At 42.6% G+C, this 60,320-nt stretch overlaps 1 protein-coding gene across 1 annotated transcript; it reads left to right on the top strand.

The window, feature by feature from the left end:
• Positions 1-8,339: 8,339 nt before the first annotated feature.
• On the top strand, positions 8,340-49,185 carry BLMH (bleomycin hydrolase). Its single transcript, XM_045837542.1, has 12 exons — positions 8,340-8,743; positions 8,999-9,196; positions 13,261-13,370; positions 14,169-14,310; positions 14,905-14,993; positions 16,340-16,432; positions 26,993-27,148; positions 28,042-28,200; positions 28,316-28,383; positions 29,649-29,766; positions 32,378-32,447; positions 47,263-49,185. The coding sequence occupies exons 1-12, from the start codon at positions 8,731-8,733 to the stop codon at positions 47,412-47,414; spliced, it is 1,368 nt and encodes a 455-aa protein (XP_045693498.1). The 5' UTR covers positions 8,340-8,730; the 3' UTR covers positions 47,415-49,185.
• Positions 49,186-60,320: the final 11,135 nt, after the last annotated feature.

The following is a 60,320-nucleotide window of genomic DNA, read 5'->3' on the forward strand; positions in this document are numbered from 1 at the left end:
GGAAAAAAAAACAACCAATCAGAACAACACGAAAAAAAAAATCCAAAAACATGAGAATGCTATAAGAAGCCTCTGGGAAATTTTCAAGCATCTCAACATTTGCATCATAGGAGTGCTGGAAGGAGAAGAGAAAGAGCAAGAAATTGAAAACCTATATGAAAAAATAATGACTGAAAACTTCCCTAACTTGGTAAAGGAAATAGACATACAAGTCCATGAAGCACAGAGAGTCCCAAACAAGATGGACCCAAAGAGGACCACACCAAGACACATCATAATTAAAATGCCAAAGGTTGAAGACAAAGAGAGACTCTTAAAAGCAGCAAGAGAAAAGCAGTCAGTTACCTACAGGGAGCCCCCATAAGACTGTCAGCTGATTTTGCCTAAGAAACTTTGTAGGCTAGAAGTGACTGACCAGAAATATTCAAAGTGATGAAAAGAAAGGACCTACAACCAAGATGACCCTACCCAGCAAAGCTATCCTTTAGAACTGAAGGACAGGTAGAGCTTCCCAGATAAGAAAAAGCTAAAATGAGTACATCATTACCAAACCAGTATTATATGAAAGGTTAAAGGATCTTCTTTTTTTAAAAGATTTATTTATTTATTTTTAGAGAGGGTAGCAAGGGAGAAAGAGAGAGAGAGAGAGAGAAAGAGAGAAAGAGAGAGAAACATCAATGTGCGGTTGCTGGGGGCCATGGCCTGCAACCCAAGCATGTGCCTTGGGTGGGAATCGAACCTGCAATGCTTTGGTTCGCAGCCCATGCTCAATCCTCTAAGCTACACCAGCCAGGGCTTAAAGGATCTTTTTGAATAAGGAGAAGAAGAGTAGTAGGAGGAGGAGGAGGAAAGAGGAGGAGGAAGAGGAAAAAGAAGAAGAAGAAGAAGAAGAAGGAGGAGGAGGGAGAGGAGGGAAGGAGAAAGGGAAGTAGGAAGAGAAGGAGGGAGAGAAGGAAGAGGGAGAAGAAGAAGATCAAAACTATGAACAATAAAATGGCAATAAATACATATCTATCAATAATTCAATTAAAAAAACAAAATAAACAAGCAGAACAGAAACAGAATTATAGATACAGAGAACTTTTTGATGGTTGCCATATGGGGGAATGTTTTGATGGTCAGGGAGATGGGTGGAAAAGGTGAAGGGATTAAGTATGAGTTGGTTGTTATAAATAGTCATGGAGATATAAAGTACAGCATAGGGAATATAGTAGCCAAAGAATATATATGCATGACCCATGGACATGGAAAATGGTGTGGGGATTATCAGAGGGAGTGGGGGGCATCTGGGTAGAGGGGGACAAAAGAGAAAAATTGGGACAACTGTAATAGCATAAATGATAAAGTATAATTTAAGTTAAAAAGTGCATATTGTTCAAAGAGCTCAATAATCAAACTATAAACCATCTTTTCAACCTTATTTCTCATTTCCTATATGTCCTCTTCCCCCTACCATTTACTCTATACTCTTGTCACACCAAGTTCTAGTGCAGTGGAATTTTATGCAAAGATACATTCATGAAAACTTCATACAAAATTAAAAACATCCATAAGTCAACACTATTTAGCAATTGTATTTAGCAATACTATTTAGTGATAAACATAAGTTTATTGAAGAAAAGATAGAATTTTACCAGCTAAAATGGTTCTGCCACGTAGCAACAACATAAACAGTTTCGAATTCACTGAGCTAACAGCAGCTTTGAAAGTATGCAATTCCTGACAAGTGTTAAGCATGCCGAAGGCTTCAATTCACATGCTTTGAATTTCATGCATATTGTAAGGTATTATTAATAGTTGGTCATGAACGGTTTCAAATTTGCATAATTGAAATACTCATAAAACTTGACCAGACTTTCTCATTGTTTCTGAGTCATACTCAAGGCCATTCATGCCTCGTTGACTATGCATGTGCTGTTTCCTCTTCTTGGCATGCTCTGTGAGTTACTAGCACCTAGAATAGTGAATGGAAAAAAGTCCTATCTAAAGATAGAAATTATAATTGCTGGTATAACAATGTCATTCTAGAACATTGGGAAATGCTCTTTTTTTGTAATTTAATTTTTTAATATATTTTGTTGATTATGCTATTATAGTTGTCCCATTTCCCCCCCTTCACTCCCCTCCACCCTGCATACCCCCTCCCACTCACATTCCCCCACTTTAGGTCATGTCCATGGGTCATACATATAAATTCTTTGGCTTCTACATTTCCTATACTATTCTTAACCTCCCCCTGTCTATTTTCTACCTATCATTTACGCTACTTATTCTCTGTACCTTTTACCTCTCTCTCTGCCTCTCACTCCCATGTTGATAACCCTCCATGTGATCTCCATTTCTGTGGTTCTGTTCCTGTTCTAGTTGTTTGCTCATTTTGCTTTTGTTTTTGTTTTAGGTGTGGTTGTTAATGATTGTGAGTTTGCTGTCATTTTACTATTCATGTTTTATCTTCTTTTTCTTAGATAAATCCTTGTAACATTTTATATAATAAGGGCTTGGTGATGACGAACTCCTTTAACTTGACCTTATCTGAGAAGCACTTGATCTGCCCTTCCATTCTAAATGAAAGCTTTGCTGGATAGAGCAATCTTGGATGTAGGTCCTTGCCTTCATGACTTGCAATACTTCTTTCCAGCCCCTTCTTGCCTGTAAGGTCTTTTTTGAGAAATCAGCTGACAGTCTGACGGGAACACCTTTGCAGGTCACTGTCTTCTCTCTTGTTGCTTCTAAGAGGCTCTCATTTTTAATCTTGGGTAATGTAATAATGATGTGCCTCGGTGTGTTCCTCCTTGGGTCCAACTTCTTTGAGACTCTGAGTTTCCTAGACTTCCTGGAAGTCTATTTCCTTTGACAGAATGGGGAAGTTCTCCTTCATTATTTGTTCAAATAAGTTTTCACTTTCTTGCTCTTCCTCTTCTCCTTCTGACACCCCTATGATTCTGATGTTGGAATGTTTAAAGTTGTCCCAGAGGTTCCTAAGCCTCTCCTCTTTTTTTTTTTTTTAATTCTTGTTTCTTCATTCTGATGTGGTTGAATGTTTCTTTCTTCCTTCTGGTCCACACCATTGATTTGAAACCCAGTTTCTTTCACTTCACTGTTGGTTCCCTGTACATTTTCCTTTATTTCACTTAGCAGTGCCTTCATTTTTTTCATCTAATTTGCAACCAAATTCAACCAACCCTATGAGCATCCTGATTACCAGTGTTTTTAACTGTGCATCTGATAGATTGGCTAGCTCTTCGTCGCTTAGTTGTATTTTTTCTGGAGCTTTGATATGTTCTTTCTTTGGGTCATTTTTTTTTTTTTTTGTATCAGAGCACCTGCTATGTATAAGGGGCGGAACCTTAGGTATTCACCAGGGTGGGGCAACCCAGTTCTCTGTGTTGTCGTGTTGTATGGGTGGGTGGGGTCTGAGAGGAAACAATGTCGCTTGCTCCACTCTCTGCCAGATTTCAGTCACTTCCCCCACTACCTATAAGCAAATTGGGCCCTTCTGGTGCTGATTCCTGGGTGGGTGGGCTTGTGTATGTTCTAGGACCCTGTGGGTCTCTCCGACAGACTCTCCTGTGAGGCAGGGAGTTTCTCCCGCTGCCACGTCAACACCCACAGGTGTTTTCAATCAGTGGTTTGAGGCTTTATTTCTCCGCGCTGGGACCCTGGGTTGTGAGGTCGGTCTCGCTCCCCAGGTGTTCCTCCCCATTTATCCGCACATGAATGTGGGACCAACCGCCCATTCCTCCAGCCACTACCCTGCCCACCCCAGTGCTCCACTGCTGCTTCGATGTGAGCCCTCTCTGCCAAGCTGCCCGTCTCCACTCCTACCAGTCTAGATGGATGTGTCTTCTTTAACTCCTTTGTTGTTGGACTTCCATACAGTTCGATTTTCTATCAGTTCTGGTTATTTTTTTGTTTTTAAATTGTTGTCCTTCTTTTGGTTGTGTAAGGAGGCACAGTGTGTCTACCTACAGCTCCATCTTGGCCGGAAGTCCTGGGAAATGCTTTTTTAAAAAGTCCAGTTATAATTTACAATGAATGTCGAATATGTTGAAACTCTTAAAATCTGAATTTGCAATTCTCTGAGCAAAGGGAGACACGGGATAGGTTAAGCCCACATGGAGTATAGGAATGTCAGGGAAGGTGCGAGAAATCCTGAAGCTGCCAGTGGCCAACATTCAGATGGATGTATGCCACATTCTGGAAGAAAATTATGGTTAAGAGATGGAAGCTTCTTTGGGCCCAGCAAGTCCCAGGATTCAGTATCTGAAAGCCTTACAGAGTCAGCTCCTGCTGGCTTTGTTCATCCCAGGGAGACAGGAATGACAGGGATAAGGGTAGGGTAAGGGTGGAGAAAGAGAAGTAGTCCTCCCAAACCCCACCTAAGTTACCCTACATCAGGGGTTGAGAAACTCAAGTATCCACAGACAAAAAAAATGTGTTCAACAAGCTAGACATAAAGAACAGAACAAGCACCCCAATGACCTCTTCCCCCACCCAGGGCCCCTTGCATCCCTCCAGCCAGGAGTGGCCACTGTGAGGACAAACTGATATCCTCAGGCGGTCCTAACCTGTTTTGTTGTGGGTTTTTTTTTTTCACTTTGATGGAGAAAGGATTATCATGAAGAAACAACAATGTTTTCTTTTAATTTAATGTTGGTTGATTTTAGAGAAAGAAGAAAGGAGAAAGAGAGAAAGAGACAGATTTGTTGTTCTACTTATTTATGCATTCATTCATTGATTCTTGTATGTGCCCTGACCAGAGATTGAACCTGCAACCCTGGCATTTCAGGTTGACACTCTAACCAAGCGGCTACTTGACCAGGGCAGAAACAGTGTTTTCAAGAGAAGCCAGCAACCCAGATTTGTATACAGAACTTCCCAGTACTAAATATTGGCTGAAAATTTTTAAAACACCTCACAGGCCAAACAGTACAGCTAGGTGAATTTGGCCCAGCAGATGCCAATGCGTGGCCTGACATTTCCTATCAGGTCTGGTGAAATATCAGGATGCTTTTTGACCAAAGCAAATTTCGGAGTTAATTGGGGCACAACTTAAACACAAATAAGTTTCATAGAATTGCAGAATTTTTGTGTTAGAGTCCAGTCTGGATTTCCACCCAACATAAAAATCTGGTCTTTTCCATCAAAGTAGAAGCAGTTGGCCAACACAAGTCAGAGACTGTGGACAGCAAAGGAGGGCATCCCAGGAGGAAGCCTCTGTGTTGGGACCAGCCCTGTTTGCTGTAACTGGGGGCAGCCCATGGGAGCAGCAGTATATCTGCAATGGCAGGTGATGATGCTTCACAGGACTTACAAAGATTTTCTTCTCTATTGTTGTGGACCTCGTACTGGAATTAAGCTTCTGGCTGCTCTGTTCCATGAGGTGTCACAGGGCCCAACAACATCCTTCTGGATAGAGTCAGATCCTAAGAATTCTATTCTTGGAGAAATGTCTTCCTGGGTGGGTCATTTGGGGTGGACCTACTAAGACACCAGTTTCGTTCTCCACCTCTTCTCTGTGTCCACATGGGGGCTGAGTTGCCAGGTGGAAAGCTAGTACTAAGGGTACCACCCCGACAATGAGGGCAGAGTGAGAGAACTGGCAAGGCGATGATAAGCATCTCTATTAATGGGGTGAGGAAATGTACTCTATGGCATGTACAGAGTAGGAGTAGGTGTAAAACTAGTCCCCTCCACCTTCCCCGGTGATTCCATCCCTCCTACTCTCCTGGGCTCTTATTTTAGCAATATAGTTAATGGCATATATTTAATCTCTCATCTGTCCTGGTTTCTGCATTTCATCCTCTAGGTAGACATTTGTTTTCCTTTTCTTCCCAAAGAGTTTATCTGATATTTCCTTTCTTTTCAACTTACTAGTGTGGCTTCTGCTCACCCTGCCCTTCCACTGAAGTTGCCCCCTTTAGGGTCACCTCTCACCCAGTTTGTCAAACTCGATCTTATTTTACTGAAGCTTTCAGGCCCATTCACCATCTTCTCCTTGCCTTCCTGAGATTCCAGGACATAACTCTCCAGGCCTTCTCCTACCTCCCTGACTGCTGTGTCTTTTTCTGCTGGCTCCTTTGCCTTCACCCCATCTTTAAAGGTTACTGTTTCCAGAGCTAATGCTACCCCCATATGGAATCTTTGTAAGAAGTAGGTAATAGTGCACTGTACTGACTGGGCACATACCTGGGCCAGGGTACGTGGCTTGGCAAGCAAAGCTTGAACCGAACTTCAGGCCCCACTCACCCCACTCAGCCTGGCACCCCTGTGCCATGAACTAGCTGTACAATTGCATGCTGCTGCCCAGGCTGCTATTCTCCATCCATGTCTCTTCTTTCTTTTACTCCCTTTCCCTCTGCAAGCTTGTTGTTTTTATTGTTCCAAGACCTCTGTGTCCTATTTGATCTCTAGACATCTTTTAATTGGCCTCCTGGACTTTTCCTGGGTGTTCTGTGAGAACTCCAAATTTGCCAAGGCCCAAACTGAGTTCATTATCTGCTCACTCATGTACTACCAAACATCTATTTTTCTGTATTCCTCTTCTTGGTGGATGATCTCACTATCTATCCTCTCATTCAATTGAAAACTTCCGAATTATCCAGCCTCTCCCCCTTCCACAGTTCAAGGCTTTTGTCATCTCCCAAATGGACTCCTGGAATAGCCTTCTAACTAGTTTCTCTATCTCCAGAATCTCTCCCCTCCAAATCATCCCACTGCTGCTGAGTTCCTTTCTTTACATAGAACTAAGCATATTCTCCTTTGTTTAAAAACTCATTTGGTTTCTAATTAACCATATGATAAAATCCAAATGCTTAGGCATGACATATAAAATCCTTCACACCCTGACCCAAACCTACCTTTCCAGTCCTACACCTTGCCCCTGATCTCAAAACCTTTGTTGCTCTCAACCACATCAGACTATGATGCAGTTTCTTGAACATGATTTCACCGTGTACTTTAATTCCTCTGTGCCTTTGCTGGTGTCTCGCATGCTTTTCTTCTGCCTCTCCTCCTTCAAAAGCCTATTCACTGTTTAAGATTATGCTAATTTTTCACCTCTTTTCTCAGACACATTTGGCCTTAATTAACAGCTCTTTCCTTACTGTTTCTACAGCACTACTGATAAGCTAGTACAGGTTGTCCAAAGTGATTTTTACATCTTTCTCATTACATTGTGAATTTCTTAAGGGCAAGATTAAGCTTTGTTAGTTTCCATACCACCAGCAGCTTGCCTGGTATCTGGTATATGGTAGATATTGAATAAAATGTTGAGTTGAATTGGGCAGGATGCTTGAACATCATTTTGTAAAAGGACCAACGATTTCTTTCAGCATAGTTTTCAGCCTGTTCCTTTTCTTCAGACATCAGAACACTTTCCAATAGGACAGTTAACAGGCCCTGTTGGAGATATTTGCTAAGTCACATCCCCAAACTTTAGCTAGGTCTCTCTGGGGACATAGAGACTGTGATTTCTCAAATGAATGATTGGGGTCTGAGTGTGGATTTTTCCAGATTTTGGAGTTCCTTAGAACCAGTGATGATTTTCAAACTGGGATCTAGATTCTAGGTTCCAGAGAAGACTCTCACTGTTTCAATGATAAGGAAGAAATATCTGTATCTGTTTTATTACCTGGGGGTCCCATCCTAACATCTCACTAAGGGTTGAGATGCTAGAGCAGGCAAAACAATATAAAGGGACTAAACAATCTCAAAACCTTGTAAAAACAGCTGAGTTATCCTGACAGCCTGTGGGCGGGGGGGGCGGGCGGGGCTCCTGTAGGTTTTGTACAGTGTCTGGCAAAACAGCTTCGTCTGCAAAACAGCATTGATGCTTAACACTGATCTCTGTTGAACCTCACAGTGCCTGCTGGGCTAGGTAGGTGACAGTCACCAACTCTACGAAGGCCTGAATGAGTCGTTTTCTTGAAATTAGCAGATGCTCATTTGTAAAACCCACCCTCTTAGAAGATAAATTATCTTCTAAGGGAAGAGCGGGAAGGAGCTTGGTACCCATTTCCCCTCAAATACAGGCACTTGGTTCTTACTAGAATCCAAGCAACAAGTTGTCAATGAAATTGCAGAGACGGGTCAGCAAAGGACGCCTCTACATAGGGAGAGACTTGGGTACATTTTTGAGGGGGCAAGTCACCCCGTCCTAAGCCATGCCTGTGCTTAATATGCAGCCCCTGAGCTCTGCCCTGTCGTCCCCTCTTGGCTTCTGAAAAGGCGTAATGGAGTCAATTCCCCAAAGCTAGAGTGTTCGGGCTCTGCGCGTCCGTGGCACCCGTCAGGCTCCGCACTCGGAGCCGGCCCGGTCCGGGTGGCCCGGAAGCGGGGTCCCGGTTGGCAGAGAGCAGAGCGCCGACGCCGCCTGGGGATGGTGGGCGGCCGAGAGAGGCTGTGGGGGCGGAGGGGCCTCCGGAGCCGCCTGGGGCACGGGGAAGACGAAACCGGGCAGCGAGTCCGCCCCCGACTGCCCTCCCGCGAGCCGGGCCACCGGCCCCCGCCGGCGCTGACTCAGCAACGCGAGGGAGGGAGTTTTGTCCCTCCACGGACCCCGTTTCTCTCGGACTCAGCCCTCGGCAGCTTCCCCGCCCGTTTTCTCTTTCCGGCGCTCGGCGCGCGAGAGGCAGGTCGGGACTCTTAGGCAGCGATCCACGGAGCCACCCGGGCAGTCACCGAAGGACCCCGGGCACTACCGTTCCCCAGCCGGGCAGCGCGGACGCCATGAACAGCGTGGGTGAGATGCCGCTCTTCCCCGCCGGGGCCGGCAGCGGGGCGGGGCCGGGGCCGGGGCCGGGGCTGGGGGTATGGAGGAGATGGAGCTCCCTGGGCGGGCTGGAGCGGCCTCGTGGAAGACAGCATCTTGGGGATGGACCACTGCCATGGTCATCTCAGGATGCCCTAATGAAGTAGACAGCCAGGGTGTGGGAGTCCCTGACCAGCCCTCTGCAGCCTCTTGTTGGTGTTATCATCCCATTTGGTTTTCCAACAGGACTGAATACGGAGAAGGTATCGAGTCTGCTTCAGAAACTGAATTCCGACCCTCAGTTCGTACTCGCCCAGAATGTCGGGACCACCCACGACCTGCTGGACATCTGTCTGAAGAGGGCCACAGTACAGGGCAGTCAGCATGTGTTCCAGCATGTTGTACCTCAGGAAGGCAAGCCGGTCACCAACCAGAAGTTCTCAGGTGAACTCTTAACACTTCAGGCAGACTTTACTGGACCTTCCTGACTGTCCCATTTTAAGAATGACTTTAGGGGAGCAGAGGTTTGAATCGAAAGAACTGGTAGAAAATTCCTGGAGAACAGGAATAGGTAAAGGCAAGTTCAAGAACATTACTTTGTGACTTGTTTTGGTGCTCTGTTGTATTTTATTTGAGCACTAAAGTGACAAGTGCATGGTCATCTGTTTGAATGTAATTCACCAGACTCTGCTGAAGTTAAGTGATTGCATGCCCATGTCTTGGAGATATATATGTTCTTGGTACAAAACAGACCATCCAAAAAATGTTCATTTCCAAGAGGACGCCCCCAAATTGCCTTGAAGGCCATATACAGTGTATAAAATGGAAAAGACACAATGTAGTCACATCAACATGTCATAGAACATTATTTTTAAATGTGTTTCTTGGTTGCAACTTGAGAAAATGTTGGCTCAGTTACCACCAATAGAACAGTTTGTAATACAGAACATACTTCAGGTCTGTCTTACTGGTCAAGAGCTCTTGTTTTCTTAACTATTATCTAGCCCTACTATCAGAAAAACAGCCACAGTGAAAGGAATCTAAATGAGGAGGACATTTTGAGAACAAAATTGTACTAATAAGACATTTTAAAAATATCCTCACCAGAAGATATGTTTGTATTGATTTTAGAGAGAGAGGAAAGGAGAGAGAAACATTGATCAGTTGCCTCCTGCATGTGCCCTGACCAGGAATCAAACCCGCAGCCTTTGGGTGCACAGGATGATGCTCCAACAGAGCTAGCCAGCCAGGGCCCAAAAGGACCTTTATTTAAAAATATTTATTTCTTAGAGAGAGGGGAATGGAGGGGGAGAAACATTGATTGGCTACCTCTTGTACTTTCTATGACCAGGAACCAAACCCACAATGCAGGTGTGTGCCCTGACCTGGAATCAAACTGGCGACCCTTCATCCTATGGGATGGCACCCAGTGAACTAAGCCACACTGGCCAGGGCTCGAAGGATTTTTTAAAGTCTATCCATTTTAAACCTATTCCCAGTCTATTTTGACAGATAGCAGATCAGTGCTTGCTTAGAGTTAGTCAGAACTCAAACTGTGCATTTAACATGGTTATATTTTATTATATGTAAATTATACCTCAGTAAAGTTGATCTTTAAATGTTAAGGAAAAATAATGACCTTGCAATAATATTTTGCTGCAGTAGAAAGTGGGTAGGGTGGTATGTACCATCAAGCTGCAAATTATATAGTTAGTAATGTCACAGTGGCCCTACGTAGTTTAGATTGCAGTAGCCTCTTAGGGAAAAGTGGGGAAATGGTCATTTGGAAGAGATTAGGTCTTATATATTCTGTAGTGTCACTTTTATTTACAAATGATACAAATAGTACATCAACTATGTAGTTATTTTCATGCAGTTTTTTTAAGATTGTATTTATTTTTAGAGAGGGAAAGGGAGGGAGAAAGAGAGGGAGAGAAACATCAATGTGTGGTTGCTTCTCGTGTGCCCCCCACTGGAGACCTGACCTGTAACCCAGGCATGTGCCCTAACTGGGAATTGAACCAGCGACCCTTTGGTTTGCAGGCCAGCACTCAATCCACTGAGCCACACCAGCCAGGGCTTCATACAGTTTTTACATTAATAGTTCATGCAGATTCCTGCTAGTGGGAAATAATATAGTAGATATGAGAGAGGTAGCATAGAGATAAACCCAAGGTAAAGGTGGGGTCTGCCGAGTCATTAATGACTTTCAAAAAACACTGTAGTTACTTATTTTTTTTCTTGTTATACAGTTACTGTTGTTCAGTGGAGAATATTTGCAAAATACTGACATGTAAATATTTTTTCTGTCAGGTCTTTAGTGTGTGTGTGTGTGAGAGAGAGAAATATGGGTGGATACCTTAAATATTGTTAGGTGACCTACCTACCTTTTCTACTTATGAATATATTGTGAACATATTTTCATGTCAGTAAAAGTTACGCCCAAATGTAAGTCATTTTATCTCTCTGAATTTTTATTCCAAAGAGAAGTGATCTATATTTGAGGCCTTATAAAGACTCTCATAATGAGCCCTCTCAGTTAATTTATTTTGAAGTAAAATATCATTTGGCAAAGACATTCTGAAATAACCTCAATTCGTGCTAGTTTTGGATGCTTATAAAGATCAATTGATTGAATCAATTTTTTAAAAAGCAAAAAAATTTGAACACGGTGTATTCCTGGGTATTGCAAATAGGCCTTCTAAAATAGAATCGCTCATGTCAGTGCAGGAAACAGTGACGTCGCAGAGTTTGTGATTGTCCACTTGCAAGGCAGATGAAGAGTGAATGTATAGTCGAGGCGTGGCATAAAATGTTCAGGGACAGCATCGTGTGTGGATTCAGAACATTGCTAGACATCCTTGATGGGAGAAAAATGATGTATTCTGATTGAAAGAGTGGATCTAACCATGGCGAAGGCTCTGATGCCACAGTGCACGTGAAACATATTTTAATTGTCATTGGGAGAAGGGGGATTGACTTATGTTAGTGTTACCTTATACTGAAGCATATACTGTATGTTCCAGATACAGGGCAGAGTACTTTTAAAGCTTTACCGCGTATTGCCCTCAGATGTTCAGTACCTGTTCAGATTGCTGTCCAGAGTGTATGATAATGCCATTTCCCCAACCCCTTGCCAATATTGGACATTATAAATTAAAAAATAATGTTTCCCCACATAACAGGTATCTTATAATGAACTTAAAAAATTTTTTTTTGTCCTGACTGGTGTGGCTTAGCTGGTTGGGTGATGTCCCACAAAGTGAAAGGTCGCCAGTTTGATTCCCAGTCAGGGCACATGGCTGGGTTGCAGGTTTGGTCCCTGGTTGGGGTTCTTACAAGAGATAACCAATCGCTATTTCTCTTTTATATTGATGTTTCTGTCCCTTTCTTTCACACTTCCTTCCCCTCTATCTAAAAAAAAATACATAAAAATCTTTAAAAAAAACATTTTTGTTTGGTTACCACTTGTATCTTTATGGTCATTAAATTATGTATGACCTCTGCTCATGTTTCTCTATCAGTATTTCTTTTTACTTTCTTTTCAGATTTTAAACCAAGCTCTGGCCAGTTTTATTAAAGAAAAATGTTGCATAATTTACTTTCCATGCTTCTAATGGTATCAGAATCACCTAGATCAGTGATAGCCAGTGTGTATATCCTGTAGTATTTCCCACACATTACGCCCAGTTCAATATTATTGCCACTTTAGTGATGGACACCAGTCTTGGCCGATATGGCACAGTACTCTATCTCAGATTTTTTCAAGGCTGGACAGTTGTTGGCAAGGATGACCAGTTTCGCTTTGCCCTATCTGATCAATTTCAGTCTGCTTGAACCCCAAAAGCATGTACTTTCCACTGTGTATAACAAGTTGGAGCCTCGAGTTGATCGACCCCAGCTACGTTTTTGTCTTTTTTTGTAGCTACTGTCTTCCTGCCTTAGCTGTAGGACAGCCTGCAACCAAGAGCCGCTGTTAAGATGGCCAGGGAGCAAGAAGGCTCTCTTATCAGTAGTATTTCCAATGTGGTTTTCTTTTTTTTTTTAATTTTTATTTTTAATTTATTGATTTTTAGAGAGAGAGAAACATCGATTTGTTGTTCTGCTTACTCATTGTATTACTCACTGCTTACTGTTCTTGCATTCATTGGTTACTTACTGTACGTGCCCCGACCAGATTTCGAACCTGCAACCTGGGCATATCAGCACGATGATCTAACCAACTGAGCTACCTGGCCAGGGCCTAGTGTGATTTTCTTAGGTGGTTTGTCGTGGATTCTTTATGTGATATGTAAAGAGATTCTTTTTTATATGTTAAGAATGTTACACCTTTGCAGGTATATAGTGCAAATAGTAATTACTACTTTTCTTGTTTTTAAAAAATATTTCTGCTTTTTCTGATTTAGTCTTAAATTGTTCAAGATCTTGTCAGGGGCTCATTGTTGGGAAATATAGTGTAATCTGTGTGAACACTCATCATAATTTCTTGGTTTGCTATCTTGTTTCAGGGCGATGCTGGATCTTTTCTTCTCTAAATGTTATGAGACTTCCATTCATGAAAAAATTAAATATTGAAGAATTTGAGTTTAGTCAATCATACCTCTTTTTCTGGGACAAGGTATGGGACTGATTTTCTTTGTTTCACTATCAACCTTAAGAGGGACTGTCTCTTCATTTCTTGCATTTCAAGTTGCATCTTACCTCCATTTTATAGATGTGACACCCTTTGTTCTGATTTCTAGAGTATCAAAAGTTGACTTTTTCAAAGGCAGAACTGCCTTTGGTTGGTAGGTGTCCATGTTTTGCAATGAAACAAATCTGTTGACTGGCCCTACTGCCTCCTTGTTTCTTTCTTAACTGATTGAACATTTTTAAGTTTGTTTTTAATAATTTTTCCTTAGCACCTTTATTTAGGTTATTTGGTCTTTCTAGGACCTAATTTTGCTTCTTTGGGTAGTACTTGACTGAAAATAGTAAATAATTTTATTCCATTTTTTAAATCTTTAAAATATATGTTTCATGAGTGTCCGTTGGATGTTTATTGATTGAAGGCTTTAAATAACAGATTTTATTTCAAAATAAAGCAATGCCTTGTTTTGGATAAACTGTTGGAATGTGTATACACAAGTATAAAAAGAAACTTTAAATATTTTTATGAGGCCAGATACTGATATTTAGTTACCTACTTTAGTTTAAAAATACCTATTACATGCACATGAAACTAATATAATGTTATGTCAATTATGCTTCAATAAAAAAGATTAAAAAAAACCCACTGGAAACTCTTATGTCAATTATATTCCATTAAAAAAAAAGCAAACCTACTGTATGGGGTCTATAGTAATTCCAAGATTGCTGTTCTGTTGATAATGCAAATAAAGGTATTAATTAATTTTATTTAACTTCTCTACTCTAGGTTGAACGCTGTTACTACTACTTAAATGCTTTTGTGGACACAGCCCAGAAAAAGGAGCCTGAGGATGGAAGGCTGGTGCAGTATTTGCTTTCAAATCCTGCAAATGATGGGGGACAATGGGATATGCTTGTCAATATTGTTGGTAAGAGCCTTTCTCTGATGCAATTGAAGCAGAATGATTAAGCAAGGCTCTGTAGTTAGGGATAGACCATGTCTTTGATGGTTAGGCACAGAGCAGAACTGGTCTCCAGAAGGGTATGTAGTTAGCTCTAAGAACTTTAATCCCGCACACTCACCTATAAAGTACCTTTCCTAAATGGGAGGTAAGGAGATAGGTGCTATGAAGGGTGGATTGGAGAAGAAAAAGTTGTGTTAGCTAGAACTAATGTTCTATACAAAGAAACTTTTCTCTTGATGTAATTAAGAAACATTGAAACTTCCAACTGTTTGAAAATGTCCTCATTCTAAAAAGGGTTGTCTTTTGGAAAAACCTCATCACGCTGAGCATTTTACAAAGTGTGATAGATAAAAAAGAATAGAATTAACTCTATGGTAGATGGATAAATATGGAGATTAACCTGTTTAATTTTATGAAGCATAAGATTATTAAGTTTTCTGAGGCCAACAAAATATGGCCTCATTTTTAAAACAATAGTTATTTTTGCCAGGATTTTTAATGCTAGAGTGCTAGAGTTTACTTTTACCTTATTGAACACTAAAATTTATTTTCTTTTAGAAAAATATGGTGTTCTTCCTAAGAAGTGCTTCCCTGAATCTCATACAACAGAGGCGACCAGAAGGATGAATGATATTCTGAATCACAAGGTACAACGTACGGAGCAGGGTGGGATTGAATTTACTGAACTTACCTTAAAACTTCGAACTGATTTTCCAAGGGGATTTCTGAACATTTCAGTGTACACAGTTTGTGTACAAGATAACTAACCAGTGTCTCACAAAAACAGTGTAGCTGTGTATTAACAAAAAAAATAATTGGGATTAGGGTGTGTTTTTTCTTTTTAAAAAGCTTCCACTTTTATTTCTATTGATTTTAATATTTTCTTCTGAGTACTCAAGAAAGTCTTATGTTTCAGTAATATGGGGCAGAAGCACACTGGGTACGATGCCTCTCACTTGGTTCTAGTGGAAATGGGCTGGGGCAGTGTTAGGTACTGGTAAAAAGAAAAACCTGAAAACCTACTTGTGAGATTTCCTTAAAGAGTATGCTGACTTCAGAGGCTTCCCCAAACCACATCAGTGCAGTTTATTCATACACTAACGATTTGATGTAGTCACTGAGCCGCTTTTTATTGCTTCATTTATCTTAATAGATCATTCTCTTTTCTCTGCATAACCCATTTCCCAAGGAGGATTATAAATCCTATAGAGATGCTGCTTTGTCAGCCAGATGTCTTTTTTGAAAACTGGGAGTTGCCAGAATCTGCTCTCCTGATCTGTGAGGCTAAATTGGATTTGTCATTCTTGGGAGAAAGATGACATTTTAAGATAAACTGTAGATGTGTTTCTCCAATTAGAAGTAGGTTACTTTCTACCTAGGAAATACTGGGGATTCTTATCCATAGGCTAAAAGATCACTAACAATATAGCATTGGGTTCCATTTTAGTTGAAAGCAAAATCTTCTTTAGCATCGTAGTTAGATTTCAGGCCCACCTTTGTTTTGGGCATCTCTAAAATTTGAAAACAACAAAAATGAAAGTTGTATTGGGGGGTTGGCCTAGCCATGGTCATAATGGTTTGGTAGAGAAGTAGACAACCAGGAAAATTCTAAATAAAAATCTGTGAGAGTGATTTAATGGCATAATCATCTTAAGTCTCTTGCTTTTTCTATGGGACACAAGCATTATGGAATCAGATGTATTTCCCATACCCAAGCATGTACTGTCACAAAGAGTGCCCTCTCTTACAGAGCAGGAGCTCTTCATCCAGTCTGTTTCGGGAATAATCCATGTTTTTTTTTTTTCTATGGAAAGTGTTTTTAGCTGTATGTTCCAGTAGACTGGTTGGAGAAAAACACATTTGCTTTTATGAACTTTGCCCTGGGTCTTGGCTGAGTTATGCTTCAAAATAGAACGAGCATTGGTGGGTTAGGCTCATTTGCAGTTGAATTTGGTAAATATTGTGGTGCTGAATGACTGACTTTCTGCTATAGTTGAGAGAATTCTGTATACGCCTGCGGAACCTGGTCCACAGTGGAGCGACCAAAGGAGAAATCTCAGACGTGCAGGATGTCATGATGGAGGAGGTAATAACAATTATTTGGACTTTTTGTGATCTTTCTAGGAGCTTCTAGGAGAGTCTAGGATTCTCAAGGAGCTTGGGGAAAAGAAACACATGGATAATTATAAATCCCACGATAGGGATGTGTGAAAAAGATTTGGTGGTCATAGAGGAGAGAGTGATTAATTCAGTCAGCTGAAGGTTTCATGTGGAAGGTATTTGAACCAGTTCTTGAAAGAACAGTAGGAATTTACCAGATGGATAGTAGGGAAGACCATTCTAGACAAAAGGAATAGCGTGAACAAAGGGGGAATTCTCAGAGAGTAGTGTAGCTGAAACATACATTTTCTGAGTGTGATTGGTAGCAAATTAAGCTAGAAGGGCAGAAATGTGAAGGATCGCAGAAGATACTGAGACTTTTGTCTCTATTCTGTAGAGATAAAAATAGGAAAGTATTAGTGGTTGTATCAGTAAAAATAACGAATGTATAATAAAATTGATGGTTATATCAGAAAACATTTTGGAAAACCCAAAATGCATTAGGCAAATTTAAGGTGGTAATATTTATTATAAAAGCAGTTAAGAATATAACTTAATACCATAATCCAGAAGAATATGCGTGAACCTCTGAAACTGCTTTGAAAAAAGAATAAACATTTCCTTTTTTCATCTTGTGGACCCTTAACTAGGAGTTACTCAAATAACAATTTCCTTTTACTGCAGTGGACAACACTCATGTTTTCCTTTGAAGTTTAGAGAGGAAGTACAGTGTATTTGAAAGCGTGGTCTGGAGTCAGACTGTCTGAGTTCTGGGCTCATTACTAAGCAGCCATGTGACCTGAGTCAGGCACCTTAAGCTCTCAAGTCTCAGTTTATTTAAATGCATAGCCTATGCTAAACACAGTAGCTGTTTCTTAAGTATTTGTTGAATGGGTTAATGTAGAGATTTCATTTTGCCAAACGCATTTAAATTATCTCATACTTAACCCTTTATTTTATTATTTTTTAAATATTTTATCTATTTTTAGAGAGAGGGGAAGGGAAGGAGAAAGAGAGGTAGAGAAACATCAATGTGTGGTTGCCTTTCACGTGCCCCCAACTGCAGACCTGGCTCACAACCCAGGCATGTGCCCTGACTGGGAACTGAACCAGCAACCTTTTGGTTTGCAGGCCCCCACTCAATCCACTGGGCTACACCAACCAGGGCTTAACTCTTTTTAAATGTTCTCGTTTTGGAATGGTATCTGGGTGTAGTAGAAAGAAGTAGTCGGACAGATGTGGGTTTCAATTCTGATTCTGTCACTTAACAGCTCTGTGATCTTGGGTAAGATACTTAGCTTAAGAATTTAGTTTGGGACTTAAAATATATTCCTCATTGGATTTTTGTGGGAATCAAATACATATCAAATGTAAGAATGCGAGGCATAGTGTCTGGCACATAGCAGTTGTTCAGTAAATGTTAGTTCTCTTTTTTTTCTGCTTAGAATGATTTCTCTTCTTGAGGCCATATCTCTTGCATAATTTGTTTTCCTTCATGATTATGATGAGATGGCGGGCTTAGTAAAGTTGAGGTTTCTATAAATAGTTATGGTAAAGGACCCAGATAATACATCTTACAAATCATAAGCCTCCTGCAGGCTTTTGATGTTTGTTTTAATGATCTTTTAAAGGAGATGTCTTAAGATCTACTCCTGGCCATTAGGGTTGGCTGGTGTGTTTTACATATCTTTCCTCCTTTACTCCTACTTTGGAAAAATAATAAGATATTATCATACCAAATCCTGAGTGTGGCCATTTTTAGGGTTATTTACTTAATGGTTCTGCCTAAACTGTTGACTATGGAATTCTGTACAGTAGATTTTTAAATTTTACAATCCTCTAAGTGACTCTTCTTCATTGAACCTGACTCTGGTAATGAGAAGTGTGGCTGTGGTTTTAAAGCCACAGATTGGTACCTATGCTATGCCTGGCCTTGTGGGTATAAGTCAAGATGATGACTTATTAACAGCCGCAAAGCTTGGAAAGCTTTGAATGAAAGGGGTTTATGCTTAAGGCCTTCTTTCTGAGGATAGAGAATTATAGGTTGCTAGATGGGATGACAGACAAGTCAGATCTGTTTTAGAAACCTGTTGTCACCTGTGTTGCAATGTTTTCTCAGTGCATCTATTCTTTCCCTCAGCCTCCAGATGCCCTGAGGGTTATTAATGTACTCTCTACCAAAACTCTGTTAAAAACAAAATGTAAAACAAAGACTAGAAATAATATTTGTCAGTGCCACGAAAAGAGACAAGAAGCCATTATTATTTGCTTAGGAAATTCTGTAGCGGTAGCTCTTAGCTCTTGAAAACATCATATGGTTCTAGACTTGCTCCAGACCTACAAAATTGATTTACTTGAGAAAAGCCAAGTTATCGATATTTTTATTTTAAAGACTTCTTTGATAAAAAAATTTTTTAATATCAAAAATATAAAAAGACATGCAGTAAAGTCTTTTTCCCACCCTGTTCTTCATCGCACACATCCCAAATTAGTTTTATTAGTTTGTTATTGTATTACCAGTGAGTTTCCCTTCCAGAGATCTTTTTTTACAATCAAATACAAGTATATATTATTTTCCCCCTCTTTTTGGGGAAATGATATACTAACAGATGTATTATTATATTATTATATACTATTGTATGTTATCTCTATATATTATTATATACTAGCATCTGTAAGTATATTATTCATATTCTGTACAATGCTGTTTTAGATTTAACAATATATCTCGAAAATCTTTCCACATCGATACATAAAGAACTACATTTAAAAAAATATTTGCATGGTATTCCATTGTCTGGATACACCATAATTAATTTAACTCGTTCCTCTTAATGGACATTCTGGTTATTTTCAAACTTATTTAAAAAAAACTGCAGCCCTGGCCGGGTTGCTCAGTTGGTTAGAGCATCGTCCCAACATGCCATGGTTATGGGTTTGATCCCCAGTCAGGGCACATGCAAGAATCAACCAATGAGTGCATCAATAAGTGGAACAATGAATCGATGTTTCTCTCTCTCCCCTGTCTTCTATCTCTCTAAAAATCAATCAATTTTTTTAAAAAAGGAAAAATTAAAAAGCTGGAAAAAATAATCTTGTCCACTCATTGTTTTTCATATGTATGTGTATACCTATAGGTTATATCTCTATCAGTAGAAGTTTTTATTGAATGTATTGGGGTTATGTTGGCTAATAAAATTATACAGGTTTCAAGTGTACAGTTCTATAGCACATCATCTGTATACTGTATTGTGTGTTCACCACTTAAAGTTTAGTCTACTGTCATCATTTATCCCCTCGTTAGTCTCATCTCTGTGGGCTAGGTTTGGCCTAGCCAAAAGTTTGTCCCTCCTCCCTAAAGCATTATATTTTTCAGACCCTGCAATGCTACTTTGCTTTGGAGAGCAGGCACCTTCAGATTGGTGTGGCCTAACGCATTGGTGGCTTAACCTCTTTGAATTTCCTCTGGTTTCATCTGGCTTTGTAATGCTGCTGCTCTCAGGAGACTGTAGCCCCACAGCTAATAATTAGTAAAATGAGGTGTATACAGCTAGCTCAAAGATAATCATTTTCTGCAAGAAAAAAAGTCTTATATCTATCTTTCACATTGGAAGAGAGCTAAAAAGGACCTTTTTATCATTTTCAGCTATGAAATAGCAAAGAACCTACAGTCATTTGTGGGGGAAAAAAAAGCACTGGGGGAACAGTGATGACATGGTCCTTTCTCTCAGGGACTCTACAACATGCAAGTAAATAAGCAAGAAACCATCTGTGACATATGTTTTGAAAACCATAAAATAGCGTGATTGATGGGGTGATCAAGAAAGGCCTTTCTGTAAGTATAAGCTGAGACATGAGTAACAAGAAGGACCCAGCTACATAAAGGTCTGGCCCCAGCGCACCAGACAGAGGGGACAGTAAGTACAAAAGTCTAACTGAGAGAAAGCCTGGTATTTTTGAGGAGTAGAAAGGAGGCAGTGTGACTTGAGCTTGGAAGGAAGGCAGGAGTGGCCGACATAGATCTTGTAGAGGAAATGAGAAGCAGCTCATATAGGGCCTGCAGACTGTGAGAAAGTTTGCGTTTTATACCAAGTGGGGTAACCACTGGAAGGGGGTTTAAGCTGAAGAGTGATGTGGCTTAATTTTTGTTTTTAAAAAATGCCCTCGGGGTGGTTTGAGAATGGATTGTAAAGCAACAGGAGAGGAAGTGGAGAAACCAGTTAGGAGGCTGTTGTGATTGTATAGACGAGAGATTATCGTGGTTTGCATCAGGTGTGTGCAGAGAACAAGAAAAAGGAAAGAATTGGTGATGTCGCAGGGTCTTAAAGTGGGGGGCCTGCAGATGTGAGAGATGGCCTTTTGGCAGTTGGGGCAGTATGAGGGAACTTGGGTGTGGAAAGGGGTATGTGAGTGAGAGAAACAGTCATTGAAGAAGCAAAGTGTCGGAGGAGGGAAGGAAGAGATGCGGACTAAAGTAGGGCTTTCAGACATGAATGTGTGCGTGCATCCCCTGGAGATGCCGTCGTTAACATGCAGATTCAGTCGTTCTGGGGTGTGGCAGCAGTGGTGCATTTCTCACTCTTTCTGTGATTCGAACACCACTCTGCAGTAGCCTCAAGGTCATCGTTTGACTGTCAGCATCTCTGTGCAGCTCCCTATGTGAGCTCATTTTCTATAACACGACAGAGGGGCACATGCTTCTTTACTGTGCCTTTTCATGTGTTTTTCGTGCCTGAAAATATATTTAATGCTTTCAGAAAGTATCCCTGCCTGCTTTTGCAGGCAAAGGTTTATTTTATTTTATTTTTGTCTGTTTTTGAACAGATCCTTGTCTTTCTTTCATTCCCCACCAGAAAGCAGCAGAGAGTTTTCTTCCCTTCTTTCCCCATTCTCTCCGAGGGTCTGTAGTCACCAAGGTCCCTACTCCATCCCTCCCTCTTCCAACTAGCTCATTGCCATCAGCACGGAACTTTTTCGTCAAAGTTCACTGTTTTCTGTGACCAACCACTCTTGTATACTTGTGGCCATTCTGTTTTGTGATCAATAGATCATTTTACTTTTGAGCCTAGTTTCTCCATCAATAAAACTGAAAAGTTGGGGTAGATGATTTCTTCAGGACACTGTAGCTTTGCATTTTTGTAACAGAAGTAACTAGTATATCACCACTGCTTTAGACCTTACTGTACACTGGGTTACTGTACAGTAACCCAGTATTGTGTCTGCCCATGGCTGGCTTTAAACTCGCACCCTTCTAAGTATTTATGACTGCTTGTCAGCTATTCCATCCTGCTGTTCTCCTCTCACTTGCTGTCTGTCTGCTAGGTAGCCATGGGTGTGGAAGTTGATTCAGTCCCACTTGCTTTGTCTTGAAATTGGGAACTACAGATTCTTTCCCTGTGTCCCACGTCTCAGGAGCTTGGTGTCCTTTTCCTTTTTTTCATTCCCTTTCCTGATTCTGTTACTCACCAACATTCAGTTCTGTATAATGACTTGGTGTGTTCAGTGTCTGGTGTCATTTTTTGTTCTAAATGCCAAGGGCATCTCTGTGAGAAGCAGGTGACACTCCCGAGCTGCCCACCAGAGAGCAGACTTGGATATGCAAAGCTCACTGCCAACTTTGTACCTTTGGGAACAGGGAATGTTATTTCAGAACAGCATGGTCTCTTATCAAGAAAATACAGTATCAGGGACCCTGGAGACTATACTTCGGAGATTTTTTTAGTAGAGCTTGTTTAATTATCATTAATTGGCTGGGAGCCAAATATCCTTCCAAAGACTTACAACCTGACTCGAACATGAATGATTATGGATGTAAAACAATGCAACATGTCTCAAATCACAGTTTTACTAAAATTCACGAGGAAGAGATGTAATCTTTATCCTCATTTATTCCTTATATGTACCCTTGGTAAAAATTCACATTTGTAAAACATATGCAATAGGGTATAAGTATTTGTCCTGCAAAAGGATTCACTATAGAATTCCTTTAGATAGCAAAACATGCAGAGTTCCTCTACTGCATTCTGGGAGAGGAGAAGGCAGTGATCTAACACTTTACGTAGGGAATCAAGTGTGCACTAAGGTACTATGCAAATTACAGCCTAAGACATTCATGTTTATATTTAGAATGTGTTTAAAAGTAAACAGAAATTCACTTTGGTGTCTTAATCTTCACTGGGCTTGGGCCTATCCCCTTCCTTTTTCGGTCAGGGCCTGGCTGAGGTGGGAAAACCACCCTTGGATGACGGATAATTGATCCATATCCCACAGATATATGTTTGTACACATGTGACAATAATTACTAGTTGAAAATTCATACATTTAAATCTATAAAACTTCCTCATCTCATGCTGGCCAGGTAGCTCAGTTGGTTGGACCATTGTCCCACACACCAAAAAGTTTGTGGGTTCGATCCCCCAGGTCAGGACACAAGCCTAGGTTGCAGGTTCAGTCCCTTGTCAGGGCACCTGCGGGAGATACCTGATCGATGTTTCTCTCCCTTACTCTCGCTCTAAAAATCAATAAACATGTCCTCATGTGTGGATTGAAAAAAACCAAAAAACTTTCCTCCTCTCATTGTCATTGTCTTGACCATAGTTACCAATGGCAATGTCCTCATGAAGAAGTTGCCATTTGTGGCCCTGGCACTGTGTGGATACAAAATGACTCTGGTGCAGGTGAATCCCAGAGGTTACTGGTCCGTGGCTAGAGCAGCTCAGTTACAGCTGCTAATGTGATGCCCTGCCTTTTCTTTTTTGTGCTAGAAACCATCCTGACAATGATATATCACTAAGAGAGAGATGGTTTAAGGTGGTTCGGGCTCATAAAACACACAGTAAATCCTAGAAAAGGAAGATTCTGTCTTGGAAACCAGGACATAACAAGTAAATGGCAAGTATAACTTCTGTAAGTTAATCTGCCTTTGTTAAAAGACCGTAGAATCAGGTTCTGTCTTCCATAATAACACATGAATGATGAGTCCCTTTATCCTTATAGTTCTAACGTCATAGGTAGGCCTTCCCTTTTGCCTGCTTTTAGGTACCTTTGTGATTTGGTTCAGGTCATCCTGCCCTCATTGAGATCACAGAGATAGAAATAGCCCGTAGAATTAGGAGGACATTATTTAGAAGATGAAACACTTCCACTGCTCCAAGAATGACTACAACATGCATAGGATTGGTTACCCTAATCTTATCTGTATTCGGTACACCTTTTCTTGAAATTTAAAAAGACATAGTTGGGCAATCACTTCATCCAGTCCAGAATTTGCCATTGTATAAGATTCTAATGTATGAAATGAGAAAAAAAACAATGTATTTTGAGAGCCACTGTTCTTCCCTTAACTAGAGGAAAAAGGAGGGAAGTGGCCTTAATTATAAATGGAATTGATAAGTGATGATTTGCTGTAATTGGCTTGTGGCAGGTGTGACTCCGTGGTCTATCAGTCAGAAATGGACTGGAGCCCTCACTGGTGTGGCTCAGCTGGGTGTCGTCCTGCAAAGAGAAATGTTGCTGGTTCAACTCCTGGTCAGGGCACATGCCTGGGTTGTGGGTTCAGTCCCCAGTTGGGGTATGTATGAGAGGCAACTGATCGATATTTCTTTTGCACATTGATGTTTCTCTCCCTTTCTCCCCCCTTCCCTCTCTCTAAAAATAAATATGTAAAATCTTAACAAAAAAATGAAAGAAAGAAATGGACTGAAGCTGGCATGTTTGACTTCACCAAGTTCTGGACGGTGGAGTCGAGGGAAGCGTCGCCTGTATATCTAAGGCCTCGCCATCAGAATGGTTTTGAAGAGAGCAGAGCCCAATCTGACTCCTGAATTCAAATTTCACACCAGTCACTGGAGAACTTTTTTTAATATATTTTTTAAAGATTTTATTTATTTAATTTTAGAGAGGGAAGGGAGGGAGAAAGAGAGAGAGAGAAACATCAGTGTGCGGTTGCTGGGGGTCATGGCCTGCAATCCAGGCATGTGCCCTGACTGGGAATCGATCCTGCTATGCTTTGGTTCGCAACCCGTGTTCAATCCACTGAGCTATGCCAGCCAGGTCGGAGAACTTTTGATTTAAGGAAATAATTTTTAATGTGGTTCTTACGGGGTTCATTGGGGTGTGTCTAAGACCCAGATCTTGTTCCTAATAGATTAAGTGCAGCAAGGGAGACATTAGAGAAACATAAATGGCACTGTGGAGTTAAATGTTAAATTCGTATGCCAAAAGTATTCAGAAAGGGGAGCAGTCAGTATGAGCTTGAATAATTATCAAAAACTTTCCGGAGGAGAGGCATCTTGCACTGAGCTTGAAAGCATGGGACGAGGATTGGGATCCGAGGAACATAGGAGACAGGGTTGTGAAGGCGACAGTGAGCTGAGGGCAGCGAGCAGACACAGTAAGGAGGGACACAGACAGACCTGACTGGAGTTCAGAGTCCATCACGGGAAGTAAGGTTGGGTGAGGTTTCTAAGAGCCTTTAAAATCTGACCATGCTTATCAGGGAAATGCAAATTAGAACCACATGGAACCATTACCTACCCACCAAAAAAGTGAAATTACAGTGCCAGGTATTGGCAAGAATGCAGAACACCTGAAACTCTCTGACTTTGCTGGTGAGCACGTAAATTCCTTCAACCTCCTTGAAAACTGTTTGGATAGAAATGTTAGCAGCATTATTCATAACAACTCCAAACTGAAAACGATTCACGTGTCCATCAGTAGGAGAGTAGCAAAATTGTACTATGTTTACACAATGGGATAATACACAGCAATAAAGAGCAAATCACTGACATAGCACCATGAGTGAACCTCACAGCATTATGTCAACAAAGGAAGTTACATACAAGAGAGAGTATGCTGTATGATTCCATTTATACAAGGTGAAAGAACAGGCAAAACTGAACAATGTCTATGAAAGAATGATGTTACCTTGAGGGAGGTTTGGGTTATTAACTGCAGAGGGGCCAGGGAACCTCTGGAGGTCTGTAGCTGTTCTAGATAGATACTGATCCCAGCGGTGGTTACGTGGGTGTATATGTATGTAAAAATTGAATTGAGCTGTATACTTAAGGTTATATGTACTTTACATATGTACTGAATGTAAGTTATGCCTATGTAAAAAGTAAAAAAAAAGGTTAAAAAAAATAAATCAGGTCATAAGAGTTTGGATTTGTTGTGGGAAGTAATAGGGAAGCATTAATGACTCTTCAACAGGAAAGCGACTTAAAGAAAGTGGTGCTTCTAAAATTAGCCCTGGCTGGTGTGGCTCAGTGGATTGAGTGCCTGCCTGCGAACCCAAAGGTCTCTGGCTCAATTCCCTGGCAGGGCACATGCCTGGGTAGCAAGCCAGGTCCCCAGTGTGGGGGTGTGCGAGAGGCAGCTGGTCAATGTTTCTCTCCCTTTCTTTCTCCCTCCCTTCCCCTGTCTCTAAAAATAAATAAATGAATTAAAAAATTACCCTGTAGTGAGGTGGAGAATGGAACAATGTTCAGATCAGCTATGATACTTAGGTCAGATATAGTGCCAGATACTATAGAAGACACAAATACCCAAAATTCTTAATTTCTCTTAAGTCTTGATTTCTTTTGAAAAAAAGAAAAAAGGAGGGGAAATTATACCTTAAAAGAACGTTATGAGAATGAAGTGAACCTAGCCGGATTTATAGTACCTAGCACAAACTAGGCACACATAATAAGTATCAGATTCATTTCTCAGGAATGTAATGGCATGTACAGATGTGTGGCACAGATAACGCAGGGGCTGAGTGAGGTGAGGGGGTCATGGTGGCGAGGGGTGGAGAGAGAAGGGGCAGATCATAGTGTGATTTTTTTAAAGATCTAGCAAATTTGATATAAAGGAAGAAGTACTTTCTATATTCTAACTGTATATAGGGTATGTCTATTTCTATTTTTGTCTTTTTATAAGATAAAACTAATATAAAAGGACACCCTTGGATTGTTACTATGCTAACTTGAAGGTGCTGTAACATCGTCAGAAAATACGTTATGGTCTCACAACCTGAAAAATGGTACCTTACTGCATACTAAAAGTTAATTCTTATTCTAATAATACTTTTAACAGACATTGTCATCTAACTGAAACATTAATGACATTTCTCTTAGTGGAGACCCTGTCACAATCAAAGCAAAGCCTAGAATAAAGGAGAGGAAATCCATTTATAAAATGTATGCCATCTATTTCAAATATCATATGTTGATATTTGAAATGTCATCAGCAGACTAGCAACCCAGGTCTTGTGTATCAGCGCTAAGCTGCTTTCTGGCCAAGGAAGTTGAATTTGCAGGGCAAATACTGAGCACTGAATATCAGTATTTCAGAATTATATTGTTCAGATTATTTATTTAAGAGTTCAGAAGTTGACTGATATTAAATCCTGGACATCAGCCTTCCAATTTTGGAACAATATTAGATTTCCTGTGAAATTTCTGGCTTGAATTTAGTTAGATGTCTTGTTTCCCAAGTTTGAGGAAAATGAAAAGGTAAGTAACACTTTCCCTCAGCCATCAGTCACCTGTCTCCTTTCTTCCAGATATTCCGAGTGGTGTGCATCTGTTTGGGTAACCCACCGGAGACGTTCACCTGGGAGTATCGAGACAAAGATAAAAATTATCACAAGATTGGCCCCATAACTCCCTTGGAGTTTTACCGGGACCACGTCAAGCCTCTCTTCAATATGGAGGATAAGGTTGGAGACTGGCCCCGGCAGCCCCTGGCTGGTTACTTTCACGTGCCCTTTGACTGCAGAGAAGGGTGTAAGATGCCTGGGTTGACATGTGTGATCATCTGACTAGAATTAAAACAGACTTCCCCTCCCCCTTCCTCTGAGGTATTTTGTGGACCTAATAATAAAGCACAGGGTCCCCAGTGCTTCTCCGCAGAGACTTTGCTTACCATAGGCTAGCAGTCAGTTTAATTCCCACATGCTCCTCTGATTTTGAGCTCAGAATGATTCCCAGGTGCAAAGACAATAAAAACATACTGGGTGTTTCTCACTGTGGTTTCAGAGTACCTCTGAAATGTACCCTCCACCCCTGCCCCCACCCTGGGGACTCTCCAGGAAGGGAGCCGTGTCCCATCCTAGTTTTTCCTGCTCTCCTCCGGTCTTCTCCACTGCCTGGCAAGATGACCAGAGGCCCCCCTCCTTTATTGTCGTTTTGACCCTTTTTTCAGCAAATGGCTCTGTTTCATGCTTGGAATCCCATCTCAGCTGAGGTATTGCTGGGTGATGAGCCCATGCTACAACTTGAGAGCAGGGCTCTTGTAGTGATGGGATCTCCATCTTGCCTTACTCAGTGCGCGCAGTTCTTCAGAATTACTTTCGTGGGTAATTCTTGCCAGTAGGAAAGATGCAGCACCCAAATGTGTCCAACACACTAATCGGAATGTGCAAGGACCTCTGCCACTTCATTGCTACCTTTTTTTTCTTCGTTATTTAGCAGTGTGTTTGTAATGCTTATTCTTGTAGGCAGAGGGCTTTGATGAGCTTTGATGCAGACATATGAACTTAGAGGGGAGGTATGTGTCTTGCTTGGCATTCCTGGTTTTATGTTCCAATCAACATGTTCTTGACCTCAATAGATTTGTTTCGTGAATGACCCTCGGCCCCAGCACAAGTACAACAAACTCTACACGGTGGAATACCTAGGCAATATGGTTGGAGGGAGAAAAACTCTCTATAACAACCAACCCGTTGACTTCTTGAAGAAGATGGTGGCTACCTCCATCAAAGATGGAGAGGTTGGTAATGTTTCTGTGTCTTCTGTGTTGGAGGTAAAGCCTCTTCTTCCACTTCTTTGGTGTAAGAGGAAGATAGGATTTATGTTGACTTTCTTCCTCTTTCCTCTATTTCTAGGCCGTATGGTTTGGCTGTGATATTGGAAAACACTTCAATGGCAAGCTGGGCCTCAGTGACATGAATGTGTGAGTGCAAGAAATTGAAAATAGAAAGTCATTTGTGGGTTGTTGCTGTGGGAATGCACTCTTGGTATGAAATGACTTGGCCGAGGTTCACCCAAAGAGTAAGGTTGGCCTGAGGGTGGGTCTTTTTCTTTTTATCTTGTAGAGTTTAAAGACTCTAAACAAAAACTTCACATACTTACATGCTCCAACCTGGCAAATCAAGATCATACTTTATGTCTGCATTGAACTGTTGGATGTTCCTGAAAAGCCGCCCTGTATGAGAAAGGCACCTTTAAAAAGAATTGATTACTGTGTAAATCTGCTTAGACATCTGGGAGTGTAATGAAATGTTTTCCAAACCTCTTGTTTGCCATTTGATCCTTTTGAACTTCTTCTCTTACTTTGATGACTTATATGTAGTTTTTTAATTTATTGATTTTAGAGAGAGAGAGAGAGACAGGCATTGATTTGTTGTTCCACTTATTTATACATTTATTTGTTGATTCTTGTATGTGCCCTGACTGGGGATCGAACCCCCAACTATGGCATATGGGGATGATGCTCTAACCAACTGAGCAACCCAGCCAGAGTAATAACTTATATAGCTTGTCTTTTTGACAACTAGAACAAATTTACTTACACACTTTAAAACATTCCTCCTAGCTGTTGATGACAATGAAGGTTCATTTGTGAATAAAATTATACAAGATTTCTTGACTATTAAAATGTACCACTTTAGAGTTACTTGTAAGTAATTGTTACTTGTAGGAGGTTGAGGGAATAACTTAACAGTTAACAAGAGAAAAGACAGACAGACAGAAAAATCTGCTAAAAGAGAGAATTCATGATTTTTTTAACTTCGAAAATGTTCTCCATTATTTTTTATATTATTTATTGAAATTTCACAGTCAGCAATGGTCTAAATGAATTCAGAAACTGGGCGCTTGTACCAGCTTTAAAGAGACCATTTCTGATAGCAGTCAAAAGCTTTTTTTAAAGTTTTCTTGCCAAAATGACAATCCAAGCTCATCTTGTCAACCTCTCAATACGGGGAGTTTATGTTTAATCACTTCATATTTTCTTGAGTATTCTTGTGGCACATGGAGAATAGAATGCCACTGAGAGACTAAGTTCTGCATGTACCCAGTTCTCTGGAGAGCTATAGCCCGAGTTTATTTGAGCTATGGGGCCCCTTTGGCTTCTTCTGTTTCTTTTACAACCAGAAGCTGTCTTTCCCCCTTGATTGTACTGTCTTTATTCTGTATTGTCTTCTTTTTTTTTTACAGCTATGACTATGAGTTAGTGTTTGGTATCTCCATGAAGAACATGAATAAAGCAGAGAGGCTGACTTTTGGTGATTCACTCATGACCCACGCCATGGTCTTCACTGCAGTCTCAGAGAAGGTACGGCCTGCTCAGCATGCCCACCACACTGTCTCCGCAGAGGGACCTCCATTCTCCTGCAGCCTCTTTGTCAGAGCTTCATTCAGAGCATATTCGAGTTTGGTTAACAGCTTCCAAGCAAGACACTGTAGGTGCATCACTGGAGGTTTGGCCGCATACACAGAAGCAGTAAAAACAGGAACTTTCCATGGGGAGCAGCACTGGGGTCAGCAGGGAGTAAGGAACGAACTGATTTTCTGTAACTTTGGAAGTTCTTGGTGTGAAGAGAGGTCGGCAAGGGAACCTAGGAGAAGATAACTTCTATTGAATAAGGAATTTAAGTGTGTCCCGAAAGTGTTCATGTCTTGATAACGTGTGTTTACACTCTCCTTCCTTTCATTCGTCACTCGGATTCTTCTGCAGTAAGATGTCTGACAGTAATTTGTGGACTGCATGCCCATCCACTACTGGATTTATACGGAGCAGGAAATTGGATGTAAAGTATTTGGAATTTCCTGTGAAATACTCTGAATAATAATATCACTGTTTCTAGGACACACTGTTGGAAACCACAGCTGAAACTTTATCTTTCATAAATAAGCCTCCCCAGCTCTGGGCTGCAGAATGGTATTTTACACCTGTGCTCAGGGATCATGAGGAAGAAAAGACTTCAAACTATCGAAAAACTTTTAACTGCCACAAGCAAAAATGTTCTTTTTCTAACCCATCTAATTTAGGGAAAGAGTCAAAGAATAACTAACTTGACATTAGAAGAAACTTTTAATAAAATATCATAAATAAAATAAAATACTGAAGTAAATCAAATAGAATAAAATACTACTAAAATGCTACATTGTTTTTATTTATGTTCAGACCTACTAAATTCAGTGGATTTATAACTAAAGTTTCTTAAATTAAGGTTAAATTTTTAAATTTTTAGAGAACTATTAAGAAACAAACTAAAAATCTTATAATTTCTAAGAAAGGTTTGACTTTTTATCATTTTCCATCTCTTAGAGTATCCATGTTTTTCAAAATTAATAATCATGCATACTTATTAAGAAATAAAAATCATACATACCATGTCATATTCTTGGGAACTTTCATTCTTTGATCATTTTTTCCTCGGGAAGGGAGCTACCTTACATGTTAATAGTGTAAAGCAAAATTTATATTATCACAACTAGAATTTTATAGTGAGATTTTTCTCTTCCTTCCAGTTTGAGTTTTTGACCACTGAACCTAGATTGCACTGCATTTGAATGGTAATGCAGAGATAAATGTCAGTAGCTGTGTTCTGGGATGTTCTTACTGCTGCTTCCTTAGAGCCCCTGTAAGGGAGGTCCAGATTTTATTCTATGTGTATAGATGACAGAGAACATCTTGATCTAGGTCACGCAGGAATTCATTGGCAAAGGCAAGAAGAGGAAGCATTTTCAGGCTTACTATAATAGATGACCTTAGGTAATATAGATTCTGACGGTGGTGTTTAATTGGAGAGTAAAGATGGACTGTAATGGGGGGAACAGAAAACCAAAACGGGCATTTGCTAAGCTAGTCTTAGAATGTGTAGTTCAATGATGTAGTTTTGAAGGTATCTGGGACTCAGATGGGGTAGTACAGATAAGGGCGTTTGAAATTGTGGGTTTGGTTGTTGGCTATTTCTGAGACTGAAAATTACTGAGATCCAAGAAAACCGTCAAGGATAGAGTCAAATCCCATGTCGATGAGACTCATGCAGTTATATGCAAGTGGGAGTTGACAGATGAAATCATTAGGAGATAATACATGAGCCAGCTCTCTTCTCATGCTACAAAGATTTAAGTTGTTTTGACAGCAGTGAATGCCCTGGCTGAAAATGAAAAAGTCTTTCCCCAATGAAGCCTTCCTTTTGTCCCTCTCTGTGCCACTCCAGTAAAGCCTGTAAATGGAGGTTTTTATGATGCATATCATTGTTCCTTTAAGAAGATGAAATTGAGCTTATTTGATTAAGAAAGATAGAAGGGAGAGGACAGTAGTACTGCCTGGGTTTTGTTTTATGAAAATAGTCTATTCACTTTTGCTTTGCCATTCAATCTTTATTGGGTTAAACTCAATATTAGCTAACCGAGTCAGTAAATCACACATTTGGAAAGTATCAATGCTTGGTTCTCCCAAGCAGGAAATGAAGCTGTATGATGAGAATGTGTTTCTCTCTTAAACTTTGACCAGACTTTAGAATCATTTCTAAAATAAATATATTGGAATGCCTTTGCAAAGAATGCTGATCCATTAATAGCAAGAGGCTTGGCTTCAAATGGTGCTCACTGCATTTAGTAATCTAATATTTTGTTTTTCTTAGCCAAGTAACACTTTAATATGCTTATTTTCTATATAGACTAGAGTGTAAAGGAGAAAACAGTATGATTGCTTTGTTAGGTCCATTGCATTTTTACCCCAAGAGCTTCAAACACTTCTGTTGGGGTCTCCCTTTAGCTGTAGCAGAAGAGACATGGCCCTGGTCAAACCCGGAGGCGTATGTCCTGGCCGTGTAGAGAAGGCTGCTGCTCCTGAGCGGCTGAAGAAAAGCCAAGATTAACATGACGCGTTGGCAGTAGTTTCCGACTATCCCCTCTCACCTACTCTTTTGCAGGATGATCAGGATGGCGCATTCGTGAAATGGAGAGTGGAGAATTCGTGGGGTGAAGACCATGGCCAAAAAGGTGAGCTGAAGCTGGTAATAGCAGCTGAGGGTGCCTGGAGTCTGCTCTGTTCTCTGCTTCCAGAGATATGGGTAGAAAGCTGCCCTAGTGTGGAGCATTTTTCAGTAATTTATCCCATAGGATAGACTATTCCAGAGAAAAATCTGAGGATCTAGTTTGCCTCTGGGATCCCTATGACCAAAATAGCATGCCTGAATCCCCTGAGCTGATGCTGAGACCAGTATGTGCTGGCATTCGTTCCAAACCGTGCTGACCCTACTAGACCTCTTGTACCAGAACACCCTGGCCACTGAGAAGGTTGAGTGCCCTTTGCAGGACACTTGCTCTATAGCATTTGGTGCATTTTCATCTCCTGCACTAACTGCTTAGAAAGTCAGAGCCTCTGAGCGGGAAAATGGGATTGGCAAGAAACTACACGTTCACTGGAGACTCTAGGAGCTGTGAAGCCTATAGAGTAAAAGAATGCTTTGGTCAACTATGTTATTCTGACAAATCAAAACCCAGTCAGAAGTCATAAATAAATTATAATAATTAGACTTTAAAAAACTCACAGGTAATATATGAGTTGTAGAAAAATGAAATATGTAGATAAACAAAAAGAAGAAAATTAAAATCTAATAATCTTACCACCCACAGATCACCATTAACTGATTAGGGTTAACTGATTTTCTTGCAAATTTTTGAGACCATATTTTTAAAGACTGTTTTTCATAGTAGATAAAAAGCCTTTTAAGGAGGTTTTATGTTTTAATTTTTAAGGTTTCAACCCAATGGTGGTGCTACTGTAGAATATCATGCATGTATTTGCATGTGTGCATGTGCTGGTGGCATTTGTAGCAGCTCTTTCTCAGATTTCGTATCCCCTATTTGTAGCCAGTGGATGCTGGCTAGGGAAGACACACTGGCCCCAACTTACTACACTAGATAGAAGACTGGGAGGAAATAGGTAGGGAACCCAGAGAGAGAGATACCCAGGCACTTGGAACCAAGCTTCCACATACGTTCCCCCAAGCAGGAATCAGCCAGAAATTTTCTTTAAAAGAAAAAGGAAATGGAGATTACAGCAGCTCTTTGCCTGTTGCCTCCCTCAAGGTTCAGAACAGTGATCTTTCCCACTGTGTTGCCAGAGTCCTGGGATTTCCAAGGGTAAAGGTGGTGAAGGAGGAGGGTGGAGGTTGGGAAGTGAGCAGGTGGGGCTTCAGTAGTTTACATTTGAAAACTTCTGTCTTAGAAGAGCCTATTAACCTGCGTTTTGAACTTGACATTATGCCATGATTGAGCAGCACAGGTCTACATATGATGGACAAAACTTGGAGGCCTAGAATCTGTCATTCCAAGTCTTTTCATCTTCCCATGAAACGATCATGGGTGGGTGTCGGCTAACCGTGCCTGGGATCTGCTGTGAGACTCAGCAGCCCCGTGTTTATATGTAAACAAATACAAGTGCTATCAGTGCATGTCTGTTCTTCGCAAGGTGGTTGCATGTCCACTTTTTGTGATTGCTGTTACTGTTCTGTGATTACGTGGTGCTTATTAAATTACTGTTAATGTATTAGAGTTGCAACATATTTTTCAGTTGGTGATTTCTTAAAAGATGAATTTCATTCTGAGACAAATGCATGTTGGAATCATGTAGAGAGGGTTATAAACCTTAAAACTAGCAGAAAACTTAAAAAGAAACAATTTACAATTTACTTATATCTGTAAATTGATGATAGTTAAATGAATGCAAGGGAATAGCATATCTTAAATTGGAAGGAAGTCTTTAAAAAAAACCATAAGGTATTGGTAGCTTGTTTAATTTTTGGTCTAATTTGGTCCCTGTAGTTGGGTTTGTTATCATTGAAGTTAGTATCTAAGAAACGGACTAAAGTTATGGTTTGTTTAGATGAGCCTGGATTACTTGGCTTGCTTCTGTGACATTTTTCTGTCTTTAATAGTCACTGAGTTTGACGATAACAATGCTATCAATGTAAGAGAGTATAAACATTTGTAAAGGCAGGCAAATGCTCGGTGTTTTGGGTAGTGTGAGTTACTGTTTTTATTATAGCACTTTGAACCTAAATATCTACTCTTACAGAGAATTCTGGCCTTTGCTAATTTTTTGTTTCATTCAACTGTACCTCTCTACTCTGACTCAATACTGATGGTGTGTCGGTTTTGCTTTTGCTGACTTACTCATTGTTATTACAGTCATTCTTCTGTATCTATAGGGGATTGGTTCCAGGACCCCCTTGAACAGCAAAATTGGCAGATCCGAAAATCCCTTATACAAAATGGTGTATTTGTATGTAACCTACGTACATCCTCCCGTATACTTTAAATCATCTCTTGATGCTTATATACATAATACAATGTAAATACTTTTCTAATAGTTTTTATACTATTGTTTAGGGAATACTGGCAAGAAATAAAGTCTGTACATGTTCCATACAGACACAGCCATTGTACACCTAACTATATAATTCACGTCAGCAAAAACATAACTGTTTTCCCCCGAATATTTCTGATCTGCGATTGGTTGAATCCATGGATGTGGAACCTGCAGATGCAGAAGGCCAGATGTTGAGAGAGCTGGAGTCTTGATCCCGATTCCTTCCTAGTGAAATCTGCAGCTGTCCAGTCCAGATTAAAGCAACTCGTTTTGTTTTTCTGAATAACTGAAATGCCTGAGATTATGCAGAGCTTTAGTAAAAAGCCAAAAGATAAGAGTGACCTGAGTGGAGGTAGGGAATAGTTCATTCATAGCCCAAATAAATTATTCTCATGTATTTCTTGGTAATGAAGATTTAACACGACAGAAGGAAAGAAAACATGATCTAATCTAACTGGCACACGTGGCCTGACCTTAAGAGAATGTGTACTATGTTACTTCGCTGGTGATGTGTGTTTATCCCAGCAGGGCCGTCCTTCCTGTCCGTCATCCTGGTGAGTACTGGCTGGCACGCCTGAGGCAGAGCCTGCCTCTGCGTTTCTCTCAGACACCTGACAATCTTAAACAGCATTGCTGGGATTTTGTTTCTACAGATAACATTGTTTAATAGTTTGTTACTATTCTCTTTGGGATTTCTGCTGTTAAGATGGATGGTTTCTGAAAAAGTAGTGTTAATGATACAAACTGGAGGTAAAGAGAGCAGAGATACGTGGGCAGGGTGCTTTGCCCTCTGCCCAGGCTTGGGCTTCAGTCTTCCCCCACTGGTCATGTTCATGACCATAACCTGATTATTTCACAGAATGGACAAAGATTCCTTCTGATCTCAAAAGACATAAAAGGAGATTATTAATTCTTAGCTTACTGGGCCCTTTGGATTACTTCATGTTGGTGAATTCAGATTCCTTAGCTGGACTGAAAATTGGATGCACATCTAACGTGCTGTAAACCCCACGTGGCTTTCTTCTCCCCACTGCTTCTTGAAATACTTGACTCTACATTTCTAACTTGTTTATGAATCGTGTCAGAAACATTTCACAGTTGGATGAAGGAACAGACCTTGGAACTTGTTACGTTGTCTTTCATTTTGAAAAGTTTATAGGCTTATTAGAATAAATAGTTTGTAAGATTTAATCTGAGAAGAACATAATCTTTAAACCAAGATGACCCTAGTCTGATACTAGAGCCTGTTTTCTTAACCAGTAAAACGTGCTTCTCTGTTCTAGTAGCATCGAATCTACGCATGGAAATAACATAACTCGTGGTCTTTTTTGACCAGGAAGTAGTGACTGAAGGGACATAAAACTATATAAAGGATCTGAAGACATTGTGTAAATGTCCAGTGTCAGGAGGAGGGGCTCTTAAAGTGCCATTTGGCTGGGAACGTAAGAAGGAAGGGCTGGGTTTGTGTCTGAAGTGAGCATATTGTGAGTTGGGTGAGTAAAAAACTGAATGGAGTCATCCCAAACTCCCCAGAATTATTTTGCAAATGTTGCTTTATGTTTTGCTTTTTGTGTGTGAATGCTGCTTTATAGTTTTTTTTTCTTAATTTTTCTTATCTTGGACAATTTTAAGTACATATAAAGGATATATGGTTTTAAGGAACCCCCCATCACATGGGCCCATCCCACAGCTTCAGTAGTTATCACCATTCTGCCATGCATGTAACAGGTAGCTTTGGTTGTTAATAAATTAAATTCTTACATAGTCTCCCTAAGGAACCAGTCATACTATGAAGCTGCTCTATGATTGGTTCACATAATCATGAGATGGTGTTCTGGTCCTCATGTTTGATGCAGCACAGATCTGAATGGTGGAATTACCATAACACAGCTCTTAATGCTTGTTTAGTCTGGTTTCTTAATGTGCTAAATAACAACCTTTTTATGGAAAAAGCCATACCAATTTTTTGGCCAACCCAATATATTACTTAAAGATAACTGATTATTTACAGATCTTTTTGAGATTCAGTTTTGGGTTTGTAGCACAAATAATATAAATTACAGTCAATGTTGAGCCGAGCTTGCTGAAACAAGAGAAAATTACATGAGCCAAAGGCAGAGGCTTCTGATTTCATAGAAGAGGGCGAGATACAAATTTGTTATGTCACCTCAGGGTTTTCCTGTCTCTGCAGGCTTGGGGAAAGCACTGTTACCGTCAAATGCGGGTATCTGAGCTCTTGCAGAGGGCCATGTCATCCTCTGTTTTTATTAACCAAAGGGCCTGCGTGGTGGGGATAAAAATAGTACATTTGAATAGAACAGGAAGCGTGTGCTCTCAGATTGACTGCTGCTTTCTTATCAAACTGTGTGACTAGGAGAGGGCTACTCTTTGTGAGAGGGGGACAGACTGTGGGGCAGAGGCCCTAGGACCAGGCCTCAGTTTCAGGGAGAAGTCCCCTCATTTAAGAGACACTGTTGTATGTATGTTTGCTTTCTCCTGTGGAGAGGATCTGTTGTTTTCACCAGGTTGTTCCCAGCTGTGCTCACATTGGTTTGAGAAGGACAGGGGTTTTGAAGCACAGAACCTGGAGCCAAACTTCCTCAGTTTGCATCCTGGCAGTCCCCGCTTTTGCCTGTGTGGGCCTGGTCATGACATTGAACCTATCTAAGCCTTCGTGTGCCCAGCTATCGAGTGGAGATAATAACTGTTCCCACCTCAGTTGTCAGGAGAGCTGCACCAGGCATAGAAGTGGTGCTCAGACATGCTGGCTGTCATTGTCACTGTCTTTCGTGTTACCTGGAGGCAGATGAGGGTGGGAGAACAATAACGAAGGCTCCTCGGCCTTTCCCTCCTGGAGGAGTGCCGTCTAACTTAACCCTGTTTCTAGCTTTGTGTCTCTAAGAATTCAGGTCCCCTGTGCGACCATTGCGCTGCATCACCAGTTTACTGGAGGGATGACTTGTCACGTGAGCTTGGTATCACCAGAGGAGCGGAGGAGGCGGCCAAACCGAGTGCTGAGGGAAAACCATTAGCATTAGCCGCACCTCACATTTCTCGGTGGGATGCAGGGAACCCTGCACAGACTGTCTCCGACCCCCGCAGGAACTTACACTTACCTGGGACTCGGGCAGGGGATTTGAAGAGGGCTGTGATACAGCACAGTGACATTCATGGCGAGCTCCTCAGGCTGAAGATACAGGATAAGGAGTTTGAGGGAAGCAGAAGAATAGGTGATTCCTCCAAGAAGGCAGATGACAGAGGGAGGAAGGACCAGGGAGGGTCCTTCCCTGGGTGGGAGACAACAGGAAGACATTAAAGCTGAGGTTATTGGAACAGGTGAGGAGCTGGAGGCCCAGGGACTAGGTGGTGTCAGGGAGAGCTTGGAGGTAAATTGTTCTACAGCAGAGCAGTCAAAAAATGAGTCAAGGAAAAGGCTTTGGTGTTGGATTTTAAGGCAGTTTTTGGAAATTTTTAGAGGGGCGGGGGTGGGAGCCCAGCAGTCCTATTATGCCCATTAGCAATGTTTTAGTACTTCCTTCCTTCAAATGCTGGGGGAGGGGGCAGTGGAAACTGGGACAATTTCGGCTGTAAATCTTGCCCCATAGGTGTCAGTAATGCATTATAAGAACAGGTAGGTAAAGCATAAACACAAGGATAAGTACGAAATAATATAAGGGATAAACCGCAAGGGAAATGGTGAGTGATTGGAAATGTGAAGGCTCCTCAGCAGTTCGCCAGTGGTGAGTGGAGTTCTAGGAAAGGTATGTGGGTTGTGCTTTTTGTTTTGGAGAGGAAGTGGCCGGCCAGCCACGGAAGTGGTGTCTGAGGGGTAAGGCCAAGAAATAACGTGGCCTGCCATCTGTGGAGCTCTTGAGGAATGATCGAAAAGCGGGCTGTGTCTGAAACAAATAGGAGTAGCGGCACTTTGGGTGTCAGAAGGCACTGAATTTCTGCCGGAAAACAGAACCTTGGATGACACCTAAATTTTCCTCTCCTGTGCGGCAGTGAGACCCTGACAGAACTGTGTGCTCTCAGATGTGCCTGGGTCGCACTCACTGGTGCAGGGGGAGGGGAAATCAGACCGGTTGGAGAGTTGCCCTCTGTCCTCCGCCCAGAGGTGGACGGGCTTCTTCTGGACTCCATGGCAGAGGACACTTCCTCGGGAAGTGTGGACTTCTGCTGACCGAACTTTGTTGTGGTTTGATAGTTTAAAAAATATACCCACAAACCAAAACAACTCTCTTTCTCTACCACGCTTTGCATTCTACCTTTTTCCTAGTAGATTTATCAGGGAAATGGTATCTTCTCTAGTTTTGTTTTGTTTTTTTTTATTGTTTTTTTTTTGAAGGAGACCACAGTTAATATCCAGCTACAAGGGTAACCCTTCTTTTATCAGCAAAAGGTTCAGAAGCATGAATGTGTTATCACCACGTACTTTGGTATTTACTCTGGAGGAAAAAGAACCTTCTCAGATCACTGTCCAAATGTCTGTCTCATAAGTGGTGATGTTTTAAAAAGATTGTTTGTTTTTACACAGAGGGAAAGGGAGCCACATCAATATGTAGTTGCCTCTCGTGTGCCCCTGGCCCACAATCCAGGTATGTGCCCTGACTGGTCATTGAACCGGCACTCAATCCACTGAGCTACACCAGCCAGGGCTCATAGTGGTGATTTTGGTTCTCTTCTTCTGGTTGTGGAATATTTTTTCAGGAGGGAGGGAGTTAACATCCAACCCACGCTGTTCTCCATTCTTCTAAATACATGCACTTAGAATACATGGCATCTCTTTGATTTAAAGATACAAAAGATCTCATAAATGGGCCCTCCAAAAGCTGGGTGCATGACTGTTGATGAGTGATATGTGAGCAGATGAAACTGGTTCCAAGCAGCGAGGCGCCTAAGCCAGGTTACACGCTGTTATCTGTTGCTAAAGTCGTTAACTCTGCCTCTTTGCTGTTGAGCTCTGTGCCTCTGTGCTCTGTTGGAGGAAGACCTGGATTTCAGTGGGGGCTTTACTTTTGGCTGCGAGACTTCAGACAACTCATGCCAACCCTGCCTGACTGGTAATGATATTGTCAGGATTAAAATCAAAACAAGGACAGCAGATGTGAAATTGTATTGGAAAGTGTCACCTCCCCACAGATTTTTATGGGGGTGTGTGTCTGTTTGCTTTCTAAGTATAATTCATTTAGTAAATAATAAAATTACATTGTTCCAAAGTTAAAATACAAAAAAGTATATAAAGAGGAATCTTGTATCCATCTCTGTCACTTCCCCTCCTCTGCTTTGAGGTACCCATTCCTGTTTGTTTCTCTTACATCTTCCCAGAGTTTGTTTGTGCACCAAAGATAGTGCATCTTGTACCCTGCTCTGCATCTTCTCGCTTCACTTATCGATATGTCTTGGAATTTCCTTACCAGTATGTTTCCACATCAGTGCAGCTTCATTACCTTCCATTGTCTGGATGTACCATAGTTTGTTTAACCAGTTCCTGTACTAATAGAACTTGGGTTGTTTCCAGTCTTTTGCTGATACAGACAATATTGCCGTGAATTAATATGTGTACAATGCTTAGAATAGTGCCTGACACACAGTAAGAGCTACACAGTCCTTGCTGATGTGACTCAGTGGATTGAGTGCTGGCCTGTGAACCAAAGGGTCTCCAGTTCAGTTCCCAGTCAGGGCACATGCCCCAGTTGCGGGCCAGGCCCCCAGTAGGGGGTGCACTAGAGGCAACCACACATTGATGTTTCACTCTTTCTTTCTACCTCCCTTCCCCTCTCTCTAAAAATAAGTAAATAAAATCTTAGAAAAAGAAATAGTGCCTGGCACATAGTAGGAGCTAAATAAATATGAGTTATTATTGTGCATAAATAAATACACAGTATATAATTCATGTCACGTGCATGCGAGTGCTATGTGTCTGCTGGGTAAAGTCCCAAAATATCATTACTTGGTGACAAGGGTAAATATATGTATTTGAAATTTTTCTAGATATTGCTAAATTCCATTCTATAGGAATTGTGTTATTTTGCACAGTTGCAACCTACTGTCTATATCAGCGATTTTCAGCCGGTATACTGTAAAAACTTTTAAAACATGCATGTGCCGCAGCACACTGGTTGACTGTTTAGTGTCAGGTATTGCGTGTTTTAAAAACTCTTGCAGCACATAGGTTGAAAGTCGCTGCTCCGTGTAAATGTACGGCATTAAGGCATGCTCTGCAGTGACACAGTGGGTACCTAGCAGAAGTGGCTGATGCATTGTCACTACTTAGTCATCCACTAACATTGTGCGTGTTCCTGGTTGGGACGAGACTGTGTCAAGGCCTTAATGAGCAATGAGCTTTTCATTGAGACTATATTTCTGATGCTTTCTTATCGCTCAGCCTACTTTTTTCTTATTTATTTTTTCATTATAATAGCAGAAAAATGTTTACATAATACCAAATTTGGAAGCCAGAAAGGAAAAGACTGATAAGCTTGACTTCATAAAAAAAAAGTTTTAGTAGACTAGAAAATATCATAAACTAAATTTGAAGGGAAATTATGTAATGGGGAAGTGTTTGCAACCATTGTTATAATTTATAAATATTTAGTTCACTATTAATGATTACTATGAAAAAGGCAAACACACCAGTGAAAAACAGGCAGAGGTCCCAAGCAAGCATTTTACAAAAGAAAACTGTAAACAGCAAGCAGACATGTATACACAAATTGAGGTTGGACCCAAAGAGAATGTTGTAATTATATATACCAAGTACTGATGAGGATATAAGGAAATTAAAAGATAATTAAGGGTGTAACAGAGATTTAGTTACAAGAATACCTGCCGCAGTGTTGTTTCTAAGCACGAACAAAGGTCTGGTTTCCAGTGGCAGCGGAGTGACGGGATGCATTCAGTTCACCCTGCAAATTCAGCACTTTGCCATTATCATGTAAATAGATGTGCTTCTTTTTTATCAGTGTGAAAAGAACAGTATTGGAAGACTGCATGTTTAGTACTTTGTAACAGAAGAGCATGTGTGATATCACGTTTTCACTAAATGTATGCAATCTATATGTAGAAACTATCCAAGATGTATGTAAAATTGGAAGAGGGCTTATCCCAAGGTGTTGGAGTCATGGGCAGTTTCAGAATTTGTCATCTCCTCCTCCCAGCCACCTCTTCCTCCTGCTCCTCATCTTTCTCCTCCTGTGTTTCCAAGATATTTTTTTAAATTTTATTTTAATCATTGTTCAAGTACAGTTTTCTCCCTTTTACTCCCATTCCAGCCCACCCACCCAACCCTCCTCACTTCCCTCCCATTACCACTCTCCCCCTAGCTTTTGTCCATGTGTTCTTTAAATTTGTTCCTGAAAACCCTTCCCATTCTCCCCTGAAATTCCCTCTTCTCTCCCCTGTGGTCACTGTCAGTCTGTCCCCTATTTCAGTGTCTTTGGTTATATTTTGCTTGTTTCTTTGTTTTGTTGTTTAGGTTCCTGTTAAAGGTGAGATCATATGGTATTTGTCTTTCATTGCCTGGCTTGATTCACTGAGCATAATGCTTTCCAGCTCCTTCCATGCTGTTGCAAAGGGTAGGAGCTCCTTCTTTCTTTCTGCTGCATAGAATTCCATTGTGTAAATGTACCATAGTTTTTTGATTCATTTACTGATGGGCATGTAGGTTGCTTCCAGCACCTAGCTATTGTAAATTGTGCTGCTATGAACATCGGGGTGCAAAGGTTCTTTTGTATTGGTGTTTTATTGTTCTTAGGATATAGTCCTAGCAATGGAATTGCTGGGTTGAAAGGCAGATCCATTTTTAGTTTTCTGAGGAAGTTCCATACTGCTTTCCATAGTGGTAGCACCAGTCTGCAGTCCCACCAGCAGGGCACTAGGGTCCCCTTCTCTCCACAACCTCTCCAACACTTGTTGTTTGTTGCTTTGTTTATGATGGCCATTCTGACTGGTGTGAAGCGGTATCTCATTGTGGTTTTAATTTGCATCTCTCTGATAGCTAGCGATATTGAACATTGTTTCATGTGTCTTTGGATCTTCTGTATGTCCTCCTTGGAGAAGTGCTTGTTCAAGGCCTTTGACCCATTTTTTAATTGGGTTACTTGTCTTCTTAGAGTGGAGTCGTGCAAGTTCTTTATATATTTTGGAGATTAAACCCTTGTCTGAGGTATTATTGGCAAATATGTTTTCCCATACAGTTGGTTCTCTTTTTTTTTTGATACTGTTTTCTTTAGCTGTGCAAAAGCTTTTTATTTTGATGAGGCCCCATTTGTTTATTCTTTCCTTTATGCCCCTTCCAAGATATTTTATAATGAGCATGAACTGTCTGGGTAATCTCTAAGGACTCAAAAAAGCAATATAACATTTCAGAAATACAGGGGGGATCACCTACCTTTTGATATAAGATTATCATTGTTTCATGGTTTCCCCCCATATATCTCAGTTTGTAACATAGTTGTAATAATATAGGATATACCGTTTTTCTGTACTTTACTTTTATCACTTTTTAACTTTTTCCTGTTACTACATAGTCTTCACAATTTCATTTCAAATGACTAATGTTTTGTAAAGTCGTTTCTCACTCTTTATTAGGAAGTTTGAATTGTGAGACAAGTGTCTTACTAGAGACTTGTGAGTGTCTCACAAGAGTCACTTGCAAGAAAGCAAGCAAGGTTTTTGCTTTCTTTTCTGGAAACCTCTCTTCAAACTCGAGTTATCACTGGCAGGTGGAAGCTGGCAGTGGTGCGATGAGGCCTCAGGAGACGGGCTTCCTCAGGTGCACGCAGCCAGACAGGTCCCTCAGAGCAGAACAGATGGCTTGACTTTGTCACGCCCTTTTTTAAAAACAGCAACAAAAATTAACTGCAAATAGCTTGTTGGTAAGGTGAAGTGCTTCATAGAACAAGGAAAAAAATATATAACATATATCTAATTCATAAATGCTGATGACGCTTCTCACCTTCATCTAGGTTTAGATCTCTAGGAGGATTTCGGAAAACTGGGTTTCTCTGGTAAAGTGGCCCTGAAGCCCTCTGCCATTAGAAAAAGGGCGGTCCCCAGGGAAGACAGAAAAATCTGCGGCAGGGATCCCAAGGTTAAACTTTCCCTTAAACCAACCCATTGAAAGCTGTTCTGTCGCGAGTGAATTTGGCTGACGCTCCCGAGCTGCGCCCACAGACACTGGTGCGCTTCTCGGAACAAACACAGAAACGGGCCGGCTTCTGGAGGCCCTGTGTGCTTGTTTGGTTTCTTTCTCGTTGAGTGTAAACAAGACATTAAAATTGAAACAGAATTTAATTTTGCCTTAGTTCCTAAAGCTGACTCTCTTTATCCATTTACCTCTGTGTTCCCCTAAATGTAACCTTGGGGTCCCTGCGGCAGATGTTCCTTGTCCTTCCCGTTTTCCCCGGCGCGTCGTCTTCTGCCGGCCAGACGCCCGGAAGCTGCGCCTTCCCTGAAGTCAAAATGGCCCCGTTCTGGCCGCCTGCGTGGATGCTCTGCTGCTCCCTTGGGTGCCAGACATACTGATCCCAATCTTCTCAGTCAAACTCTAGGACATGCAGTATCAACTGTTACAGCAGCCACAAGTTCATTATCTACTCGGAGTGCAATTACTTTGCCGCCCCCAAGACCGTGGGGTGTTTGTGGGCCCCAAAGATCTCATATCCTGAGAGAGAGGCTAATCATGGCAGGTCCTCTTGGCAGGGACACCGAAAGGGTGGATTGCGATCGATAGGAGTTTTAATTTGTGAGGACTTAATCTGATCTGCTTTTGGAACAAGATGTGTAGATGTACTTATTGTCCATTTTCTCTGTGCATTCTTTGAGGACTCATTTGATTCTGTGACGATAGTATTGTCATAAGGGCACAGAACTTTATTACATGAGTCTGCCTCTGTCCTTCACCTGCCTGGCTGTCCAGTTGCTGCTCCGAGGATTTGTTCAGCCTGCGTTGCGGTGAAGGGAAGGATGACGAATGTCTCAGATGGTGTAGTGTTTAGTAACCTGGTCTTCTGCCACCAGAAGTTCCTTTTTGGGAAGGCAGATACTGCATTTCTTAGGATGCAGCGAGAAGTGGTGCCGGTCGGCCCTTCAGGTGACCAGGCTTTGGTTGCTAGACCTCGGTGGCGGTGCTGTGGGTGGTGGTCAGCAAGGGCCAGGTCCTGACCAACCGGCGCAGCAAAGCCGGGGACTCTGGAATGTACGATGGAGACAAACCACAGGCGGCACAGGCCACAGTGTTTGTCCGCGCTCTCCTTCCCCATGTCTCCTGCTGGGAAAGGAGCACTGGACAGGAGGCTGGCATCAGGGGCCGAGGTGCACCCCCTTGCCTCGCTGGGCCAGAGCCCTTGAGCACTTCTCCAGGGCATCTTCTTTGGAGGGTGGGCGTGCTGGGCCGCATCAGGAGGAGCAGGCTTTGCCCTCTGTCGGCGGTGAGGCGCGGGATTGGGCGTAGATGACCTCAGCAAAGCAGTTGTGTTTTCAGGTTAAATGATGTCCTCTGTCACACCACTTAGCTTACAAAATTAGACTCACCATCATGTTGCTTTTAATTATTTAAAACGGTCTTGCTTTTAGAGCAGCAGTTCTCTGAGTATGGCCCGAGGACCCCTGTGGATCGCTGGGACCCTTTTAGGGGGTCTGCAAGGTCTTCCATTCCGCAGCAAATGTCTGTCCGAGGTCAGGTTTTCTCTGCTTCAGGCAGAATAACAGCTTGCAACGGACTGAACACAGAAGGCAGATACTGGAATTCAGCTGTCTGTCGTGAATCCAGGCATTATATTGTAAAACAGTACCACTTTTCTAACTAAAGTTTATTTTGTTTTGGAAGATATATTTTTTCCTAAAAATAAATTATTTATATTCTTGTTTTTATGTTTTTTTAAATTTTTATATGCATTAATATTTTAAACTTTCCATTTAAAGTTTTATTTTGGTAAATGTCAGAACTTATAACCCACGTAAACAGATTCTTGGTTCTCCACATACAGTCTCGGCCCTGGGGCTGAGAAGTTTGAGACTGCTGCACCAGGGGACTCCTCTGGAGGAGGACCCACATCTTCTCCCTTTCCCTTGGTCCTGTGTAGTAAGAAATGATGTAGCACAGACCTAGATTTGCACAAATACTTTCAGAGAAAATTGGCTTGTGTCTGGAGCATGGTAGGGTGCAGACACAGCGAGGTGGTGGTGGTGCTGGTGGCAGTTCCTGCGAGTCCTCGGATGTGCGGGTGTGTGTGGTGCCCTGGGTCGGTGTGCGTTTGTGCTCTAGGCTCATTCCCTGGCCCAGTCTTGTTGTTTGTTGTTGTTTTTTAAGATTTTATTTACTGGTTTTTAGAGAAAGGGGAAGGAGGGAGAAAGGGAGAAAAACATCGATGTGTGGTTTCTTCTCACATACCCCCCTACTGGGGACTTGGCCCACAACCCAGGCATGTGCCCAGATTGGGAATCAAACCAGCAACCCTCTTGGTTTGCAGGCTGGCACTCAGTCCACTGAGCCACACCAACCAGGGCCCAGTCTTGTTTTAATACCTACTCTGGAGTCTTAGGTGAAGCACTTTTCCCACTGGTCAAGTTTGTCAGAAGTACGTTCTTGAAGGGGAATTTGTGTTGTCCCAGTGGAGCCTGAAACACAGGTTGATCTTCCTGAGAGGAGCAGGCAGGTTTCTGGGAAGGGTACCTAACGACACCACCCTCTTTCAGCTGAGCTCTCAGCCTGGGACAGTAGCTCGCTGTGTCTCTGTAGTCCTGCCCCTGGAGAGATCCATACACTGGGGAAGAGGGGATGAGCAGCTGTCTCAGCCTTCCAGTTCCGCCTGCCCCTTATGGAAGATTTCCTCCTCAGAAAGCAAGGACTGTTGTAGTTTGATCCACAAAATATCATTGGCAATGAGTGTCTACTTGGGAATGATGGCCTGGCCCCCTCAAGACTCCCCTAGCAGTTTGTTTGTCTAGGACAGAGAGGAAGGCAGGGGAACAGCCAGTGATGCTGAGCAGGTAGGTAGGGTAAGAGTGGAACTGGTGTGCTTGCCCTTCTGACCCTAGAGATTAACCCCCTCAGCGTGGCTGTATGAACAAGAAGCATTTCGCCTACCCTCTTGACTCCTCCATTCCCCATCAGTGAGGCAGCCTGGACGGTGCACTAGCACAGGATCTGCTAACAGCCTTAGGTCCAAGGCCCAGCTCTGAACCTCACCTGTGTGACTGGGCATGCTGTTTAGTTACTCTGAGCCCCAGATTTCTAATTGGTAAAAATATAGCCCTACCTGTCCTGTCTGCTTCACAGAATTGCTAATAAGACCTAGATTAAGTGGGATTATAGACAAGAAAGTGAAAAACATGTACAAAACTAGTTTGGTGAAAGGTGGCTTCTTAATGGTCAGTGGGTTTCTGCTCTTCAACCCTTGCCCTCTGGACTCATGAGGCTTCCATTCCTCCCTCCAGGTTACCTGTGCATAACCGATGAGTGGTTCTCTGAATATGTCTACGAAGTGGTGGTGGACAAGAAGCATGTTCCCGAAGAGGTGCTAGCTGTGTTGGAGCAGGAAGCCATTGTCCTGCCAGCCTGGGACCCCATGGGGGCTTTGGCCAAGTGATAGCCTCCAGTTCTTTCCTCCTCCTGTGGAACCTGAAGTCGCTGCAAAGGACAGATCCAGGAACTGAAGCCAAAGTTACACATGCGACTGTGTGTTCCCATAGGACACAGTCAGACTCTTGGATTTCTCCTCCAGGAACCTCTCGGGGAAGTGTGCTTTATGTCAAAACAAAATATTCTTAAAGAAAATAAAAGGGAAAGATCAGGTCACATTATCTATTCTCCTCACCTCCAACAGCTCAGGATCTCTTAGCGTTTTAATCAGATATAATTGTGTGTCTCAACTCTGTCAAAAAGGTGTGGTCCGGTGTCTCTTTTAATAAGACAGGAGGGGATGAGCAATCGAGGAGTATGGAAAGAAAACGGACCTAATGCTCCTTGTTCCTAGAGTAGCGTTGGGGGAGGGTCACCCTAAGATTCGAGCTCTCCAAGCTGCATGCTGCCTGACAGTCCGCTGCCCTTCCGGATGGCAGTCGCTGAATTCGGTTTTTCCCAGGTGAGTTCATGTGCCTCTCACAGCCCAGGAGTGGGAGGTTGATCAGTTCCAACCTGATTTCTTCCTGTCGTTCTGAATTGGCGGGGAGCACAGCTGTGCTTGAGTTGGGGTTAAGTAGACACTTAGAGAAACTTGAGTGAGAGGACAGCGAAAACCTTATCATGATCTGAATTATAATTATTAGGAGACGCTCTGGCCAAATGGTTTAATTTCTGCCTCTGGAATTGGGAGTTGGGTGGGCAGGAAAAAGTGATACCCATTCTTTCTGACAACTAGATGGTGCTGAGAAGCTTTTAAATAAAACACTTTGCTAAATGAGAGTAAGTTGGCTTATTTGATCTAAGAAGTGTTTCTGTATTTAGCCACAAAAGAAGGCAACCAGGTGACTCACGTTCTGCAAAGTGAAAAAAGAGCCAGGTGGTTCAGGGCTCTCCCGCTTCGGCTCGTCTCTGGGGTGGGACCCTTCCCAGCCTGGACTGGTGCTCACTGGCTTCCATGCACATAGTTCAGAGTGCTTGTGTCCCTCCAGTTAGCCATTTTTTAATCCTCACCCGAGGATATGTTTGCTTGTTTTTTGTTTGTTCGAATTGATTTTAGAGAGAGGGAGAGAGAGAGGAAAAAAAAACCATCAATATGGTGCGTCCCTTAGGCGGCCCAACTGGGAATCGAGTCTGCAGCTTTTTGGTGTAGAGGACAACACTCCAACCCACGGAGCCACCCGGCCAGACAACCACTGCACCCAGATCCGGGTCCCTACAAGGGTGGAAGGGGTCAGCCTCAGAATGTGCTGGAGATTATGTATTTTACTGAGACTGGGCCTTCTTTTGCTGAAAGCCAGTAAGTGTAGCCCCCTAATAAATACTTCCATTGGTGCCTGAGCCCCATACCTTTCTGACTGTCCAGGAATCTTCTCAGTCCTAGCAGGGGTGTAGTCTAACAGCACTTTCCTAGATAACATTAGATAAAGGCTCCGGCTTTCATCAAAGTGTTACAGAACTCTGGTAATCCTGCCCCAAGCAGGAGAAGCAAGTCAATTTCTAGACACATCATGGCAAAACCTTAGAACACATCTTAGAAGCATCCAGGAAGAAAAGACAGATTACCCCCAAAGAAAAGACAATTAAATTGATAACTAAGTTCCCGACAACTGTATTAGCCAGAAGACAATGAAATATATCTTTTAAGTGCTATGAAAAGTTAACTGGGAACCTACACACCTATACTCAATGAAACTGTCAAGAACAAGGATGAAATAAAAGATATTTTTATTCAAAAACTGTTGGTGGGCTGTCTATGGAGCACACTCATGCCTTTCCCCACCCCCTACTTTCCCCAGGGTACACGCCTTCCACCCCCCAAACCACACCTCTCCTCTCCCCTCAAGGGTTCTCCCTCACCAGCCACCACTTCTGCCTTTCCCTCCTTCTCCCTCTCCCTTTCCCCTGCTCTGCCCGCTGAGCTTCAAGGTAACTTGTTTCCTGAGCCCATTTTTTTCTATGGCTCACTTTTTCAACCTCTGACTTTCTAAATAAATGTTTTCTTATAATTTGGGCAAAAAAATAATAACTTGCCCAAACCAAAGGGAAATGATCCCATATGGAAGGTCTGAAGAGAAAGCGATAAATACATGCATCATCTAAACAAAGTGTGGGGGAACCCTATGGAGTTTAAAACCAGATAAAACTAAAATATGTGAAAACATAATTAGGGAAGGAGATGATTGGAATAAACATTCTAATGGCCTTATGCCATTCAGGAAGCAAATAAGTATTTTGGTTAAATTTTAACTTTGGTATATTTATTATATGTGCTGAAAATTTCTAGATTACTGAAAAATAGAGGATGTAGTTTCCAAACAAGATCGATGCATAGAAGGACAAGGTAGGGGAGAGAAAGGAAAATGCAGGACAAATAAGAGTGTCCAAAATAAGGTAGTAGAAATAATCTAAATGTGTCAATAAATGTGCGTGTGTGTGAATGGGCTATATGTTTCAGAAAAAAGCTAAAATGTCAAACTGGGTTTTTAAAAGAGGTTTAGCCATCAGCTGAGAAGAGACATCAGCAATTGAGGGTTTAACGAAGGACAAGAAAGATACATCAACATAAACTAGCCAAATTAAATCTGTCACAACTATACTAATAACCAGCAAAATTAAGACCGCTCTGAATAACCCAACAGACTAATTCTAGGGTATGTTATTCACAGCCTTGAGTTGTACAACACAGTGGCCCTGGAAGTAAGTTTTCAAGTAAAAAGCATTACTAGAGATAATACTACATAATTATATATTTATTCGATTCTCCAGAAAAAATAAAGATACATTAGTATGTATCTACTAATGTTACCTCAGAGTACATAAAAACAACTACATGGAAAAATAAGTATTTTAATATTGTGATGGAAGATTTTAACATCTCAGTTATTGAAAGATCAAGAAGGTGAGTATAGAAGAATGCAGCCCTGAGAGTGCAAGTGTTGAGACTGGATGGAATATGTAACTGAATGAACCCAGGAAGGCCAGAGGAAAGAAGGTCAGGGAAGGAAATAGAGCCTCCTGAAACAGTACTACAACTAAGTAGATGCACCTATAGTTTTAATTCAAGTGATGCATCATCAGCATAATCTTTCAATACCCTTAATCTGTATTAGAAATCTTACACATGGATTTGGACTTCTGTCAGTGGAGAGATAACGGGCTGATACTAACAATGATCCACTTGATCATCATTAACTGAACTTTCTGCTCCTTCTTGAGTCCATCTTCCACACCTGCTCCCTGCCTCTTCTTTTCCACATTTGAAACTCTGTTTGAGCTTTCTTCAGTTTAAAATTTAAGGCATTCTGGAAGAACTTCCAGCCAAGATGGAGGCATAGGTAGACACACTTTGCCTCCTCGTACAACCAAAAGGACAACAACAAATTTAAAAAAATATAACCAGAACTGCCAGAATATTGAACTGTATGGAAGTCTGACAACCAAGGAGTTAAAGAAGAAACATTCTTCCAGGTAGGTAGGAGGGGCAGAGACAGGCAACTGGGGCGGAGAGGACACACGGCAAAGTGGTGGCTGGAGGACCAGCAGTCCCACATTTGTGTGCAGATAAACTGGGAGGAACAATTGGGAAGCAAGACAGACCATGCAACCCAGGGTTCCAGTGCAGGGAAATAAAGCCTCTAAATCTTCAACTGAAAAAACCTGTGGGGGTTGTGGTGGTGGGAGAAACTCCCAGCCTCACAGGAGAGTTCACTGGAGAGACCCACAGGGTCCTAGAATGTACACAAAACCACCCACCCGGGAATCAGCACCAGAAGGGCCCAATTTGTTGTGGGTAGTGGGGGCCGTGACAGAAAGCTGCCGAGAGCCAAACAAGCAGCTTCGTTCCCTCTCGGACCCCTCCCCCACATACATTGCCACAACTCAGTGATGTGGCTTGCCCGACCCTGGCAAATACCTAAGGCTCTACCCCTTATTACATAGTAGGCACACTGAGACAAAAAAATTGGCCCAAATGAAAGAACAGATCAAAGCTCCAGAAAAAATACAACTAAGCAATGAAGAGATAGCCATCCTATGAGATGCAGAGTTCAAAACATGTAATCAGGCTGCTCACAGAATTGGTTGAGTATGGTGGCAAAATAGAAGAAAAAGTGAAGGCTATGAAAAGTGAAATAAAGGAAAATGTACAGGGAACCAACAGTGAAGTGAAAGACAGTCTCAAATCAACGGTTTGGAGTAGAAGGAAGAAAGAAACATTTAACCAGAAAAGAATGAAGAAACAAGAATTCAAAAAAATGAGAGGCTGAGGAACCTCTGGGACAACTTTAAACATTCCAACATCCAAAGCATAGAGGTGCCAGAAGGAGAAGAGAAAGAGCAAGAAATTGGAAATTTATTTGAAAACATAATAAAGGAGAACTTCTTCAATCTGGCAAAGGAAATAGACTTCCAGGAAGTCCAGGAAGCTCAGAGAGTCCTAAAGAAATTGGACCTAAGGAGGAATACACCAAGGCACATCATAATTACATTACCCATGATTAAAGATAAAGAGAGAATCTTAAAAGCAGCAAGAGAAAAGGAGACAGTTACCTACACAGGAGTTCCCATTAGACTATCAGCTGATTTCTCAAAAGAAACCTTATAGGCAAGAAGGGGCTGGAAAGAAGTATTCCAAGTCGTGAAAGGCAAGGACCTACATCCAAGATTACTCTATCCAGCAAAGCTATCATTTAGAATGGAAAGGCACGGCACTTATCTAAGAAAAAAAAGATGATCGAAAGTATGAACAGTAAAATGACAACAAACTCACAAATATCAACAACTGAAACTAAAAAAAAAAACTAAGCAAACAACTAGAACAGGAACAGAACCTCAGAAATGGAGATCACATGGGGGGTTATCACTGGGGAGGCAGGGGGAGATAATGGTGGAAAAAGTACAAGGAATAAGAAGCATAAATGGTAGGTACAAAATAGACAGGGGGGTGGGTTAAGAGTAGTATGGGAAATGGAGAAGCCAAAGAACTTATATGTACAACCCATGGACATGAACTAAGGTGGGGGAATGATAGTGGGAAGGGGGGTACAGGACTGAGGGGAATAAATAGGAGAAAAAAATGGAACAACTGTAATAGCATAATCAATAAAATATGTTTATGAAAAATATATGTGGGTATAACGGACATCTGTAGAACACCATGTCTAACAACTGCAGTCTTTTCGAACACGTGGCATTTTGTCAAAATTGACCACATACTGGGCAATAGAGTGAATCTCAACAAATTTCAGGGATTTTTATGCAGTGCAAACTACAGTGCAATTAAGTTAGAAACAAAAATTAAAAGATAACTCGAAGACCTATATATGTTCAGAAATTAACTCATAGGTCCAAGAAGAAACTATACAGAAAATTTAGCCCTGGCCAGTGCGGCTCAGTTGGAGCATTGTCCTGCACACTAAAAGGCTGGGGGTTCGATTCCCAGTCAGGACACATGCCTAGCTTGGGATTTCATCCCCCGATGGAGTGCATATGGGAGGCAACCAATTGATGTTTCCATCTCACATCAATATTTCTATTTCCTTCCTTTCTCTTGAAAATTAGTAAACATTTTTTAAAAATTTAATCTGAATAATAAAAATACTATGTATCAAAGTGAGAGGGACAGCTAAAATAGTAAATTTTATTATATTTATTAAATGTAAGACAGACTGAAAATTGAGCTAAGCAACTGTTTCAAGAACTCAGAACAGCAAAATGAACTTAAAGAAAATAGGTAATGAGAAAGGTGTGCGGAAATGAAACAGGATCAACAAAGCCACAGGTGGGGTCTTTTTTTAAAAATGAAGTAAATGAACAGATCGTTAGCAGGACTGATTTTTAAAAAGACAAAACTTTGAAAGGATACAATTATAGATGCAGATACCTGAAAAATAGACACTCAACTTTGTCAAAAGTGACAATAAAGGGATTTGTTTAGGGTATAAATGCACAGCTGGGCAAGAACAGGAGAGGAGAAGCCAGGAGCTGGAAAGCCGGGAGAGGTGTTGAAAGATTTAGCAGAGCTGGAAAAAGTTGAATCCTGAGCCGGCGATAAACCAGTTTACAGTGCGTAATCGCCAAAAAGCTCAGATAGGATAGCGCCAGGCAGCCTGACTCTGGAAACTGGGAGGGAAAGAAGGGTACTGAAGGGTTAAACGTCTATTGTAGCCCCTCCCGACTTTGTGCAGCCAGGTTACTCCCTCCTCTGCTCAGCAGCCAACTCAAGATTTATTTTCGAGAGGGAACAAGTTTATGGTCTGGAGGGCAGAAACCATGCTGAGGGTGAGGTTTTGCATTATGATCATTCTCTGCCATAGTGCACTTCCAGAGCTCCAATGCCCAGAGGATTGGGTATTTTCTCTGGGAAATCTCAATTAGCCCAAGAGGAAATACGCAAAGAGCTATTTTACGGCATAAAGAGTTATTTTGTGAGGCTGGTATGACCCTCATAAGGATAGCAACAGAAAAAAATACATGCACATCTCACCCATAAACATAGATGGGAAAGTCCTAAACCAAATATGAAACATATAAAAAGCTAATCTTCACAACCAAATATTTAATAAAAGCTATTTCCCCAATAAAATTAGGATCCAATGGGAGAAACAACAACAACAACAAAAATGCTGGGTATGTCTTCTCTCCTGAAGATAAAGGGAAATGGTCCAAGTTTTCGCCAGAGATCTGAACTGAAAGAATAATATTTGGGTGACTGGCTGAGCTCAGACATGGGAAGATGTGAACTGTCTTCTCCTGTAACTCTTTGGAATAACTCTCTGACTCTGGAAAGTCCTCACCAGCCCCAGGACTCCTTTGGAGACATGCAAAGTCACGCTGACACTACCCGTCCAAGCCACCGGAACCTGATGACGAGGCGTGCCTTCAGGATGTGGTTGCTCTGGCTTGCCCTTAAAGAACTGCCTAATTCCAGTTTGCTGTTGGCAGGGCCAGGGCACTTGCTTTTTAACTCCCATCCCTCCAGGTGTATGGTGGGGGTGCGCATCGTTCCTGGCTATGGCCACAGTCATTGGTTAAGTTGGATTTTCCTTTAAGCGACTCCAGATGAGCCTTCTCCCATTTAGGACATCTTGTTCAGAAACAGGAAGCTGATTGCTCCTCCCTGGAGTCTATGATACAATTGATTGAAAACTGGCACCAGTCGGGCCAGAGTTGTTTTGTTTCCTCTTTCAAATACCAAGCCCTTTATACCTTTCCCACAAAGGGAAAGGGAGGGAGGGAATGAATGTTCGCTCTTTGGGAACAGGAGTGTGTGAAGGTGGAATTCTGCACTCATCTTTCTGGGTGCAGTTTGAATACAACTTTCTTTCTCTTCTGTAGAAAAACTTGTGTGGTAGCTCCTCTTGAAGTGGATGGAGTGGGCTCTGAAGCCATCTCTCAGGCTACCTCATGACAGGTTGTTTTTGTTTGTTTGTTTGGTTGGTTGGTTTTTTATAATCAGTTGCTGTGCAGAAGGATAGGGTAGCTGGCAGGGTGGGCATATGGTACAAAGTCCCAGAGTGTGATTGACTTACAACTGCAGCCTCCCTGCTCTCACCTGGCTGGGACCCCAAAGGTTACCTCGTCAACACTTCTCCAAATCAGACAGGGTGTCCTTTACGTTGCACTGGGACACATTTGGTGACAGGAGCACACAGCCTCCTCCCCTGGGGGGCCCCACCCACTTCTCCACGCTCAGCTTCCTCACTTACCTTCCTGTCCACTCTGCGCCAGCCAGCCAGCCAGCTTGTCCCTCAGACACACCAAGCGTACCCCCGCCTCCTTGCAGTCCCCGCTCCCTGAAGCTCTCCCCTCAGGGCTTTGCTTGGCTGGCTCCTCATAATTTGGGTCCTGGCTGGACCATCGGGGCTCTCTTAATCACCTTATCCAAGAAGCCGCCATCTTTCCTGGTGGCTCTCCCACCTCCACACCTGTCACTTGCTCTCTGTACTAGCCCGAGTCTTTTTTTTTTTTTCACTTTTTTTTTTTGGCTTATCACTTTTTAAAAAAGATTTTATTTATTTGTTTTTTAGAGTGAGGGGAAGGGAGGAAGAACGAGAAGGAACAAACACCAATGTGTAGTTGGCTGCCTCTCTCCTGCCCCCAGCCAGGGGCCTGGCCCACAGGCCAGGCATGTGCCCTGAGTGGGGGTTAAAACCTCGAGCTTTCACTTCGCTGGACGACACCCAGCCCACTGAGCCACACCCACCAGGGCAGTGACTATCACCTTCTGAAGTTATCTTCTTTATATGTTTATGTATATTTTCCCCGAAGTCGATGCTCCTCATCTGCTCCTCAGTGGCAGGGGTTTTATCTGGCTCACCACTTTATTCACACATAAATGGTAAATACAGTTGGCTGAGCGACTGCAAATGCCCTATATTCTGACAGCTATTCTCAATAAAAAGTTTATACATAGATCCAAAGTCAGCTTCCCCATACCTTGCTCAGCAGGGATGAGTGGAACCAGGACAAAGCCCCCGTGACCTTATTTCAATGCTCAGCAGCAAGGTCTAGATTTCATCAAGGTCACCGGCACTGGGGGAGTAGAAGAGGGAGGGGAAACCACGGAGGTTTGTCCCTTTTCTCGCTGCGTGCACCTTTCTTGTTTCAAACCGGCCCAGCACCACGGGAAGCCCAGGGCCTTCAGGCTCAGGCAGACGGGCCAGCTGTGCCGCTCGGAGCCTGGTTCAGCGGGGAAAAGTCGCTGAGCCTCTCTGGGCTGGGTCTCTGTGCCACTCATACTAAAAACCATACTTAAATGTATTAAACTTGAGAACCCACAGCTTGAAAAAGAGGAAATGTATCATTTATTTTTAATAACATTTACAGCAAAATACAGCCAAAGCATTTATACTGCCTATTACCCATATGGTAGAAAAAGTACAGAAGGGAATGCAGTAATGTACCTCATAGATACTCAAAAAATTGTAGATTTTATTAATAACCTGCTCGCACAGAGCTCCTCCAACATGCCCAGTATCGTACCAGTATCGAGGGTGAAAATAATTCCCTGCTCTCCAGAAGCTTACCATTTAGGTGGGAAAATAAGATGTACATACTTGAGCCAGTTGAAAAACAAGGTGACCTGAGATGAGTAAAGTGTGCTAGTAAGTGCCACAACAGTTACGAAAGGGCTTGAAGTCGAGAAGGAGAAGGAGTGCTGACTGGTTGTAAACTGACTTCTAACCACAGGGACCACAAATGTCAAAGACTAGTCAGGTTCACAGACGTCAAAGATGCGGGTCATCAGCTCACCAAAAGCAGACTACGCGAAAACCTCACCGTTTGCAGAGGCACAAAGTTATCTGGAAGTTCCTGGGGGCCGGGGCGGGGGTGGGGAGGAGCGCAGAAGTGAGAGTGCTACAGTCAAGCACGCCAAACAGCACTGGCAGCAGGGCTGCGGGGGAGAGGGTGACTTCAACGGCTGGAAGCAGGGGCCTCGTGTTCAGAGAATAATTTTCCCTCTTGATCAGGCTCTGAACAAGCCCTGGACTTCGCCTCTTGGTTCACAGCACCCTTGCTAGTCAATGAGAGAGAATGTTTCCCTCCTTCTCCAAGGTAAAACAATTTTTCACGACGGTGCTGAGTGACTTGGCCCCGTGTGGGAAGGAAAGGCTCCCACTCTGTGCCCCTGAGAACTTCAGAGCAACCCCCTGCTTTGCAATCCACTTGGGGCCTCCTAGAGTGTCTTCCTGTGTCCATTTTGGTTTTGCTTTTGTAACTTAAAAAAAATACTGCTTTTCTGAAAAAGTTTTATAAAATTATCACCTACTCATGGCAGATATATAAGGTGCAGAGAAGGGTGTATGATGAAAAAGCGGGCTCCCTCCCCCACTCACATCCTTTCCCTCCAAGGCTCTGACTATTCCCAGTGTCTTCTGCACACCTAGAGAGACTTCAGTACACACAGCAGTCTGTCTCTCTCCCTGCCCCCTGCAAATTGGAGTAAAGCTTGTTCTGTGCTTTTCTTTTTTCTCCACTGACAATAAATCTTGTGAATCTCCCCAAATCAGCCCAGATAACACTGCCTCACTCTTTTTCACAGCTGTGTGGTATTCCATTGTTGGGTAGGCCACGATTTGCCTGCCAGTCCACAGGGCCCTGGCTTTTATGGCACTGAGTCTGTTAAGAGTAAAAGGCATTTCCTCAGCCATTTATTGCCGACATGTATGTTTTTGGAGCCTGCTGTGTGCTGGCACAGTGACAGGTGTTGAGACAGGGAGAGAGGCAGAGCCCCGTCCCCTGGGAAGTCAGAGCCTCGTGCGGGAGGTGGGCATTTGGGAGATGCCAAGGGGCCACAACAGAACTGGGTGTACGCGGGGCTGTGGGGGCCCTTCCTGGTGCTCTATGCTTCTCCTGGCTTCCCCTTCTCTGCTGAGGCAGAAAATGCACACGGCTGTCCTTCAGGACGTGGCCCAGCTAAGGGTATTTATAGTTCAGGGAAGAAATCCTGTAGGAAGGAAGTAAAAATTTAAAAACGCTGGTTCACAGATATTACAGATAGAGCCTGGGGTATTCACAATACCTATACAATCCGGGGGGACAGGTTTGTTTAGCAAAGGCAGTAGGATCAGAAAGAACGGGAAAGAAGGTGACCAAAGACATAGCTGATCTACATCTAGATGTTTTCTGTGCTCTCAGAGCTGAGCCTGACCCAACCTCTCCCTCCTCTCCCTACCCCGAGCATGTCCCCCTCCTGGCACCCTGAAAGGGCTCTCCCTCCCACTTCTGTGCCTTGTGCCATGTGGCTCAGAGATGGCCTGCCACATGGAGGCTCCCACAAGGACCTACCTGGGGACAAGCCCAGGGCTCCCAGTGGCAGCGAACCCTGCCCTGGAGGTGCCATGCTCTGTGCGTGGATGAGCATGAATGAAGTCACCAAGAGTTTGTCACCTCCCACACAAGGCAGGGGAGTGCCTGGAAGGAATGGAGCAGGAAGACACTATGGACTGGGAATGCTGAGGAAAAGCCCACAGGGCGGGGTGACCTCGCCTTGCACTAGTGTGTAAACAGAGCAGAGGACAGAGGGGATCAGGGCTCTGGAGGGAGGGGCTCGGACACAGGCGGCTAGTCCTGGCCTGGCTCCGCAGGCGAACGGTGCTGGGCCTTGGGACACCCAGGAAGTGGGTCTTCTTGGTGGTGGTGTTTGTGTGTGGGGAGGGGGAGAGGGTGGCAGTGAGGGGTGGGGATATAAGCATTAAATTGCTCTTCATCTCTCAAAGCCAAAGACTATTTGCAGCCTCGTAGCAAGCTGAGGCCCTGCTACTTCTGGGCAAGAATTAGTGCAGCAAAGAGACATACTTGCTGAGCTATGATCTCCTGGTGTGTCTCTTTGCCCAGTTACCCAGGTTCACGGCATCTTCGACAGCTAGCTCTACCACCTCCCTAACCCACCAGCCAGTCAGTGAGCTTCAAGGCCGTATTCTGGTTCCTGACTTCCATCTCTCCCCTTTTGTGCTGGTGCTTCCACCCCACAACTGTACTCTCGTCTAAGGCACCCTCCTGCCTCCACGTACAGCACTGCCCCTCTCCTGGCTCCTGCCAGCAGCAGACTTCCTTGGCGCCTGGCACAGAGTAGGTGCTCAGGTCAGGAAGGAGCTATGGCGGAGGTGGACGGCTGGGAAGAACTGCCTTTGTGGGCAGTAGGTGATGACATTTGTCCACTCACCCTGATTTGGTGGTGAGGATGGGCAGTCGAGTGGAGCTCAACAGGCAGTGAGAACAGGCACTAGACTGAGGACCTTTGCCAGAAAAGGGGTCAGGGAGCTGGAGAATGACAGGGTGGTTGGGCGATGCACAGAGGAAGTGAGACAAAGGAGGGCTGGTTTGAGGGAGGAGAGAGGCCGGACTGCTGAGGTGAAGGTGGGGCAGCTGAGGCTAAGTGGTGTCGGTGGGTGGCACCCTCAGGGACAAGAGGGAGAGAAAGCAGAGGAGTAAAGAGAGGATGGACCGTCTGGGACAATTTTGTGTGAACTGTGCGACGGAGGCAGTGAGGAACCAGGCAAAGGTCTAGTGTCTGCAATCCTGATGTTGTTTTCTGACCACGCCTCTCAGCCTGGGAGCAAGAGGGCAGAAGACTGGCCTGGCGTGCTCCCAGGCCAAGGAGAGAGGCTAGGTGGGAAGTCTCACCAGGGAGAAGAGGCCTCTTGGTGTTATTGCCGCCGTCAGCCCCATCACTCCAGCCCTGTGGGTGCTGCCCCCATTTTTACAAAGCCTATTTTACAGAAAAGGGACCTCACAGGCTGAGACTAAGGACCTCACATCACTCAGGAACAATGCCACACAGACAGTACTGGCTCAGAGCTGGGATTTGATCGGATTCGTGGGACTTCCCTCCTCCAAGCACCTGCACTGAAGAAAGTGGTCCCAAGAGGGGCCCTGGGTGGCTGGGCAGGAATAAGTGCTAGGATCTAGAAAGAAGACCAGGAATGGGGGAGTCAACAGTTCGTGAGACTGGAATGCTGTTAAAAAGTCATGTTGAGCCAGTGTGGAGAACAGACTGGGTGGAGACAAGAGCCTTAACCAAAGACTAAAGTTGCCCAGTTGCCTCCCACAGCCTTTGGCCCCCCTCCCAGTGCCCCTTCCTCCCTTTGGTGCCCCCGCAGGGAACCACACCTTACTTTTGAGTAGCCTGTTTTTAGACGGCACTTACACACTCGTTACAAGGCCACGTGGAAGCTGGGATGCGGCAGCCTGTGTTCATCTGAAAGGAGGAGTCTCCCGCTGTGGGCCCTGCTACCCCAGGACTTAGCCAGAAGTTCCCAAGCTTGCCCAGGAGCCTCCAGCCTGGCTTCGTTCACCAGCTGGCTTGCCAGAGTAGCCTGCGTGCTCTCCCCTTGCAATCACCGCCCTGATGTCTAGGTGGCACCAAAAC

The sequence above is a fragment of the Phyllostomus hastatus genome, unplaced genomic scaffold, assembly GCF_019186645.2.
Source record: "Phyllostomus hastatus isolate PE091 unplaced genomic scaffold, TTU_PhHast_1.1 phas_contig_210, whole genome shotgun sequence".
Classification (NCBI taxonomy): Eukaryota; Metazoa; Chordata; class Mammalia; order Chiroptera; family Phyllostomidae; genus Phyllostomus; species Phyllostomus hastatus.

Excerpts from the sequence above, each read along its gene's own strand:
- BLMH (XM_045837542.1), top strand. Across the intron at positions 13,371-14,168 it reads ACCTCTTTTTCTGGGACAAG|GTTGAACGCTGTTACTACTA; the intron begins GTATGGGACTGA and ends TCTCTACTCTAG. Across the intron at positions 32,448-47,262 it reads TGAAGACCATGGCCAAAAAG|GTTACCTGTGCATAACCGAT; the intron begins GTGAGCTGAAGC and ends TCCTCCCTCCAG.